The sequence below is a fragment of the Pleurodeles waltl genome, chromosome 4_2, assembly GCF_031143425.1.
Source record: "Pleurodeles waltl isolate 20211129_DDA chromosome 4_2, aPleWal1.hap1.20221129, whole genome shotgun sequence".
In the NCBI taxonomy this organism is placed as follows: Eukaryota; Metazoa; Chordata; class Amphibia; order Caudata; family Salamandridae; genus Pleurodeles; species Pleurodeles waltl.
The window spans coordinates 247769784-247841872 of record NC_090443.1 but is presented as its reverse complement, the minus strand read 5'-3'; positions in this window follow the sequence as shown (position 1 = coordinate 247841872).

The following is a 72089-nucleotide window of genomic DNA, read 5'->3' as shown; positions in this document are numbered from 1 at the left end:
AATTCTAAAGTTTTTTGTCAAACAACAGTTAATGCTTTTTGTATGGCAAGGTGTCGTGCTGAACCTATAATGGACCGTAGGTATGGCAATGTAGGCCATTTATATATAGGACAAACTGATATGGATTTAGGTAACTTTATACTGCAGACCTATACACTGCACCTACAGATTTCACATTAATGTACGTGAATCTGCCTTGTGGGTGATTTGGTGCTTATATGCCTTGATTAAGACATCATTGATGTGGGAAGAGAGAGCTCAGGATCCTGAGTACACTGTGATAGCTTACCCTGTTTGGATTGAATTCTAAGTTATTTCTTGTGGTATGACATGCTTAACAGTATACTAATTGGCTGTTCTAGTTTTGCATTGATGGACTGAGATGCAGGAAATGCAGGCAACTTGAGGCATCAAACTAGTCATCTATCACATTGATGATGTATGTCTGTGTGGACTGAAAACTATGTGCATGTTTGGACCTAGACTGTTAGAATGGCTGAGATGTGTACTTTGCATTTTTAGAATCACGTGTTGTAGGAGGTTGGCCCTCTATGTATTGTACAAAATTGAGTACGCAATGCAGAGGGACCGGGCAACCACATGATGGTTTCCAGAGGTAAAAATTAGACCACGTAATGCTGCAATTTTTAAGGCAGCTGGTCGAGCATTTAGATTAATCCAGGAGATGAGCTAAGTATTTGCTGTACTCACAAATCCAATCATGCACCACACACACTCAATGAATAACTCAAAACCAGAATTTATAAAAATACTTCCACCTTTTATATAAATTTTAAGACCAAGATCTTTAGAATACATTAAGTACTGTTCAAGTTATGACTTTTTAAAGTTTTAACAAAGTTAGTCTTTCTGTGCATGATAACGCACCACTGAGATCAATGTCACCTTTAAAAATGCAGTAAAAATCACACAGTTGATTTACCAGCCTCTTCTCTTCCAGGGTGATCGCAGCAGTTGGCGGGCACACTGTTCCAGCTGGAGAGTCTCGGGCGGCTCCTGGTTCTGGCGGAAGCAACGTTGGAGAGGTTCTTGGTAACGGGCACAGGGCCTCATGGAGGGGCCACTTGAAAAAAGAGCTGGTTTTCAGGTTTAAAGATCATGCCTTGTGGTCCCCTGGGCTATTGAGGGTGCAAGGGGTTGGGGACCCAGGGCAGACAGCATAATCTGTGACCAAAGGCCCAGGGAAGCCAGGAGCAGGGTGTTTTTGAGGTCTTCGATGCTGTGTGCAACTGAGTCCACTGGAGCTGGAGGAGAGTCTCTTTGAGTGTGGCTCACAGGAACACGGGGGTACTCTGGTCGGAGGTCCAGGGTGTCCCTGAAGTCTCTTGACTGGGGCTTCCTCTTGATCCTTTTTCAGCTCTGGGGGAGCTTGTTTTGTGGTTGTCTGATGTCAGCGGACCAGTACCCAGAGCATTAACCTAACTCGGCCACTAAAAGGTGCAGAGCCACCAAACTTGCCACACTTGTAGGTCACCTCCAGGTGGTCATCAGAGTGTCGTCAGGTCTGGCTGTGAATACTGGTAACGAAGATATCGGCCATTCAGTAAAGTGACCCTCACCAGTGTGGTTGGTTCTTGCTTGGTTTTTGAGCAGTGCCTCCACTCAGAAGGGAGATCTGGGGTTATTCTTGAAGCCTGGAGGTCCACTGGGTTTCTTGGGATCAGTCCAGTGTCCAGCTCCTCCACAGCAGTGATTTTCGGGTCCTGAGTGCAGCAAGCAGGTTTTGTCACCTTTTCTTGTGCAGCAGGTCCTCGATTCTCTTGCTGTGGTCTACTTTTGGTGCTTTTCTTCTTTGTCTTTTTCAGTCTAATTTCTTGGTCTGGGGGACCCACTAAATACTGAATTTAGTGGGCAGTTTAGGGGGAAGCTGGTAGAGTCAAATGGGACACTTACCCCTGTGTGGCTACACCCACTACAGTGGGAAGGGTCACATCCCCAAGCCTAATTGGTTATTTTCCTGCCATCTAATATGTAGAAAAATGAAATGAAGGGTCCACTTCACCTGCAATCGCCTAGAGGTGGTGCATGCTCAGGGAGGTCACTCCTCCTACCCTTTGTGTGGTTTCCTGCATTTGCTCCCTCCAGAAGTGGGAGTTTGCAAAGGGGGAGGCTATCTGCTGCTAGCAGCAGGTCTGGGGGTCGAGTTTCAAGGGTGGTAGCTCTTTGAGGCTCACTACCAGGGCAGTGCATATTCCTGGGGGAGGGTGGGTTAGTTCCTCCACCTAGGAAGGTCATTGTTTTACAAACCAGAGAGACAGGCTCTCCCCCAGGGTTTGTGTATTGGCTGTCTGGATGTGGCAGGCTTGCTAGACCCAGTCAGCAACCATGCCAGGATAGTTAGTTTTTGCAGGGGGCACCTCCAAGGTGACACCTGGGTACATTTTATATTAAATCCAGTACTGGTACCAGTTTGGATTTATCATTCTGAGTTGTTTGATACCAAACAACCCAGGGTTCAGAGTAGTATTATGTAGCTGGGAAACTCAAGTTGACCAGTGTCCAGCACATACATTAACATGGGTGCTCTGTTCACTCACTATCTACCAGATTTGGATAGGACACAGTGGGGGCATATTGCCCATGCAGTTATGTCCTCACATATAATATGGTACACCCTGCCTTAGGGCTGGAAGTACTGCTAGAGGGGTGACTTACCCATAACATATGCAGTGTAGGGTAGAGAGGGCACACAGGCAGAGTGCCATGTTATGTTTGTATTTTTGGTTTGCACCAGGAAACTCAGCCTGCTATGGCAGTGCTGGGTGCGTCTGGATGCATAGCCCTTGAGGGTGGCACAATCCATGCTGCTGCCCTCAGGGGTTTACCCATAGTACCCCATGCCCTGGGTACCTAAGTACCTTTTACTAGGGACTTATAGTGGTAGCTAAAGGTGTATGCAATTGTTTTTACCATGTTTTAGGGAAAGAACTCTGGCACTGGGAACCTGGTTAGCAGGATCCCGGTGCACTCCAGTCTAGGTTGCATTTAGAACCCAGGAACAAAGTGGGGGGGGGAACTTAAATAAGGAGCCCGTCTCTCGCACATATGTTCCTAGATTTGCCATTTACACATGAACTGTATCTGCACTTACAGTGCATGATATAAATTGAATTTACAACCACTTCTTCCATTAGTGCTTTTGATACTTTGGTCAAAATACTAATTTATTGGCATGTGTGACACATGTACTTAGTAACACATGATTTGTTCAACACACATTATTTTAGTGGAAATGTAATAAATGACAGAGACAAGATACACCACTGTACATACATATATCTCACACTTAGCTAATAGTTACCCTTTCTACTCATATTGACTTTACTTTTGAACCACATGATTATTGAGTTGATTTGGTAACCAGTGCAGAAAATGTATTTCTGTTCAGTCACACAGTGTGAGATGACACAATACTTCTCACAGTTGATTATTCCCTACTTCCATTGCAGGATTTGGAGTCTGTCATTCCCACTATGTGCATAGGACACAAGATTCATTCACAATCACAGAGATGGCTATTGTGTCATACATTACAACTTCTTAATTGCATTAAGTATATTTGGGGTTTCCTTACCAATAATTAGGCCATTCCCATATGTCCTACTCTGAAAACGCTCATTGTTGAAACTGTGGTGGAAGATGAAGGCATCATGTGCGTTCCCAAGATATTTAGCCAGCATATTTATGAACATTCCCTGATGATCCACCAAGGCCTAGACATTGATGCAGTATCTGTGCTTCTGGTTTCTTTATTGGTGGGATGTTGCAGCAGAGGGCACCAAGTGCACATGTGGAAATCCAGCTGTGGCATAGAACCATTGCTTTGTAGCCAGTTGTTTTTGTGGTGTTTTGGGCAAGTGAAGGTGCTGGAGTGTTAGTTTACTTATGGCATCCAATACTGAGAGAGGAAGACATACAATGTTCCTTGTGAGTTTCCTGCCAATCTTGCTTTGGTGACGTGGAAAGAACCTGATGTCAACATGTGGAGCACAGCCACATGTTTTTCATGTGGTAGGATATTAGTGGGCCTTGCATTTGGTGGCTGAAGACTTGGCCCAATCCTCTCCAGCAATTTCATGATGGATTCCTTCTTGAGTACATAAAACTGAATGACCTCCTCTTCCCTGAAGTCAATGACGGTATGCGTTGCCGTAAGACACGCTCTCTTCTCCTCTGAGGCCTATGTAGTGGTGGTGGTGGTGATCCACTAGCTACTCCAAGTTGCAGTACGCCAACTTGCCTGGCATAGTTGAGCTTGGCAAATTGTTTTATGAGGTTGATCTTTTTATATCCCAGGCAATGTGTCACTCCCTATGCCTGGTTTCCTGATGCGCAGCAATCCTGGCACTTTTCAGGCTTTCTGTTACACTTCAGAAAGATGTGTGATGCATTGATAAACCCATAAATTCCGCAGTGGTACATTTGTGACTTATTTTGTGGAGAACACCTAACTTGCATATATTAAATTGTGCGTGGCGCAGCTGGTTCTAAAGCAGCTTTTACACTACACAACCCTTATAAAACAACACATTTTTTGTAAGTGCATCATTTTATAAATCTGACTTACTGCTTGTGCAGCCAATGCATCATAATACATGGCTCAACACTGGCACATGCCTTTCATAAATATGCCCCAGAGTATCATCCTCTGTGTGGCTATTATAGCTGATAACTACCTGTGTTACTAATCAAGCAACAACCCAAAGCCATCACCCCTGGTTATCTCTTTTGATACTCATAACTTCCCAATTGAGGGTTTTTAAGACAAAATTAGATACTCTCCAGTTGATTAAAAAATAGCATGGGAAAAGCAAGAAGGGATAGCTAGTTTAGGGATATGAGACTTCAGATGAGTTTCCTGCCGAAACATTATGCTGGGATAAATCATCTTAACCAGCTAACAACTGCCAGATACTTTCATTGATTCCCCAAATCAATATATTGCAAGTAATTACCTTCACTGACCCTCCATCACACAGATAGTTAAAACAGCTTCCCACTTATCATGTATAGATTCAATACTTCACATTGTATACCTTTTAAAACAGAATATTTTAACTCACTATAACCTAAATATATATAAACCCTCAACATCATTCCGCCCCCAACCAACCCATTGTCCAAAACCAACTACTCCCCTCTACTATCGAACCCCAAAGTTACCCTCCAGAAGGAAATCTACCATTGACATTCTCCTGCTCTCTTCACCCCCATTCAGTGGTTGCCCAGCTATGGCTACATTAAGCTCGGCACAAACCCACCCTCACCCTATTAGTCACATTTTGTGTAACCTACAATTAACATCCCTTCAAGCCAAGTTCATTTAGACGTATTTTAGTAAATTGATAACTGAAGAGCGCACCCATAATGAAACCCTAATAGGGAACTTTTAGTTTGGATTGCTGAAAAATGCCCGCTTGCACTTTGGCTGCTTTAAATACCCCAACCATGTTCTTAAATTCCCTTCTTCGATGAGCTGCCGCAGTGGACATATAAAATAAACATTTTAATGTTTGCAGCATCTTCCAATGCCTTCTGCTGGATGGCCCAACACAAAACCTGCTCTTTTACTCCATAATGTTTTACTATACTCTATAATCCAAAGTATTGTGTGCAGCTGTTTTGGAGTTGGCTGAAATGGCACCTGATGGGACCATGTTATTGATACATTGGCTGGGGGGTTTGCTAGGAACATATTTATTAACCAAAGTCTACATTAAAGTATTAACACACCCTTCTTGAGCCTCCTTGCCCTCCGGAATGCCCACAAATCTTAGATTTGAGAGTTACCAATGATTTTCTAACTCATCCTGTTTTATTTGCAGTGTGGAGAGTGTTTTACCAGCAGCATCCACAGACATTTGGGGTTTAATCACGCTAGCCTTGAGGCCTGAGACCCACTAGTCAATCTGGGTGAAACATTCAGTGAAAAGTGCACATTTGTCATTGATTCTGGTAAAGTGCCCATGCAGAGATGAAATAGCTTATAATGGGACTTTTTAATATCTGTAATATCTGCTTTGGACTCCGTATTCAGCATAGATGTTGTCAACTGCAAAAGGGAAGATAGTGAATCATCTAGAGATTCCAAAACAGTCACCTCCTTGTTGGACTGAGCCCCATTGTCCTGGCTTAACCTTGACTTGCTCACCACACAGGGTAGCAGCATGTCAATATCCAGAGTGCTCCTAATCCACTTTATACTCTCACCCACCATCTTGGGGGCAGGTATTGTATCATGTCAGTGTTATGAAATCTTAAATGGTGAATAATTTTGCACTGGAGATCTTAGACTCACTTCCAGAGACTGATTCAGAGTCTGGGGTATAGGATAACCAGGACCAAAGTCTGTGCTTGTGGAATCTTGCAGAGCCAGTTATATTGAAGGGAGAGGATCCTCTAGCTCCTTTAAAACAGCACAATGTAGGGCAGATGTTGCCCTATATGTACAAGACAAAAGGATTACATCTTGAGGGCCGAAAGAGGGAGTCCCACCAGACTATCCCATCAACAATACCATCAGACTGGAGCAGTGAAGCTGCATTTTCTTGAGAAGGCCATTTTCCTGATTGACCCTCTCTAATGTCCCTGGACATTTTTTATGGTTAGTTTCAGTAAGGTTTTTGGCCTTCTGGGAGATCTTCTTTGAGCATTGGGGTTCATAAGTCCACAAATGAGAAAGAACAATGATCTCAAAATCTGTTTACTAAATCAAGCGCGCTTACTTTTATCAAATGCAAGTTGGGCTCGGGGTGTAGTCATCTTGACAAACAGGTTCAAACTCCAAAGTGTCCCACAGCATTAAAAGGTATTGAATAAGGCTGCTTGGAGGGGGCGTACTGCAGAAATAAAAAGGGTATCCTCAGCACAATACATCTGGATCACATAGGTGCAGTCATAGCATCTCACATTTCACCCGGCTCAGACCTTGCCCCCAAGTTACCTCCTGTATGGCTGCTGAGGGCTACTGCAGTGCTGTAATTAATAATGGTGTGGTCCTGCAGTCAACAGCATCGGCTCCAACAGCCCTACAAATCATAATAGGCTGCGCGGTAACACCAGAGCGTGGCTTTCAACGTGGCTGCCGATTGACACTTAACAAGATGGGTTGATCAAAGAATGCAGTGCCTCAGCGATGCATGATAGGAATGCACTGCCCATACCATTCAACCAAACTTATGCAAATTGGCCTGCAGCAAGGGCAACAATGAGATTGCACTGCTTATAATACAATCGTCCTTCCAACTTTCAATGCCATTTCTCAAAGGACACTGTCATTTGGATCTGGCACTCTATTAACTCCCATTTGTCAAATTACATTGTCATGATCTTGGAATTTGCATCCACTCTTCTTTGTAGCACATAATCATTTATGGACATGTACTGTTCAAGTAGGCTTTCTGCATGTAGAAGGTCTTGGCACAATGGAGTGATAACTCCAGCATAAGTGCTTTTACATGGAATCCATTAGCATTCTGACTGATCCTCAACATCTTCTAGGCTTTGACAGAATGACTGGTAAATCATGCAATAAGTGAATGGTATACTGTGAACCACTACTTGTTAGAGGAGGCACTGCATAAACAGGGTGATGTTATGAGCAAAACATACCACTCTAAAGTATCTTTTATTTGCCATAGATAAGACAATGTCAATATCATTTTTAGTGGCAACAAATCCAGTGCTAAGACATCCAGGTTAAATCCAGTTGTGCACTGTGGTATTGGATTCTTCCTTGATGGTGACAACTGAGTATGCTTCATCTGTGGATACCATCGCAATGATTACATGCTGATTAATACCTTGAAATGTAATGGTGTTGTCAGTGGCTAGACTTTGTTTAACCTCCTTGTTGGAGACCCGCTGCCCAGTGATGTGCAAGTAGTCTGTAGTTTGGCAACTGATCTATATGTCTGTAATGGACTGCATAGCACTCTCATTTGTTGCAATAAAGACCTATTCTAGCACTTGATTGTGTAGTTGTAGCATAATGACAGTTGATTAAGAGGTTCAGCTTTGAATCTTCCATTTCAATCACAAGGCCTTCACAAATTCCAGAAACTCTTCTCCTTCCAAAGAAAAATTAAGGATGTTCCGCACTAACATTTTGGCTGGATACTCATGTGTAAATGGGGCAGATTTTGTACTAGGGAAAACAGGCTGTTCTTGTTGAAAATAGCAAATTTTATAACAATTCCACCCAAAGTGACATCTACATAGCTAGACTGCTTGGATGCATTGGGATCACTGTGGCATCCCTCTCTTCTCTGTGGCTAGCTGTGGGCACTGCAGGTAAGTATACACTATGAGCAGCATGGTTGCTTTTTATGGCAGTGACATCTTCATCATGGGCAACTCCTATCTGTTCAAGTTCTTCTCCATCAGCAACATCCATCTTTTTAGGTGATGTTCCCAAAGGATTGTGTTTCTTTTAAGCAGGCCAATTTATCAATGGTACCACAATCTCTACATGGCTTCCCATGATGCACTGGCCTGTTTCAACCTTTGAAGTCTGCAATGTGGTCCTCATTCAAGCTAAATATAAACAAATCACATAATGGAGAATAGAAGTTTCTTACTGAGTCAAAACTGTGGTGGAGCTAGCCTGTGTTTGCTTTTCCCTAGGGTGTGCTACAACTGTGGTAGGGTGCGTTTGTGGTGTTTTTTCTGTTTCTAGGGAGATGTGAGAAGACAGAAATAGATGGAGGCTGTACATTTGCAGGTTAAATAGATATGATCTGCACGTCCTCAGTGCCTATCAACAAGAACTGCCACTGGTTCATCGTATTCAGTGCCAACTAGGCTTTCTGAAACCTTCCTTTTTCGATGTCTCACATGACCAGGGAGTTCACTTTGTTTCACCGTTCTCTTAGGTGGGACTTGGAGAAGGGGGAGGAGTGGTATTTTCCTCAAGAGGACCACAATGTGTCCAATGAAAGAGTAGCCAGAAAATCTTGCTTTGCAGCAAACTCAACTTCCTCTTCAGCTCCATCTTCATGAAGATCAGGTGTAGCACACTGTTGAGTTTCCTGAGAAGTTTAGGTTTGCAGGGACAGCTCCATTTCAGACTCACTGGTCATAGTAATGACTGCAGTACTGAAAGACAACTGCTTTGATAGGAGTAGTGAGGTTGTCAAGAGACTTATCAATGGCTGCTGTTATGGCAGAAGCCTGTTTCTTAGTTGTCATCTTCTTAATGATTTGTAGAGCAGCAGCTCAAGTAGTGGAAATTAGTGGAGAAGAGGTGTAAACATGATTGACAACTAATTAACAGACTTTTCTCCATCATGTCTACCATTTGGCATGACCAAATAAGATGGAAAACAGTCAGCGTTGGTCATTCAAGTCAATGTAACACAAGTCATCCTCAATTCAATAATATACCCATGTGTAAACTATTTGATTTTTTACACCAGGAACCACTTACACTTAAAGTAGTGAAAAACAACATAACAGATACCTGGTATCCCTCCAAAACTCAATTGAATGATTTTAACAATAATATAACAACCATGGACTATACACTACTACAACTAGCCCACTAGCACAATATACTCCCCATAAATATATGGTACAAAGGAAAAATGAGCAAAGCTACCAGTGTTCTCCATTCCCAAAGGACCATAATACAATGATCCCAGCAGAAGGCTTTTACCAAAATAATTTAATGGTCAGAAAAACACTGGTAATGAGCATGTGGTTGCAAGGCAGTGGGCATGGAGATCAAAGGCAGAAGGGCTGATTATGGTATACACATTGTTTTCTCAAAATAGTCGAAAAGCACATGGCAAGTAAGAAAGATACATGAGTACAAAGAGAATATGGCCTGTACTAAAGTTCCTTCCTCTTCCAACTACCAACAATATGCAGCATTGCAGAGAAAGGATTACACAACCTAATGCTAAAAATGTGCTTAAATACCACCCATAAAGGAGCAATAATGATGTAAAAAATTAAACCTCGATGAACAAAAACAACAGAAGCAGCATGTAAAACAAAAAATCTGATTTATAATACACTTTAATATGTCTAAAACACAAAACAACACTAGGCAACAATTACTATAGCTAAACACTTTCAAAGTTGGCAGGAGTGAACATTAATCAACCTTTTTTACATGCACGCACACACACAAATTCCTGGACAAGCTGTTGAGGAAGAAGGCAACTGTGAACAATAAAAATGTCTGGCAACATAGGCTTGGACTCCTTGAGTCACCACCACTCCAGCCACCAACAGGTACATGGAGACAAAAGTAAATTAATTTTGACATAGGTTGAAGACCGTTCACACACCCCTAATGTATACCCATAGCAGCAACACTGAAAATGTGAATGATACACGTTGGCCTGCAACAGACTAGGTTCCAAACAGTAAACACCACAGCATAATCACAATCCTGGACAAACAAAGAGGAAACAGAGGAAATGCATAAAACCCCAGGCTTCCACCATTGCAAAATTTCTGTTGCTGTTACAAACTTAACCCAGATGGCCTTCCCTTTAAACCCTTGTCTAGACTACAGGTCATCCATCAACAAACACAATTAAAATATCCAGAAGCACTCCCTCCAATATCAAACATTTTGCCAAGTACTGTCTTGAACTTACTTGAGTTTATGAAATAATACAAAAATTCCAAGGGTGCCAGTAAGTGTTACCAATGGGTGGGTTAAGCTTTCACCAGAAACTAAATCCAAAATAACAAAGGACTCAACAAAGAACAGAGGATCCTTCTTCAAAGGGAGAAAGCGTTGATATGGTAAGTGCAGTATCCTTAACCTCTATGGCACTTCCTTCGTACAAATAAATCAATAAAATGATAACTCAGTAGTATTTATGGATTTAGCAAGGCATCACGCATGTTTTGGAAGCGCAGCACAAAGCATGAAAAGTGCCAGATTTACTGCACAGTGGCAAACCAGCCACAGAAAATGAATAAGTGGCTGTGATATAAAAAGATCAACTTCACAAAGTAATTCGGCAACTTCGACTACAACATAGAGGTCGTCATACTGCAACTTGGAGTAGCTAGGAGATCACCACCAGCACCACATAGGTAGTGAAGGAGTAGAGAGCTTGTTTCCTGGCACTGTATATCCCTCATATACCTCAGGGAGGAGGAGGTCATACAGTTTTGCAGACTCAAGAGGGGCTCAAGAGGTAGTCCATCTTTAAATTGCTGGAGAATATCAGAAAAAGGGCCTGATTTATACTTTTTTAGCACCGCATGTGCGTTATTTTTTTACGCAAAGTGGCGCAAACTTGCAAAATTCTATTATATTTTTGAGTTTGTGCTGCTTTTGCGTCAAAAAATGACGCACATGAGGCACTAAAAAAAACTACAAATCAGGCCCAAAGTCTCCAGCCACCAATTGCAAGGCCCATTAACATCTCACCAGATGAAAAACTTGACTGTGCTCCACATGCTGGCATCAGATTCCTTCTAAGTCGCAACAGCCAGATTGGCAGGAATCTCAAAGGGAGCATTTTCTGCATTCCTCTCTCTGTTTTGGGTGCCATAATTAAACTAACACTCCAGTACCTTCTCTTGCCTAAAACACCACAAAAACAACTGGCAACAAAGCAAGGATTCAATGCCATAGCTGGATTTCCACATGTTCTTGGTGCAATTGATTGTGCACATGTGCAGTTGATGCCCCCTGCTGCAACATTCCACCAGTACAGAAACCAGAAGCACACATACTCTGTCAATGTCCATGCCATGGTGGATCATCAGGGAATGTTCATAAATGTGCTGGCTAAATATCCTAGGAGCGCAAATGATGCCTTCATCTTCCGGCCTATTAATTGGTAAGGAAACCACAAATATGCTTAATACAATAAAGAAATTGGAATGTATGACATAATAGCTATCTCTGAGTTTGTGAATGAATCTTGTGTCCTATGTACATAGTGGGAATAGCAGACTCCATATCCTGCAATGGAAGTAGAGAAAAATCAACTGTGAGAAGCATTGTGGCATCTCACACTGTGTTAATGACAGAAACACATTTTCTGCACTGGTTGCCAAATCAACACAATAATCATGTGGTTCACAAGTGAAGTCAATGTGAGTAGAAAGGGTACCTATTAGCTAAGTGTGAGATATGTGTATGTTCAGTGGTGTATCTAGTCTCAATGATTTATGAAAGTTCCACTAAAATAATAGGTGTTGAACAAATCATGAGTTCCTAAATAAATGTGTCACACATGCCAGTAAATTTGTATATTGACCAAAGTATCAGGAGCACCAATGGAAGACGTAGTTGTAAATTACAATTATAGCATGCACTGTAATTGCAGCAACAATTCTCAGCCAATCTTGCAGTATAGGTCTAAACATCCACATAGGTGATCATTATGAGTTTGGTGATGTTGGACCTCCCCGCCGGTGATGGAAGTGCGACCGCCGACAGAGTGGCAGTCCACACTGCCGTATTATGATTCAGGTGGGAAAATGTGAGCAGACCAGCCACTTGACCTCTGCTACCGCCAGAGCAGGAGAGCCGCTACCAATGACAGTGGCTGTCTTCAGGCCAGAGGACAGGCTCTTCCTGGCCACCATATTATGACACATCACACTGCCACAATTTCCGGGGCAGAACCACCACCACACAAAGCCAGGTGGAAGGAAGCCGCACATAAGGAAACACTCACCGTAGGGACACAGAAGCCGCCGATGTCGACATGGAGCGTGAACTGTAAATGTTCCCAGTGCTGATCCTTGGTATATTCCTCCAGGACCGTGACCGCTGATGAAGATGACAACGGTGAGTACAGCCACCTAGCGCACAAGGGATGGGAAGGGGACAATTACACACCCCCATGCCACACGCATCCCCAAAACACACCATCACACATGCACACCAACACCCTTACACACACACACCCTTACCACTAACACCCCAACGCACCACCCCAAACTATATACACAATCTGTACAGGTAGACACTTACCTGACACATGCACAGAATAAAAATACGAAGCACATACCTGTGTAACATGACCCTCTCATATTAAAATGCAGGACTACGGAAGAACATTGCACTAACATGCCTGTTGGCCAGATATATTAAACCAGAAGCTAGAGGGAGAAAAATAAGTACAGACAAGGCCATGGGCCAGCCTTTCAAACTGTCCCATTGGGAACACAAGGCCCCCACTTGAGTACTACCATGACCATGGCCTCCACAGGGAAGGAGCATCAATGGGGCAGGCAGGCACCTCAGGGAGCAATGGTAGGGGGTGGTGAGGATGGGGATTCAGGATTGGGAGGGGGGTTCCATGGCTTAGGTTTCAGAGTGGGTGGGGTTTTGGACTTCCCTGGGAAGTAGTGGGAGTGGGCTTGTACAGGGGAAGAGAGTAGGATCAGTCCTCCTACATGTTCTTTTCCTCCCTGTTGAAGGGGCACGGCACTGTGAAGGGAGGACTGGGAAGGATTCTACTGAGGAAGGAGTGCATTTGGTGAGGCCAAGGGAGCATTTAGGGACAAGACAGGGTGGGTTCAAAAAAGTCAACACAGGAAAGGAAAAGCTTTTAGGTGCAGATGGAGGGGTTTTGTAGACAGGTTTGGAAGTGGGTAGAAGTATGTAGTGTAGGTGTTCTGTCAGTGGATGTAGGTGCATGTTTCGTCTGCTGATGTTTGGTGGATGGCTGTTACGTGGATGAGTGGGTGTATTTGTGTGCACTTGGAGGCGGGGCGGAAACAGTGGGAGAAGACAGGCAGCTAGTGTAGATGGATGTTGTGCGTGTGTCTGCATGTCTGGTGTTGGAAAATGGGTTATTGGTAAAGGCAGGTAAGTACCTACACTTAGCAATAGGCCACTAACCTCCACTTAGGTCCAGTTAGGTCTCAGTAAATTAAACCTAGCTCAACCCTTTGTAGCTTGGCAACAAGTGACAAGGCTCAACTTAGGAGACAAAGCGTAAAGCATTCAAATATCACAAAGCAGTAATTAAATCAAATACAGGAAACAGTTTAAAAATCCAAAATCAATTTATAAAAATAGGAAATATTTCTAGCTTTAAAATTACACCAAATCGAATAAAATTGGATAAGGGGAACCAGTGATATGAATTTTTAAAGCATTAATGCTTTCTAGCGGATAGAAACAAAAAGCGGCAATCTGGTCATCTGGTCGTACCTTGACCAGGGCAAAGTCAAAGTTTAAGGCCGACCGCGATGGAACCCGGCTCGGCTACAGCCCGCGGGAGGCCTCGGTCAAAAGTTTACCTTAGGACTTGGTCATTTTTCTGGAGATTTTCTTCAGCACGACAAACCTACCAGTCCAATCCGACCTCCTGGATCTCTTCCTCGGATACGCGTTGCTGGAGCCCTCGGTGGAGATTTTTACCTTCTGACGTAGTCATTTTTTTTAGGTGAAAATCCTTCGACCGGGGTAAACCTGAATCTTGATCAGACGTCCTTGGAACCCTCTTCGGATACGGTGTCTAGGAGGTCCTGTTCAACTTCCTATGTTCGGACTTAGTCTCTTTTTTGGAGATTTTCTTGACCGGGATGAACCTGCAAGTCAGTCCGGGTTGCAGTTGAGGCAAGCCGGCTAGAGTTGCCGTGGTGGGTTGGTTCCTCTATGGAGCTTTTTTCCAAAAGTTCTCCAAAGTTCTCCAAACTTCTGGATCTTCCTCCAGATGTTCTTTTAAGGTTCTTTTGAGGTCCACAGTTCACCCCAAGGTTCTAGAAGCTCTGAGATGCTCCTTGGGGGTGCGGACTACAACTCCCAGAATGCACCTGGCACAAACTCCTTTTTGGCCACTGGGCAGTGGTCAGCTGGTTGGGTTTTTCAGGAGCTGGTGCAGGGGACTCTGGTCAGCAAGCTTTTACCCGTAGCAAACAGGGAGTCCCTCCTTGAACCCGTTGAAGCCAGGCAAATTCCTTCTTGTGGTGAAGCCCATGTGTGCAGCTGGTGTAGTCCTCCAGAGTGCAGTGTCCAGGTGCAGGCCAGGGGTCCAGCAGGGCAGTCCTTCTTCTCCTGTAGTTCTTCCTTGTTGGAATCCGATGGGGATCTGAGCTGTGGGTGCAGGTCTGCCAGTTTTATCCTTGCTCCTGAGTGAAAAACAGGGGGGTCCTGGTTCTCCAAACAGGGGCAGGCCCTGTCCCCTGAGATGACCACTTCCTGGGAAGTGCAGCAAAAATCAATCTCAGGGAGCAACATTCCTCAAAAATCCATCATGGCTTAAAGTGATTTTTGGAGGTTACATCTGTCTGAGCCCACCCACTGGTGTGGCTAAAAATCCTAAACACACCCCTTTCCTGCCCTCTCCTAATCTAATTAAGGGGGCACCTAATTGTCTGGGTTTGCAGGAAGTGAAGGTGTTGCTGGGTTGCTCCAAATGTCCTTTTCTATCTTTGAAGACCAGTTTGGCAGCCCTCCCCCTTCCTGCTTCCCCATCTACTGAGGGGAGATCTCCTCCCACAGGCACATATCTTTGTGCTGAGCCAGGCCACTTCTCACCTCATCCAAACAGCCTGGCCAGGCTGCCAGAGGCTTGCCAATCAGAGCAAAGCAGAAAAAACACTGCAGGGCTGAAGTTGGCAACTTTTCAGGTAACGTTTAAAACTCTTTACCTGAACAAGTTATATTAAATCCCACAACTGGAAGTTGTGGGATTTATTAGAACAATTACTTTGATACCAAACTTGTGGTATCTGTTACTTAAGGGGATTTTTAAAATTAAAATATAGTCTCTCCTTTCTAGCCTATGGAGGCCATTCACTACAATGAGGGAATAACAAATTTGGCTGTTTCAACTCACCAGGGCTTATAAAACTATTTTTTAAGGTCCCTGCTTATATCATAAGGCACCCAGCCCACTGGGGCACGTAGGGCACACCTTAGGGGTGACTTATATGTAAAAATAAGGTTGTTTAAGACTTTGGAACTACTTTTAATTGCAAAGTCGAATTTGCATGTAACTTTAATTTAAAAGCAGCCAGCAAGGCAGGCCTGCTGTTAAAATGACACTGGGTACCTCAGAAGTGGACCTATGGGGGCACTACCTATGCTGGGGTCCCTAAACCTCCATGCCCTACCATATACTAGGGTCTTATAGGTAGGTTAATCTTGCTAATTATATTTAGCCTAATTTGCATATCCACTTTACACAGAGCACTGGCCCTGGGACTGGTAAGCAGTACCCAGGGCACAGCCAAAAGTCATTAACCACCAGTACCTGTCCAAAACATTTGGGGATGACCAGTGCAAAAAGGAGGACTTTCCTACATCTGGTGAGTGTGTGGCAAGTGTCTGTGAAAGTTGTCGTGGGGACTGCGGGTGTGGTGTCTGGGGTTCATAAGTGGATGTCAGCAGTTGTGGTGACTCTAAGAATGGTGGCTGAACCAGTGACTGAGGGTGCATAGAATGTGGGTGTGCATTGTGAAGTGACACACAGGGAGGGGGGGGTGGTTGACACAATGAGGGAAGTGGCTGTGTGTGTGCAATTGGATGTTGGGTATATGCCTGCTTGTGGTGGGACATGTGGTGCCTGTGGTGCTCTTTGACTTTCTTGTGTATTGTCTTGGGTGTATGCTTGTCTGTACGTGTGCTTTTGATGGGTGAAGGGAGTGGGGTTCTGGAAGTGGCAGAGGAGGCGGGAGGAGGGACAGAAGAAGTAGGGACACTGGCTGTCATTAAAGAGGAGGCCAGAGCCTGAAAAGATCTCTGTAGGCCAGACATGGCACTGTTAATGCCTTCCAGGTAGGTACTTGCACTGCTGCTTCTGGGATGCCAGCCCCTGGATGGCATTCACAATGGTTGTCTGCCTTATAGAGATAGTTCTCAGGAGGTCAATAGCCTCCTCATTGAGGGCAGCAGGGCTGACTGGGGCAGCGGCAGAGGTGCCTGCGGCGAAAGAGATGCCCACCCCCCTAGGTGAGCGGGCATGGGCAACTCGGGGGGTAGCTACAGGGAGTGTGGTGCTGGTACGGGGGTGGTGGAATATGTTGTAAATCTGGTGGTCCCAGAAGGGTCTGCCACCACTAGGAAGCTGCAATCGGAGGAGCTGTCAGAGTCACTACCTGCAGTGGTAGTTGCCTCCCCTGTGGTGCTCCCCTCGCCCTCCATCCCACTGGTCCCCTCGGCGTCGGTGGTCTCAGCCTCCTGGGTCCCGTGGGCAGCAGCATGTCACCAGTGCCTCTGCTCCTTCACCAGATTATGCTAATACACACAAGGACACAAGAACACAGAGAGTGGGGGTTGGGAGAAAAAGGAAGGAGGCTGTCAATACCCGATTGACTGGCATGTTGGCACAAATGCACTTCCACTGATCCCAGACACTATCCCTCAACATCATCCACTACATCAAGGTAGGTACCTCGGATTGGTCATCTACCTCCCACACTACACTGACCTACCTACAGTTTACTGGCCAACTACATCACCATCCATTCCCTACATTTCCAAATAACGTGAGTTGGCCCAATGGAGAGGGATGCTGTCCCACCACAATGTGACCAGTCTCAGAGGACATACATCAGACGCACTAGCCCACCCATAGGACCTGTTACATGGCAAATTACACACCCCTTTAAAGCAGAAACCGCTATCCCACTGACGGAGAGGGGGACACCTGCATGGACAGACCTGTGTACGACCCAGTTACTACTTGCCCACAGCCCTTTTGCACCCAGCTATACTTCACAAAAAGCAATCTGAACAGTGGTGGTACTCACCTCCTTGTGGCTGCTGTGCTGCCCTCAAGCTCCCATCCAACTCAGGATTGGACATCACCAGAATGGGGGCCATTAGAGGGGTCATAGTCCAATTGGCACCCCTTCCTCGTTCAGAGGCCGTCCCCAGCTGGGCCCCTGTGGTCTTCCATGCCAAGCATCACAGGTCCTACCCCTGCTTCATGCAGTGGGTGATCTGCCGGCTATGGACCCCCGGGGTCCGCACTTCTTTGGCGATGTTTCGCCAGTATCCCTTCTTCAGATGGGCGCTAACCTGCATGTAACACACAGAGGAAAATGTAGCTGTGAGTGGAGGCACACCATTAACACATGGGATACAATATCACCTGCAAATTTACCATGCATAATTACTGTCATACGTGAGTCACCACACATACGCCAAGGCACACTGCACCTATCCATGCCCACATTCTTAAGTCACGCGCACAACCCTCTGATGCATTTGCACACATTCCAAGGACACATGAATACCACTCACCTGGTCCTCTGATCGCCCCTACAAGTTTGCGTACATGGGTAGGACCCCGTCCATCAGCTTTTCCAACTCCCCTGATGTGAAGGCCGGGGCCTGTTGCCCTGTAGCCCATGCCATTCCCAGGACCAGAGTCAGGACACAGCAGCACACACAGTTTGGCAGTGGCTTTCTTGAGGTGCAGGAGTCAAGTGGCATAGGCAACCCAAAATGGCGGTGTTGAGTGCAGCAGTGTGCACCGTCACCGCTGACGGTGATCTTGATTGGCCCCTGTATCCCAGAGACAACAATGATAACCAATGAGCAGTTGCACTGCGGTGAACACGGCCTGCCGCCATGACGATATAAGCCAGTGGTATGATGCCACTTCCTACTCTCCACAACCTGTATTACTGGAGGCTGCCATTTTATGAACAAAATGTGTACCCAAACAGGACAGGGGCAGTGTATATGGTGCATTTTCATTTACCGTCAGGGAGCTAGAGGTGACATGACAAATGCCTATACCCATATCATGGTTGCAAGTATGCAAACACTGTTAAATGTCCCTTCCACAGCAGTCACGGCCCATTGCCCATTGTGGGTTTGATCCTGCTTCGGATCTGATACTGTGTAGTGTGTGTAGAATTCATATGCAATGGAGGTGAGAGGTGAATGGAGAGTAATTAGACCTGCACAACACGTATCTACCTGTTTTCCCCCAAATCTTCCAAACCATGTGGAGAGGGTGGGCTCCATCTGTCTATAGACCCCTGGTTGATCTGGCTACCATGAAGGAGCGCCACATCATCATCAATTATCACATGAACTGTCACACAATCCGTGAGCTGTGTGCCCAACTGGAGCCTAAACTCATGCCTGCAATAAGAAACCTATATGGTATCCCTCCAACATTGCAGGTACTATCAGTCCTAAAATTTTTTGCAACTGGCTCATTTCAGGTGACAGTGAGCATGGCATCTGGTGTGTGAAAGCCACTGTTCAGCAACAACCTAACTAATTTATTGTGTGGCTTGTTACGACACATGCAGAGTTACGTCATGTTTCCCCAAAGCCCTGATCTCACTACTGTCAAGTCAAATTATTATGCCATTGCCAACATACCACATGTGATTGGTGCCATAGATGGCACCCACATACCCCTAATTCCCCCAGAGCCTATAAACAGGTGTACAGGAATCACAAAAACTACTACTCATTGAATGTGCAGTTGGTATGTCTTGCAGATCAGTATATCTCACAGGTCGCTGCACTATTCCCTGGATCTGTCCATGATGCCTATATACTGAGAAAGAGCAGTGTGCCACACATAATGACAAAACTACAGGGGGAGAGACCCTGGCTAATAGGTGGGTATGTATGACACAGATTTCCAATCATATATGACTGTCAGCTTGTTTGCATTGCAGTAAAGTGTGTTTTGAACTAACTATTAGCCCTCTTCCCAGGCGATTTAAGATGTCCAAACATGCAGTGGCTCCTGACACCCATGAGAAGTCACTGGACAGATGCAGAAACTGGTATAATAATGCCCATGGTCACACAAGAAGGGTGATTGAGCAGACCACTGGGGTCCTGAATGCCAGATTCCCCTGCTTGCACATGTCCGGTGGATCACTGTGCTATGCCCCTGACAAGGTCTGTCAGATTGTAGTGGCCTGCTGCATGCTCCATAATTTGGCTCTGAGGAAACATGTTCCACTACTGGAAAAGGAGAATGCTGTACTGCCACCGGTGGGATTTCAGGGGATGGAAAGTGAAGATGAGGGGGATGAAGTTGGCTCCAAGACCCAGCTAATACAGCTCTACTTCCAATTACTCTCAGGTACATTTGCACTGTGATATTAGCTAGACTGGGCTGGATGCTTGTGGCAGATGGTGACTGCACCTCCACAGTGCTGTGTGGACAGGATTATGTGTATGTGTGGATGTTTGGGGATCTACTTATTGGCCATCTGCTGAGTGTTGAACAGAGTGGTCACAGTAGTTTTACACATCATCATTACCTGCATGACACTGTGATGTTTTTTTTCTCAACATACTTCTGACAGAGCTGTTGTCTGGAGCTCATTGGGATATTTTTTCAAGGATGTGACACTTGTGGTGGGGCAAGGGCTGACAGTTGTCCTGGCAGGTTGGCATTCTTAGACACTATTGTGGGTGATGTAATGTTCAGTTTTCATTAGCAACTCTGCATTCATATCTATGAAAATGTGCATTAATACACATCTGAGTAGTCCATAGCCCACATTAGTAATAGGTGCTAACTTTAACCTAGTTTACTATGCTGAAATGGGGGATGTGTGTATGTTTCGCAGCAAATGTGGTTTGAGTTGTATTAGTAGAGTGCAGTTAAAATTGTGTTACATTTCTCTTGCTGGCAGATGCTGTTATGGTGTCCTACCCCTGACATATGGACACATCATGGATGTTGAAGGGATGTACTTAATACTCCTGGAGTGTGCAGTGTCATGTACTTGCCATCCACCTCTCTGTACAACGAGTTCCTGCAAGATGTGTGTACTTAGGTTCATGTTTGATGATTTTGTGCATGACAAAAGGGATGCGAATATAGAAGGGATTGGGCACATGGTGAATGGAATACCCTGTTTCATTTACACATCTGTTGGTAGTCCAGGGACAGAATCCATGGGTACAATGTGATGTGGGCAAATCGCAATAGATAGTCAAAAAGAGGGCTCAGTGGCACACAAGGGAGACAGTTTAGGGCAGACCCACTTCTTGGCGGTGGGCTTTGGATTGGCTACAGAGTCACTGGGTTGTCTGGCTCTCTGGCCATGTTTGCGAGGGACTTCCTGGGTTACAGGTGAAGTGGTGCTGGTGCCCTGTGATTCCTCTGGCAGGGCCATCATTCCACTAGCTGCTGATTATGTTGATTGCTGGGCTGTGTTCTGGCTAGCAGAAGAGTCCCTCTGGTGGGTGGTGGAGTCTGGCAAGATGTCAGGCAACCTCTGCAGCACCCCTACAATGGAGGCTATGGCAGCATTTAGTTGCTTCGAATTGCTCCATGGCCTCCTGGTTGTGTGATACATGCAGCCTCTGGTTGTCCTGCAACGTGGCCAGGATTTGGCCCATCCTGTCCTGGGAATGATGGTATGTCCTGAGGACCTCTGATATGGCCGCATGAGCAGCTGCATCCCTCCTTGCGCCAGCCCCCTGGGCCACTAACACACTCCTACTGGGCCTAGCCCCCTGTGCCTGTGTCCCCGCCACAGGTGGCCAAGTCCCACTTGCACTGGGGTCTTCATCGTCCTGCCTGGTGGTGGGTGGTGTTGTGGGCATGCAGGGATTCTGGGTACTATTATATTTGGGATGTTGGATCTGTATGGGATAGGGTGTTTAGTGGTAGTGAGAAGGGTAGGGTTGTAGTGTAGCCATTTTTAATGTAGCTTTTTGCGCGTTTGCTTAAAGTATTAGGCCTCTGTGCACTTTGCCCTAGATGCATTTTATTTAGCCTCGCACTGTTATTTTATAATAACCTGTCTCACGGTCTTGTGTTATTTTCTTCTATCACACTGTTTAGCCTACTTCAGCACTGTAGTTCTCAAACAATCACTCTGTGCTTCAGTCAAGGATACAGTCTGGTACATTGCCGATAGACGTGGTAGCAGTTTAGTCTTTATGGTTCGTAGACAGTACACATTCTTATGCAGGAACATCGGGGTGTTAGTTCACATCAATAGTATAAAAACACTTTCTAGCCCCAGTACACGTAAGAGGGAGATTCCGACCAGGAACCCACAACTAGATGCTGACTGCCCTGTTGCAGATGCTGATCCAGATCACAGGCTTTTGCTCAGGTATGAGGGTTGATGTCCTCCCGGGGGAACCTGAAAGGCAGGCTTAGAGCTTAACATGCTGTGCTCATAATATAACTTAAAGAGAGAACGTAGTCTAGTTGCACTATGATAGCATTATTCTTATGTTTCACTCTCCTCGTTACTATTTCAATCTTACTGTGTTGTATGGTTCTGGTTATTGCGGCTCACGCCTTATTATCTAAAATGAAGTTGTTTTATTAAACCAATCTTTAAAACTCAAACTGCCTTTGTCATTTATATATGAGATCACACTTTGTACAAGAGAACTGGTTGTGCCCTGAGTGACCACGACTTCCCTGGGAAGCACTAAGATGTCATGTGCTCGGCTGCCCAATTGTCTCTTTCCTCTGGGAGAGATAAGGCACTGCTAGTTAGCCGGAGCACAACCCAGATTCAGGGTGACAAGGGTCCTTCGCCGTGGGTCAGACTTAGTCCCCCACACTGTGAATGATCTTGCCGCCCAATAATCCAGTAGTCTCATTAGGATAATGAGAGCCTACGCTACAGGGTCAGACATGCATTACAGGTGGGACACATGGTAGGGGAGAATATGTGACTTACCCGAGTCCAGTCCTCCAGTGAGTCCAGTGAGGCCCTCCGGGTGCAGGATAGCCAAGACCTTCTCCTCCCAGTCGGCGTCTTCGGGAGAAGGGGGGCACCGCCAGTCTTCTGTACTGCAATTTCATGTCATGATGCCAGGGAACGTACCTTCCCCCGCAGGTCATTCCAACTCTTCCTGATGTTGTCCCTTGTGTGTGGATGGTTTCCCATTGCATTTACCTTGTTGACAATCCTCTGCCATGCCTCCATCTTCCTAATGATGAACATCTGCTGTACCCTTGCCCCAAACAGCTGCGTAATTCTGAGTAATTTGTCCACCATTCTTCTTAGATCCCTGTCAGTGAAGTGGGGGTGCCTAGGGGGTACCATGGTGTGTGATGTGTGTGGGGTTGTGAGGGTGAGTTGGTGGGGGTGGTGTGGTGTGTGCGTGTACGTGTGGGTACTGGTTGTGGGTGTGTGGTGGTGTTGTTTTGTGTATGTGTGTGACATGTGTAATAGGTTTGTAGATTGTGTGTGTGGTGTTCATGGCAACAGCTATGGTGCAATTGGCGTTCAAAGGATTGGAGAATGTGTGTGTGTGTGTTTTATAGTGGTGCGTGTAGTGTGTGTATATGTGTCTCAGGTGTGAGGCTTTTGAATAACCCAATACATGAGGTTGTTGTTGGTGGGTGCCTTTACTATCTGTGGCGGTCCGTACCACCAATGGTGTACCACCGTTGAATGACTGTGGGGCTGATTTGTGGATCATAATTTGGTGGGCCGATCTTGATAGCTTGGTGGTGACGGGTTGCTGAGTCCGGCATTTCCACCGTCGTTGGCCCTGGCAGTGTGTGAGGTTTGGCAAAATTTTGCCCATTTGGCTTTTTGTACTCATAATACGGCGGAATGCATTCCGCTGACACTTCCGGTCTTTTGGAGGCTGCCAGCATGGCGGCTGGCGGTGTGTCCCGCCAAACTCATAATGAGGGCCATAGTTTTCAATCCACACAGACATACTTCATCAATGTGATTGATGACTAGTTTGATGCCTTAAGTTGCCTGCATTTCCTGCATCTCAGTACATCAATGCCAAACTAGCACAGTCAATTATTATGCTGTCAAACATGTCATACCCCAATAAATAACCTGGAATTAAATCCAACCATAAGATATCACAGTGTACTCGGTATCCTAATCTTAACACTCTCTTTCCACATCAATGATGTCATAATCAAGGCATAAATGTACTGAATCACCTACAAGGCAAATTCACATACATACATGTGAATTTCCATGTGACATAGAGATATGTATAAGTCTGCAGTATAAAGCTACCTTTATCCACATCAGTTTGTCCCATAGAAAAATGGCCTACATTGCCATACCATGTTTCAGTATAAGCTCAGCACTACACTTTGCCATACAAAAAGCATTAGCTGTTGTTTGACAAAAAACAGTATTACTCTCCAAGTTACATGTTGGAAATGTACTACTTGTACTGAGCAAATAGCCATTCTAAATTCAGTGAACAAATGAAAGGCTATGCGAATGTCATGTATCCAAGCACTGACATCAGAGCTGACAAAAGGACCAACATATCCAAGAGTGTCAAGCATGTTGACACGGTCACAAACTCCATAGGGCTGAATATGTGCCAGAAATTCTGATCATGTTTGTAACTTTGCACATATAGAGCTTTTGTGAACATTCCAAATTAGTTATCATAGAATTCTACTAACTAAATGTGACTGTCAGCATGTAGAAGTGCTCCATGTTTCAGGACATGGATAGTATGAGTAATGAAACTTCAAACTTGAAGATACACGTGTAAAGTAATGGTCAACAGCGTCTAATGGATACCTGTTAAAATTAAAAGAAAGGTGTATGAGTTTGCCTAGATGCACAACACACATGGTCAGTTATGTCTAAGTAACAATGTGCAAAATAATTCACTGTTGTCTGTTTGTTCTTTTCAGGTAACCAAGGAAATGAGTGCAGCCATGGGTGATGACCCCATTCAACAATCCTCAAATGGAGGTTGAAAAAACATTTATCATTGCACCCACCAAGACAAGGAAAATTGTTGAGAGGATCTTTGGAGTCCTTAAGTCCAAGTTCAGATGACTGGATATGTCAGGCAGAAGTCTATTGTATTCACCCCCTATGATGAGTAAAATAATCCTTCTATGAGCAACATTGCACAATACTGCTTTCAAAACAAATGTCCCGTAGGACTATGAGACATAAAATCTAGAGGAACTGAAAGAGTATGAGCACAATGATGGAGATATCCAGCGCAAAATGGCAGGTTGGCGGGGACATGACCAGATCATGACCAATTTTTTAACTAAATAAATACCACCTCCTGGCAATAGTGCCAGAAATTATGTCAACTTATCAAACAATAATAAATAGTCATTTGAACATATTCATTGTGTTGAGTATAAGTGAATGTCAATGTCAAAATCTAGTCACTCGCATCTTCTCAAACAGATATAGGTCTCAACTAGTAAGAATCATGTTGTCTAAGCTGTTGATAAACAGGGAACACATTCCTCCAAATAATAAGAAATCAACACAGCAAGTCAATGCGATACAGTGTAGTGTATCAAAGGGATAGGACAGGATTGCCACGTATCTAGAGAGTACTAGGCTATTACTGTCCTAAAGCACTTAAGCAGTGAAGTGCAGCTAAGCTATCTGTCCAGGTGTGTTCTACAGCAGCAAAGTGTGTTTCATATGGTACTCAGGGTCTTATTTATACTTTTTTAGTGCCACATTTGCATCATTTTTTGACGCAAAAGCGAAGCAAACTTAAAAAATGCAATTATATTTTGCAAGTTTTTGCGGCTTTTGCCTCAAAAAATGATGCAAATACGGTGCAAAAAAGTATGAATCAGGCCCTCAGTGTTGAGGGGTCACAAATCTCCCAAAAAGGCAGTCTCTGATGCTAACTCCACATTGTAGTGTGTCTCATATATGGACTAGCATTCAGAATGCCAGCACTTTGCAGGAGCAAATGTCTCAGCAGGTCCCTTCTCTGTCATGGACAAAGGCCTAGTCTCAGGTATAGATGTTAAAATGACACTTGCAAAGAATGCATTCATGCATGTGTGGGAATCACCAAAACATCACACATGGGACACATTTCCTTGACAGATTAATGTAAATACCACATCTGGCCGCACTTGACAAAATGCCATTTACCATACTTTGCACAGCAATGTAAGGAGGCTCGAAAGTATGAAACAAAACACAATAAACTGATGTAGTCGCAATGTGTGGCATTAATCAGACAAGTAAGAGAAGGGAGATGCTTGCCAACCATTACATGACATCAGGAATACGGAGATGGTTAAGGAGTGAAGTGTCCACGTCAAAAGTCAAGCATAAATGTACACATTCTCATTGTACATGGTGCAATAGTGGTGTGGGGTATGAAGATTGAGCATGATAAGAGTAGTATGTCTCTGCCCCGAGGGCCCAACTGCATAGTTGTGTGGCTCAATAAATCTGGCATATACCCAAAGGGGAACATTGAATTTGCTTGTGTGCCATGACATAGGCCTATGTCATTTTTACGAAGTTTCTAGACATGGTTATGGTATTCAACTCAAAGATTTTGATAGCAAAAAGACGTAAATGTCCCATTACTAGGAATGTTTAACAGTTAAAACATTAATAAATAAACAGATACACTGCCATGAGATACCAGGATTTGGACCTTTAACATACTGAATGACAGTCTAAGAGCTTTACCACTAGGCCAGAAGTGAGTCTGGTCTGCTGTGCATCAATACTTAGCTATAACATTCAAACTAAACATCTTGCGTGTGTGCCACTCTGAAGTCATTCTGTGGAAAGGCTATTGTTATTGATTGAAACGCTCTCTCCATTGAATGACATCAAAACTGCTGACAAGCAAGATGCCTGGTACCATGAAAGGACTTTGAGGGTAAAGTCTGAAGGCCTCCGCTGTCCTAGCAGGCTCCCCGGTTCTGCAGGAGCATGCACTGCCAGTAGGGAGCTGCTTTAAGTAGCAGCTCCCTGCTTGCGGGAGCAATGTTTACATCTGTTCCTTCCAATGTTTTAACCTGTATACATATATATTACCTACTGGCGGTCACCAGTAGTTAGTTATAGTAAGGGCCATGCTTCATTAGAAAAAGCATTTATGATTTGCCTATATCTTTGGTGCCGTTTGACAAATCTTTGCCAAATTTTCCCTATGAATTGTTCCAGGGAATCTTTTTGTACATGTGAAGTTTCGGAGTGATGCATCAGGCAGGGGCCAAGGCAAAAGGGGGTGATCAAAAAAAGTGTATTTCCCATTATAAATCCCAAAGGGATTTTAAACACAACTACAGCCTGAACTGCTGGACGGAATTACATCAAATTTGGCAGATAAGTAGCTTTTGGTCCAGAAAGAAGCCTTTTTGTCGTATGGTGAAAATCCCTTCAGAAGCTGATTTTAAACAAAGTAAGAAAAGGGGCAGGGTAAGGACACCCTGACCCCTTAGCTCTGGCCCTAAAGGGCAGAATTTAAAAGAAAACAATTTTCTGAAAATCGCAGCAGAGATGCAAATTCTGCAAAAAATGTTTTACAAAAACAATCCCAGTCTCCTGCACTTATTTTGAATAGAGCCACCGACTAGGCAAGGTCCGAGAGCATTTTTTTTTACAAACTAGGGGATGCACCGGGCCCCCCTCCTAAACCTCATTGAGCCCTGGGAACAACCACCGCCCAGGGGCGATTATGTGTAAATATGCAGGGAGGGCACATGTTCCTCCGCAAACCAGGGACCACCACTTCCCTGGAACAAAACAATAATTTATAATGGGGAGGCCTGAATGGCCTCCCCCACAGCTCTGTTGCCCCCACCCCTGTGGCTAAAAATATAACATGTTTGAGGGGTCAGCACAGCCACCCTACAGCCCCAGTGACTGCCACATCTGAGTGGCAAAATTGTAACATGAAATATGGATGCTTCTAAGGCTTCCCCCACAGCCACTGGGACTGCCACCTCCTTGGGTCTAAATCTGAAATGTACGCAAGGGGGCATGTGTGGCCTGCCCACAACCCCAGGGATCGCCACCTCCCCTGGGCTGATATACCATAATGAAGGGTGTCCATTGCAGACCCATGGCCCCAGGGACCACCACTTTCCTTGGGTTAAATTTAAGGTTGGGGGGGTCAATCAGCCCCCCTCATGGAGCCAATAATGGCCCTGGGACTGCCACCCCCCAGGAATATCTCCTGGCTACCCCTGAAATACAGCTGTTTGCTCTGACTTGGCGGGAGTTTTGACAGCTTCTGCCAAGTCAGAGCAAACACTCTGCTTCCAGTGGGCGGGAGTTGTCAAAGTGCTCTCGCCCATTGGAAGCAGAGGTTTAATTTCTTCTCCAGTCTGCTGAGATGTGAGGAGGGAAAGAGATGAAACAACTGTTTTTTCAGACAGGGAGCTGCATGTTTAGCAGCTCCCTGTGTGCAAAAGCAGTGCCAGCTTCTGCAGGAGGTGGGGAGCCAGCTGGGACTGCGGGGCCTTGAACCTCCCCATTCAGTTCCAGGACACACTGGGTGCCCTGGAGGAAACCCAGGAAAGATAGCTGGTCCCCAGGGGATGGGGTCATCGGAGCCGAGATTGGCCGTGGAGGGTGCCTACTCAACCCTCCTCCTCCATTTACTTATGGCTAGGCCGCGGGGGATGGAGTCCCTAGGGCCAAAATCGGCCTGGGGCTATGTGGCTCCCCTCCCTTTATTTATGGTAAGGCCCTGTGAATTGGATCCCTGTGGCAGCATCAGCCCGTGGGAGGGGGGTCGTTTGCCCCCCCTCCTCTAGAGTCATTGGTTTCCCTTTAAATTGCTACAGGATGCAAATGTGTAAATCACCTGAAAGCTCCACCTGCTTCGCCCTGCACTATCCACCTTAATAGTATGTAAAGGTCTTCCTGCTGTCTACCAGGATGGTGGACAGCTTACCAAGGGGCTTCTTAGTGCATTTAATGCTAATTTTGGTGGTGTGTTCTTGATGCCGATGAATATGAGGACTCCTCCAAAAACAAAGTAGTACTTACGTCAAATAGATAAGAGGAAAGACCCTGGTTTGGTACAGATTCATGTCTTCGTACTCCCATTGGCCTCTTCATAGCAGGATTCATATCATCACAGGATTCTGGAGAAAGACGCAAGAAGAACAATCACATTGCTAAATGCACACAAGTTCGTCTGGAGTCATTTCCTCACTGTCCATTGTTCTGCTGTAGCGTAGAATACACACTGGACTTTTATGAGGTAGCACTTACTAACTAACGAGTAGAAAGTACTTCAGTTGGGTAGACATTTTGTGCAAAACTGTGGACTGTTGTTGGCTAAATGGGCAGGTGCATTTCCACTGTGGCCGAGTCACTCACATAGCTACTGACACACCCACACAGACACTCAGAGACCCACTCAGGCTAACACACCCACTCATAGACCTAGTCAGAGACTTGGGCACTCATTCACAGACACACTCAGTAACTCATGCACTTACATTTGAACTCCGAGACTCATGCACTCACTTACAGAGCCACTCAGAAACGCATGCACTCACCCACAGATGCCCTCAGAGACTCACACACTCACTCACAGATGAACTCTGATACTCACCCACCATTTCACAGACCCACTCAGACACTCATGCACCCACTCACAGACCCACTCAGTGACCCGAGCACTCACTCACAGACCCACTTAGACACTCCTGCACAGACCAACTCAGACTCTTCCATACCCATTCACAGATCCACACAGACACTCACGCTTCCAGACAGTCATTCTCATACCCACTCTCACACCCACATAGACCCTCTCACATCCATTCTCACACCCAAGCCGGTGCTGTCATACCCACTCTTACATGCAGAGACACCCTCTCACACCTATTCTCACATCAGGAGAAACGGACCTTGTGGCCAACCCCCAACGTGCCCTGCCTTTAGCCTTGCACAGTGTAGGGTTAGATGGTTACAAGTGGTTGGTCTCAGGGCCTGGCCGCAGACCATGCACAGTGGTGGTTGGGTTAAGGTATAGTAATTAAAATGACTTTACGTTAAAAAAAACTGGAAATTCACCATGCAGTGCTAACTACCCGGGATAATACATCACTCATGACAACTTTTATAATGTCAATAAAAAATATCAACAAAACTTTAGCAGTCAACTTATTGACGAAAAAACTGTGCATGGTGGGGGCACGAGTTATAGTTACCTTAGGGCGTGAGTTATAGTTACTTGAAATAACTCTAACTATAATTGCTGAATTTCTAAGGATTTGTGCAAATATATTCAGAACCTAACTATAACTTTTCCTATATCATTTGGGGCATACTTACAAGACCCTTTTGTCTCCTTGTGCCACACTAGCACCATTTTATTTATGCTAGTGTGATGTTAAGTAGGCCGTTCCCCCACGGCATATTTACAAAGTGGCGCAATACATGCATGATGTATGCAAGGGGGGCATTCCCACACAGGGAGGCCTGCAAAAAAGGGGCAGTGAAATTTACAAGCTTTATCTGAGCCATTTTTAGCACCTGTCTGAGGCTTGCATTAAAGTGATGGGTCATTGTTTTCAGTAAGCCTCCCTTGACATTGTAGGATTACCATCAAAAAATTTTGTGGTAACCCTCAAAGCGCCACAATAATGCCCACATTTTTTATGCTGTTGTCCTAACATGCGCCATGAAGCACCAGATATTAAATACTGCACACAAATCATGTTGTTATGGGGCACAGGGCAAAGCAAGAAAAGTTCTTGTAAACATGCTCCCCTATGTACCTGGGTGACTCCCAAGTAAATGAGCCCATCAGATAATATGAGTTTTAGTACAACAAAATTGATTCTGATTGAGCATTGACATCAGTGACAATAGGTAATACAAAATGAAAGAATGAAAATGCTCCATTTCCTAAGACATAGCTTACACACTTTGAGGCTATGCACAAGAAGGACGACCAAGATAATAGTTATTGGTAAAGTATCCTGAAACTGTATGAAAAGCCCATCTAACAAGACAGGAATTGTCAATAATATTTGCATTTAATTCACTTTTCCCCTACAAAACATTTCACATAAGCCAACAGCTTAATTGTTGAATAAACTTTAAGCCTGTAACTTTCATGTTATAATGGATGACCTCTAATTCATTTAATACCTATTTCTGCCAAAACAGAGCTCCTAATACCCATCTATGCCACTGACAAATGGTGCAACCGTGGGTGTTACACCAATATGATATTTCTGACTTTAAGAGCAGCTGGCACTGGTGAAAAGCTTACCCTACATTGCCTCACTACATCACATATCTGTAGTATTGACTTAAGTACATTCCTGTCTTTACAATAGTCAGTCTATCTTTTTGGGTCCTAGAGACAAGGGGCCACATGTACAAAGATCTGGTTTTGCAAATGACCTACCTCATGAATATTCATGAGGTAAGTTGCAATTTGCGACCCCATTAGGAATGGCTGCCCTCACAGGGATGGTGGCCTGCTGGAGACAGCAGACCACCATTTCTGTGACTGCTTGTAAATAATGCATTTTTTTTAATGCAGCCTGTTTTCCTTGAAGGAAAAAGAGATGCATTACAAAAATGGATAGTTTCCCTTTATTTTTTTTCAGTGCAGGCAGTGGTCCGTGGGCCCACTGTCTATTCTGAAAAAATATTTTTGTTGTCATTCACAAAGGGGAAGGGGTCCCATGGGGACCACTTCCCGTTTGTGACTGGGTTAGCACCAGTCGGAAACTGGTGCTAACTGCAATTGTTTTGCGACCGCATTCGAGGTTACAAAACAATCATACATACCATTTGGATTTGGTATTAGGAAGGGACGCCCTTGACACTCCCCTTCCTAATACCGAATCGCAAAACCCAAATTGCGATTCAGTAATAAGTTACAGAATAGCCATTTGGGCTTTGTACATCCCAAAAAGCATTTTTCAAGTCTGTGAATCGGCCCCTTTGCGACTTGAAAAATCCTTCATACATCTGGTCCAAGATTGTATAACCTGCTACAACTGCTGCGTAACGTTGCAGCTCATCTTATCACTGGTACTAGGCGCTAGGCACTAGACGCTGTTCTCACCTATAAATTCCTCAATAACGTTTACAATCATCCGGTCAATTTCTAATTAATGTTCCTAACATCAGAACCACCTATTTTACTGTCAAAGCTTTTTCCTTTGATACAGTAAAAAGTGGAACAATCCTCAATTACAAGTTCACTCACTCTTCTTTTCTAGCTATTTGCGGAAACAGGATTGGAGTCTTACCTTTTTAATCAGCAGCTTCAAATAAGGATGTTTTAGGGGTTGCCAAGAATATTAAGGTGTTGTATTTTTTTTATAGTGCTAAAAAGAGTGCACTCTTGCTTTTTTAGTCATATCATAAAAAGTGCAGGACTCTTCCTCTAAACATATTTATCTCTATGAATGCACCAAAATGGTTGTGGGAGGCAAAACTTTACACAAGGCCTTTGCCCTTCACTAACTTCTTAGGGCCTTAGTAAGATCTAGCAGCTTCAATGAGTACCAAGGTCTGATGGACAAGGCAGGAGCTTTTACATTTTGCCATTGGTTTGACTGGCAGTTAGAGCTGACCTATAAGTGCTGAAAATATGTGAATGGTTCTGCTTAGGCAGATTTTATTAATAGAAGAGAAGACCAGGGCCTTTGGTGGTTATTCAGCAAGGTGGTGGGAAGCCTCCCGTACACTTCCCTGAGTATTCGATGAGTGTGGCTGCAAGAAGGAGGGAAATTCAATGATGGGTTAATGATAGTAGAGGATTTCTTAAAGTAAACAAAGTTGGTAAATCACATTCTTCATCACAGTATTTATCTGAAAGCGTGATACTTTCGAGTTGATGATGACCCCCAGGAATCACACTCATTGAAAGTGACAGGGGTCTGTTTAGGATTGGGAGATGAGCATAACATGTGAACTAAGTAGGGACCCAGGGGCATGATAAATAACATTTTATATAGTGCTCATTTTCACTGCTGATCTTTTTAAGCACATGTTTACCTAATGACACCTTTTTAAGGAGGGAAAGAGCCCCAATTTGCTTGTTTATAAACGAATCCCCAAATCGAATCCAGAGTACCAAGAACGAGGCTTCACCATGGGAAAAACACTGGGTCCCACCACTTTATATTAGTCTATACATAATAGAATTCAAGTATGAAATTTCACAATGATAAGTCAAGGAAGTTTGGTCATATGATGTCAATGAAGTGGTAGTGCGTTTCCTAATCATCTCTATATATTCACATGCATGTTCTTGTAGAGTGTGCTCCGATTAACAGACTTTAGAGAGCCAGCCTACACATTTCACCCCAAGTAGCCTCACATACCTGGGGATTTTTTTGGATTGATTTGTTTATGACAGTAATTATGAAGATTGGAAGTACATATATGAATAAATAAATGGACAGATAGTGAGCTGCGGGAAAAGATAGTGAGCTGCGCGAAGGGATAGATAGTGAGCTGCGGGAAGGAAGAAGAGCAGACAAAAGGTAGTGAGTCAAAGAGCGGACGGAGACTGAGATGGAGTGCGGACATGCTGACGTGCTGAGGCTGAGGGAGAGCAGGGCCTGCTGACGCGCACTGTGAGCGCTGTGAGCATAGTCGGAGACGTGATGAGACACCGCGGTTAGACACTTTGGCGAGGGCTGTGGGCCGTGAGCTGAGACGAGAGTGCATGGTAACGACAAAACAGTCCAAACCCCCAAGGCCCTGAGGCCCCCCCAAGGGCCCAAGTTTCCTCTGAGCCCTCCGTGCAGCAGGAGCTGCCCTAAAACGACCCTGTGAGGTCCGGGAAGGACTGGAAATCCTGGAAAGTCTTGGAAGTGTGCACCACCGGCACCCATAGTTTCTACAGGACCTGCACCATTTTCCGCCCCGCCAACAGCTGTCATTGAGGAAAGAAGGTCAGGAGAAGGAAGGGAAAAGAAGGGGGCGAAGGAGGGCGAGGACAACTGTCCTGCACTACTGCGGGCTGTTAGTGCCTGAACTGCCTGTACCTGCATAGTATTTACTCCAGCCCCTGCTTCAGCTCTTAGTTCTCAGCCCATGCGCCCTGCTTGACTGCACTCTCGCACTTCAATAAAGGGGCATATAAAGATATAAGAATATAATGATATAAAGATATACACAGCTGTAAAAAGGCTGCCCAACTACTTTGTCACCAGCAAGGGGTCGACCTGTCAACTGGTTGGCCTAACAGTGATTGTGTCACAAGGATATACAGAGAAACTAAGATATTGGGAAACTGAGACGTTGAGACAGAAGACGGTTGGCGCAGCAGGACAGGACAGGACGGATGTGGTGTGGTGTCCGTGGCCGCGGCGCTAGAGCTAGGGCCCTAGGGAAGAACCGAGTGGTACACACTGGTGAGTCACTGCCACTATAGTGTATCATCGCACGCAGTGGTTGACAAATCAATTGGCCACTGCTGGACACCACTGGTTACCAGAAAATATAAGGAAATGATGCAGAAAAATAGACGAAATACCAGTGCAAGGCAGATGGATAGTGATCCTAGGGGCCCCAGAGACGGGAGGGCCATGAGGTCTCGCAAGTGCCCCTGTTCCATAGTCACCCCAGTGGTGAACAAACAACATCAAGCAACGAACTGGGTGATCTGGGCGATGGCACCCTAAGGGTAAAAAGTGATTATCTCAATGAAAATTCCCTGATGTTCCTGGATTATACACTCCCTGATGTACCTTGTAGCCCAGTAGCCACCTGGAATAAGGCTGGATCCTGTGAGCCACCTAAGGTATTGCTGGCATCTGGAAATAGCCCTGCGGCCTCGGCGAAGGCTGTGTTTGGTTTTTAATTTGAGAACAATAGCTCCTCCCCCAGTGGGGGGTTCTGCTAGATGGATTCCATATACTAGCACATCCCTGCTTGCCAGTTTTCAAGTACTAATCCTGTACTAGCTGAGTTCCCACAAGGCTTTGTAATCCCCAAGGCTGTGAATGCATTAAATAATGTTTCAGTTTCGATCCTTACATTATTGGAGACATTTCTCGGGGGCACTGAGCACATAGAGTCACTACTAACCATGATATTGCAGGCCCCAGTCCAGTGTGAAAGAACAGATGGGACTAACCAGGATCCACTCCCCCAGTCTTCCTGGTGTGTTAGCCACAGCCGGACTAATCCCTCATATCCTACAAGGAGTACAACACAGATGCAAACCATAGATTCCACCCCTGTTCAAACTGGGAGTCAACCACAGACCAATGCAATCATGGCTAACCCCTGTGGCGACGGCGCCTATGGCCATGGTGAGTGTGCTGGGCTTATTACAGCAGGGAGGGGCAGCCTATCTGCAGACAAATATGAGGCTAGCCCCAGAGAATAAGCCGCAGCTATTGAATCTAAGGAGCGACCAACTGGTACAGTGGAGTATAAAAGGAAAACTCTGTGGCCACAGGGAGAAGACTCAGATGAAATAGGGGTGATCTTGAGCAGGGGTACTAAGAAGAAGGTTAATGGAAAAAAAGGGGAAGTGGGCTACACCATTTCCAGTCTACTCCCTCAAATGGTTGTTCTCTAACCCTAAGAATCATATAAACAAGGGGGTAACCCCAGTCACCAGCTCCAAGGATGTGCCAAGTGGGGAGAACACAGATATTAGAAACCCAGATACCTCCCTGCTTGATACTGCCTCCCAGCAGGTTGCTAGGTGCAGGGGAGTAGCAGAACCCTCACGATCCAGCCAACTTCAACACTGCGAGGATATCCAAAGTACAGGGGGTATAACGGAAGGAGCATTCTGACAAAAATATGCATCAAGGGCAAGGATGCCCAGGAACAAGAAGAAAGGCTCCATAAAGAGAAAAAGAATGGCGGTGAGGAAGGGCCTAAGGAGAGTAGCTAAGACTGGTAGCCCTTTGCCTCACTCCCAGGAGACGGTGACAGTCCAAATCGAACAGGAGGATTCATGTGCACCCAGAGAACCGAGGGTGCTTCCCAGCTTGAACTGGGACGCCTTGCCATTTACGGTGCCTTCAGGACCTAGACTCAGAGACAGTCTGGATATCTGTGATCTTCACTACGATAGTACTGTTGCTCTCCCCTGATGTTGTGTCAGGGAGAAGATATGATGGGGATTGCCTGGAATTTGTCGATCTCTTCCCTGATGTTAGTTTAAATCAACCCCTAAAGAGGACATGATTATTAAGTCTCTTCTACGCTGTACCTGAGAGTTCTTTCCTCTAGCAAAGTGAAACTAGTAAAGCTAGGAAGTAAGCAACAGCGGTTGACCATGGCAGGAGGTGCACCCATCTTACCACCTCTCAAGGTGACCCTTTCATCTCGTGCCACTCAGCTCTGGTTGAATTTTATCTACCAGGCATAGCCAGACTAATCCTCAGCCACGTGGATTGTTTCCACAAAATGGCGGTCAATGTGCTGCCATGCCCCATTTTTAACCAGGAGGAAGCCCGCTGGGTTGAGAGGTACGGGAGTAGCTCAGATATGTCGAGGTCTGGTAGCCCTTATAGGCATGGACTGGCATCATGGCAAAAAAAGAAGAGAACTACAACCAAGCAGAGTGTGAGAAATACTGACCATCACTAATCACAAGAACAGTAGACAAATCAGGATCCCCAGCCACGACGTGAGTAAAAAAGGGAACTACTTTGAGGACTGGTCATGAGTACCGGCTGTAGTTGCTGGAGATTCAGGAGCTTCCCCTAGAGCAAGAATTGACTGAACAGTGAAGAAACTCCCTCCCTTTCCTACCATTCCCCCTAAATGCACCCTCTTTATCTCCCCCTGCAATAATTCGAAAGGGAGCTGTCTGCGATTTCTGTCCTTGAAAATAGCATGTTTAGCTAGCAAAATGGAAGATAATGATTAGTTACAATATGTCAGTTTGCATGATATTTGCTGTTTCCAAGAGACATGGGCTATTGAAGGAACATTCATCAGTGGGTTCTTGGGGTTTGACATGCTGGTCCAGGAAGGGACACCCATCGGTGGTATTTCGATAAGTGTCTTGTGTAGGTTAAAGTAGAGCAGGTAGATGTGCCACACTTGACAGCTTCCGCCAACATTCAGCATGTGAGATTTAGGCCAGGAAAAGATAAAGGGGTGGTCGTTGATATCTTGAATGTATATATTCCACCAGGGTGCTCCCCAGGGGCCCAGGGACTTTGGAAAGAGTGTTCCACATATATTGGAAAAATCAGAAGAGGCATGGTAGATGATACAACTACTGGGGAGTCTGAAAGAGGTGGTGATTTTAACACATCAGCCTGCAACACCATCAACAGTAGCGGAATCTTAATGGAAAATTGCAGTATGAGGATCCCCAAGACAGCTATAAGTCATTTTAAGTCTACAAAAAAAGCTGAGGCCTTTACTGATCTTTTACTGAACAATGGTCTCTGCTTCACCAATGGGCGTTCTAAGTTGGTTGGTGCTGTAAGGCAACCTTCACTAATGGTAGATCCTCCTCAGTCATTGATTATGTTAATGTCAATGTGGAAGCATGGACATCCCTCCTTGATATGACTGTGGCCAGTAGAGTGGAAAGTGATCATAACCCACTTGTCCCCAATATGAGGACAAACTCTCTGGGGCTAGAAAACACAACAAGGTGGGCCGCGAGGTTATATGAGAGGGAGATCGTCCAGTCCTATTGCAGAAGGAAAATACGGTGGGATGGTGAGAAGTACCGGCAAGGTCTTCCTCAACTTACATCCATAATAACTAACCATGGAAAACCTATCATAGACGCTTTGGCCAACGATAGCCCCTTGATATTAGGTGCTTGTGATTTGATGATAGGGGCGTTGAGAGCCTTGTGCTCCGAACCTGCAACCTCTAAACTTGCTGGTAACAGCAGAAAAGGGAAGTCAGGATGTAAAGGCTAATTTGACAGGGAGTGTGCAAGGGCAAAAAGAGATGTTTCACTTGCCCTAATATGGCGCCATGACAGGTCTACCAGTGAAGAGAAATTTAGAGAATACAGAAGAGATTAAAAGTGCCTACTGGCAACAAAGAAATATCTGTACCAAAACACACTGTGGGCCGAACTCAGAGCAACCGCAGCTGACCCTAACTCTAAAAAATCCTGGGAACTGGTAGATAGAGTGAGGAAGGGGGCAGCAAATGTTGTAGAAACCTGTATAGGCTCAATTGCCTGGGTCCATTATTTTAGTACACTGTATAGTACCTCTGCGGACGATTCCCTGGCTTCTAGGCAGATGCGAGATGCCCTTTCCGCCATCCGTAGCAAAATCGGAATTTTAATCCTGGAAGTACTCAGAGAGCTGGCAGCAATGAAGAGAAACGAGGCCCTGGGCCCTGACTTGGTCCCAGTGGACCTTTGCTGCGAGGCACCTCATTATTGGACTGAAATTCTTACTAAGGTGTTTAACTCAGCCCTTGAGGGGATGCAGTTCCACAGTCCTGGCGAACTGCCATTATCGTCTTGATCTATAAGAAGGACTATCGAGGCTATCCTGCTCATTACCAGCCAATCTTCCTTCTGGATGGAGCTGGTAAGGTTCTAGGGAAAGTCCTCCTTAATAGCCCAGTTTTTGATAACAGAAGTACAAGCTAGCTTTCAATCTCGGGTGGGAACTATCAATCAGATCATTTGCCTCTACCTGATTTCACAGTAATCAGGAGGTCCTCATTTTATTTGGTTTTCATAGATTTGAAAGCTGCCTTTGATTCAGTGGACAGTGGCAAATTATGGAGGTCACTGACTTAGGGGTTGATGCCTCCCTAGTGAATGCTGTAGCTGCACTGCACTCGGACAATATATTCAGAGTGATATACAGGACAGGTGGGGAGTGCACAGACCTTTTCTAGGTACAAAAGAGTGTCCGGCAAGGCTGCGTTCTGGCACCCTTACTCTTCAGCCTTTTTCTGAACAATGTGGTCCACTACCTTCTAGTGAATCAGCTAGATATCCCTGTTGTAGCTGGTAGCAGGGTTCCAATATTACTCTTTGCGGACGATGCAGGACTTATGGCACACTCTGAAAATGCCGCCCACAGGCTACTCGCCCACTTTGTTAAATACTGCAACGAAAAATCACTAACCATCAACTGAATGAAGACCATGGGATGACTCTGCGGCCCTCCCCCAGCCTTTGACAGAAACTAGCGATTAACCACATACCAATTGAGGTTACCAAGCACTTTGATTATTTAGCTGTGTGGTTTTCAAGGAATTGGAAGGCAGACATAGGCCCTTATTATGAACATGGCGGCAAACACCGTCACCCACCGTGGCGACAGTGAACAGAAGACCACCATTGGTTGTGAACAGAAACCCGCCATATAATGATTCCAAAAACAGAAACCCCCATAAATTCTGCTACCTCCAGCCTCCGCCAGGGCCCTTGATGGCGGAAAGTCTTCACACCCCACCCCGCCACTGCCAAGCAGACAAATTCCCGCCCTCCAAATAATGATGCACAAATCACCGTGGCAGATAGTGGATGGCGAACGACCATTGACGGTAAGGACCGGCACGGCCAGCAAGTGGACCCAACAGCAAGAAATGCAAACATTTCCTGTCCTGTGTTGCCCTTTTCACCCCATCTCATCCCTAAACGTGCCCACCTCCTTGCCCTGTTCACTCCTTCCTATTCTAAGCCCACCCCAGTCCTCCCTTCCCATTCCTGTGCCCCTTCCCCAGACAGCAAGAAGCTCCGTGCTTCCCCAGGTCCATCTGCCACCTGCCGGTCTAAGCCCACTCCCCCAGCTTCCAAGTGCAAGCCAAAGCCCCCTCCACCTCCCAAACATAAACCCAAGCACCCCTCCCTGACGTTAGTCCTGACCCCCGCAACCCCCTGCCCCAGTGGTGCCTGGCTGCCCCATTGATGTCCCTTTATGGTGGAGTACCATGTGCACATAAGGGAGTCAAGTTCAGGACATTTGGGCCCTTCAGCCTGTTACAGTTGGACTGGCCAATGACCTTATTTGGACATTGAATTTTTCATGTATTTATTAAAGTTTGTGTGCCCAGTGTTGCTGTTGGCACACTCTGGAGACGTGGTTCATTGTTTCACTGTGGGGGTGTGGTGTGCACATGTGTGCTTTGGGAAGGTTGTAGTGGCTTTGCGTCAGTTAAGTACCTGTTGTTCTGGTATGTATGGCGTGTCATGGTGTGCGGGGTTGAGGGTGCGTTGCAGTGGGTGTGTAACTGTGTCCTTTCTTCCCTTGTTTAGTAGGTTGTGGTACATACCGTTATCGTCTTCGTCGGTGTTCACGGTTGTGGAGGTATATGGAAAGGAGCAGCACTGGCATGATTTTCAATTATCTTTCCATGTCTGCTTCAGCGTGTTGTGTGTGCTGTTACTGAAAATATAGAAAAAGGAGAAGGACCACTTTTGCTAATGCATGAATTAGGAGGATAATATGAAGAATCATACATGATCATAGAAGAATACAGGCCCAGAATGCTCATGGTGTCCAAATAGAGAGCTAAGGACAGAAAGCATTGAGGCAAGACAAGGACAAACAGAAACATTTTTTTCAGAATGCAGCTGCAAGCAGAAGGCCATAGAAAGCTTGAGTCATAACTTGATAACATACATACAAGGAGGGCGCACATTCCAATCCACGTTCCCAAGGGAAGGACACACCATGGTGGTATTAGAAATAGAACACAATAAGCTTTGATGCTTGAAGGCCAGTAGTTGTGCAAGGGAGGCCAGACAGAAATGCTATCAAGTCTGGAGTTAGTCAAAGGAGAAAGCACCGATAGGCTTCAGAACGTGAGATAAAAGACATTGCGGTTTATTAACAAATGTGCTCATGACAGATGTGTAACCTTTGCTACTCTGTAAATGCGTAATTAGATGCTTTCTCAAGGAGAAATGTGACTTTATGCTAGTGTAAGTAGAGATACATTACATTACATTACATTACAACATTGGCGGTATAAGGCACTTACCCCCGTGCAGAAGACCGCCAATACACCGCCGCGGTAGACCGCCACAGCTATTACGACACACATCACGGAATTTGCCGAAATTCAGACACCCAAACAATACCGCCACACCAAAGGTTAGCGATAAACATGCGGAAACAAATCCTCCACCTCCACGCCAACAGAAACACGCCCATGCTATTACGACCCAGGAATCCACGCGACGGTCTTACAACCGAGGTATACCATTGGCGGTACACACCGCCGCGCTCAAAATACACACACATCTACAAAACACAGCCACATTGGACAATTCCAAATACATACACCTGATACACATACACACACCACATACCCAACACAATATAAAACACACACCCACATCACCCACAAACCCCTACAACCAAAAATTCTGAGAGAAGGCCAGAGAAAGAGCACAGAATAGACAAACCCATCACACAGAGGCACACAACACCATCACCCACACAACATCCAAGCACAAAACACCACATATCACTACACTCACCACACTCATCAACACATACACCACCCCACACATCACCTACACCACCCCATGGCACGGCAAAGACACCCCCGCTTCTCCGAGGAGGAGCTCAGGGTCATGGTGGAGGAAATCATCCGGGTAGAGCCACAGCTATTTGGCTCACAGGTACAGCACACATCCATAGCCAGGAAGATGGAGCTATGGCAAAGAATAGTGGACAGGGTCAACGCAGTGGGACAGCACCCAAGAAATAGGGAGGACATCAGGAAGAGGTGGAACGACCTACGGGAGAAGGTGCGTTCAACGGTATCCAGGCACCACATTGCGGTACAGCGGACTGGCGGCGGACCCCCACCTCCTCCCACTCAACTAACAACATGGGAGGAGCAAGTCCTGACCATCTTGCATCCTGAGGGCCTCGGAGGAGTCGTTGAAGGAACGGACACTGGTAAGTCAAATCTTAACTATCATATCCTCCACCCTACCTGCATGCTATCACAACCCCCCACCATCACACCCTCCCCTATCACCCCAAATCCTCACCAATCTACCCATGACACCAACCACCCATCCCAACCCCAAGACCTGCATGACACAACTAAGCATGGACACCCATCACTAAAGCATGCCCACTGCAAAGACCCAGAACACCCCCCAACCATCAGCACACAAGCCCCCACACAGGAATGCCTGCGCTGGGGTTCACGCACACCCACTCATTGCACACCATGAAACACACACATGCAATAATCATGTACTTATACCCCCGCAGGCACCCGAAGGAACGTCACCACACCAGAGGGTCCAGACAACACCACTCCACCCCCAGAAGAGGCCCACAGTGACGAGAGCAGCTCTGCCCTACTGGATCTTGATGACCAGCCCGGACCATCGTGGGCCTCAGGACAGTCGGTTCCCCTTGCCCAGCAACAGCCCAACACCGAGCTGCCACCCTCTGGTAACACCAGCACAGCACCCACCCAGCGGGCCCAAACCTCCCTACCCAGGACAGGTCAATCAGCAGTGTGTCCACCACTACAGGGCACCCAGGGTAACCCACCACCCCAACAACAACAGGGACCTGGGGGCAGTGGTAGTGGGCACACGGTCCAGGGGACGGAGGCACAGGAACACAGGGGAACTGGGAGGGCTGCTGTGCGACAGAGGAAGGACAGGCCAAGGGAACCAACTCTCCACGAGTCCCTCTCCTCCATCATGGGAGCATACCACCACTCCCAGGAGACGATGGCGACGGTCCTGGACAAGTTGCAAGAGACCCTGCGTCTGCAGGAGGAACAATATTTGGGGTTCAGGGAGGAGCTCAGGACCATTGGCTCCGCCCTGGGCACTATCGTAGGGGTGCTGACGGACATTCAAAAGACCTTGATGGACACCGTGGCACTCCAAGGGGCCCCTGACACTAGCCACGGCGATGAACTGCCCACCACCTCCGCCGGCGCTAGTGGACAGGACGCCCTGCCACAGGACCAACACACCAGCACCCTAATCCCCTGCAGACGGACAACCACCACGCAAGCGGGCCCTGAGATCCAGGAACAGGACAGAGCAAGATGGCAAGACCCCCGCCAGGAAATAAGACCACCCTGATTGTCTCCCCACTGTGCCACTTTGTTACCCTGTCCAAATCGGAACTGCCCCAGCTCCACTTCCAATGGCCAGATGTGCAATGTACCTGTGAGACTAATAGACTGGACTTTGCCATGGACATTCCTCCACCATCACCCATCACCATTTTACAACCCCCGTTCTTTTTTTTGCACTTAAATAAACACCCTTGAAACACTAAAAAAAACTGGAGTCAGTCTATGATTTGTAATTCTGTATTATCAATTACAGTTTCATAATGGGTTACCCATTGGAAGGCAAACATACCTATGTCACACATCACAAGCCCTTCAAGGATGCAAACAGTTGACACGTAGGTTACCACATTTGTGAAACTGAAATGGAAGGGGACAACTCAGTTAACAAATAGTGAGTGAAATGTCGGTACAGGATAGAGGTAGATGTGTGAAAGTTAATGAAATGGTAAAAATGAAAATGTTCTCACCTGTGTCGCACTGGAAATATTGCTGTATGACTGACTCCCTGTTGTCGTTTTCTTCTTCCTCAGCTTCCTCCTCATCACTGTCCACAGGCTCCACAGGCTCCACAGCTGCCACAACACCGTCATCTGGATCATCCTCCTGCAGAAAAGGCACCTGGCGTCGCAATACCAAATTATGGAGCATGGAGCAGGCGATGATGATGTCGCACACCTTCTTCGGTGAGTAGAATAGGTACCCACCTGTCATATGTAGGCACCTGAACCTGGCCTTAAGGAGGACGAAGGTGCGCTCGATAACCCTCCTAGTCCGCCCATGGGCCTCATTGTACCGTTCCTCTGCCCTGGTCCTGGGATTCCTCACTGGGGTCAATAGCCAGGAAAGGTTGGGGTAACCAGAGTCCCCCAATAGCCATACACGGTGCCTCTGGAGTTTACCCATCATATCAGGGATGCTGCTATTCCCCCTGGATGTAGGCGTCATGCACTGAGCCAGGGAACATAGCATTTACCTGAGAGATGTACTGGTGTGCCAAACAGACCATCTGGACATTCATGGAATGATAACTCTTCCTGTTCCTGTACACCTGTTCACTCCTGCGGGGGTGACCAGAGCTACATGGGTCCCATCAATGGCACCTATGACGTTGGGGATATGTCCAAGGGCATAGAAGACACCTTTCACTGTAGGCAAATCCTCCACCTGAGGGAAAATTATGCATCTCCTTACGTGTTTCAGCAGGGCAGACAACACTCTGGACAACACGTTGGAAAACATAGGCTGGGACATCCCTGATGACATGGCCACTGTTGTCTGAAAAGACCCTCTTGCAAGGAAATGGAGCACTGACAGCACCTGCACGTCAGGGGGGATACCAGTCGGATGGCGGATTGGTGACATCAGGTCTGGCTCCAACTGGGTACATAGTTCCTGGATTGTGGCACGGTCAAACCGGTAGGTGACGATTAAATGTCTCTCTTCCATTGTCAACAGGTCCACCAGCGGTCAGTACACCGGAGGATTCCGCCATCTTCTCATATGTCCCAGCTGACGGTGCCTAAGAAGGACAACAGCGAAGAAACAGTCACTATTCCTCCATGTATGTACCCACAGTAACACACAAGACTACACCAGACAATAAACCCTTCCTGTATGTGTGTTGAGTGTAGGCCTCAGTATGTGTGACGCAGTTGAAAATGAATCCATGTGGGCCCCTGAAATGGCGGCTGCCTGACCTCTAAACTGGGACAATGGGATTGTGGGGTAACAGCGCTGGCGTTGCACAGCGTCGCGGTAGGCGGTCGTAGAGCGCGGCGCAATGCTGCATTGGTTAACATTGGACCCTATGAGTCCCAGGAGCCAATGAACAGGTGCGCCGGCGGTGATGATCCACCCCGCCGCTGACGTCACCGCCGCGGACGTCACCGCCATTTTCTATCTGTTGAATCACTAGATTCCTGACCTTCAACAGGAGAGGACCTACACTGCTAGTGCTGCTGTGACCTCGGTCTGGAAGCGACGATGGCTGCTGCGTCTGGGGAAAGGGCCCCTGCCTTCACTGCAAAGGAGTTGGAGAAACTTGTGGATGGGGTCCTCCCCCAGTACATGCTACTCTACGGTCCTCCAGACCAACAGGTTAGTACACAGGGAGCACGTTGTAGGGGCTAGGCCTGGGTGGACAGGGCTGGGTAGAAGAGGGAAGGGGGCAGAAGTCATACTACAGTAAAGCATGGGAATAAATGGGCCACATGGTCAGAGTATGGAGGGGGCCACACACATTGATGGCGCAGTTGGTGATGACTGTTCCTCTTCCCTTGTGCATGTCATGTAGGTCAGCGCCCACCAGAAGAGGGACATTTGGCGTGCCATCGCCAAGGAGGTCCGGACCCTGGGGGCCCACCAGAGACGGGGCACCCATTGCTGGAAGAGATGGGAGGACATTCGCCGCTGCAGCAAGAAGACGGCGGAGGCTCAGCTGGGGATGGCCTCCCAACGTGGGAGGAGTGCCTGTCGCACCATGACCCCCCTGATGTTCCGGATCCTGGCGGTGGCCTACCCGGAGTTGGATGGGCGCTTAAGGACATCACAGCAGACACAAGGGGGTGAGTAAAACTTCATTCTGCTGACTTTGCGTGCAGTGGAGGGGTCTGGGTGGGGGAGGTGGGCTGTGGGTGTCACTAGGCCAGGGCGAGTTAGGTAGGCAAGGCCCCTCCGTAATGTAGGCCATGTGGCACTCTACCCCACCTCAGAAGAGTGGCAAGTTGAGGTATAGTTGCCCATGTGGCATCCACGTGCGCAGATTTCCACTATTGCCATGTAGGCCATATCCCAGAATTTGCATGTGCAGAGGGCAGGAGCACGGCGTTATGCATGGGGCTGCTGCGTCTGTCTTGTCCGCCAACGGTAGCGGTATGCCATGCACTAAAACTCTTTTTCTTCTGTCTCCCCCCCCCTTTTCCTGCTCTCCCTGTCCTTTTGTACATCAGCATCATCAGGCGGAGGTACAGTGTCACCGGAGCACGAGGGAGCTGCATCCCACATGGCCATGGAGGGCCACACAACAGACTCTGAATGCACCAGTGGGACGGAGGGCGAGGGGAGCTTCATGTCGGCCACCGGATCACCAACCAGCGACACGGACTCGTCCGCCGATGGGAGCTCCCCTCTGGTGGTGGCACCATCTGTGCGCCCCACTTCTACAGGTACAGCCACCACCCCCCCCTACCAGCACCGCCCTCCCAGCAGCCCCTCAGCGTTCGCCCCGTGCCCGCTCACCCAGGAGGGTGGGCATCACCTTCGCCCCAGGCACCTCAGGCCCTGCCCCAGTCACCCCTGCTGCCCTCAGTGAGGAGGCCATTGACCTCCTCAGGTCACTCACTGTTGGGCAGTCTACCATTGTGAATGCCTTTCAGGGTGTAGAACGAGAGTTGCAACACGGTAATGCATTCCTGGAGGGCATTCATTCTGGTCAGGCTGCCCTTCAGCGAACCCTGCAATCTCTGGCCTCAGCACTGATGGCAGCCATTATCCCTGTGTCCAGCCTCCCCCCTCCAACTTCCTCCACCCAGACCCAATCCCCTGTACCTCAGCCCATCCCTAGCACACCTACAGACCAGCATGCACACAAGTCAACACACCCAAGTAGCTCAAGCAAACATAGGCACCACACACACCACAGGCACTCACACAAGCATCACACCCATACAGATACAGCAACATCCACTGCCTCCACTGTGTCCCCCTCCTCCTCTTCTCCCTCCCCCTCCCAGTCTCGTCTACACACACACCTGCATGCACCACATCTACAGGCACTAGGACTCGCACCAGGACACCCAGCACCGCAAGGCGCTCACCTGCACTCACCACCTCCAATGCCATTTACACGTCCCCTGTGTCCTCTCCTAGTGTGTCAGTGACGCCCCCTCCCAAAGTACCCAAACGCCGGCAATCACTCACCCAACATCCATCCACCTCACGACATCCTCCAGTACCTGCACCTGCACCCAAAACAGCTAAAGTGACACCTCCTACAACCACCTCCTGTTCCTCCACTCCCAGACACCCTCCAGCTACCCATCCCAGTGTCCGTCAGAAACTGTCCCTATGTCAAATTGACCTTTTTGCCACCACCCCCCCCTCCGATTCATCAGTCCTGTCGTAGCGCCTCAGCCAAATAGCCTCCAGTACCAGTGGTGCGTGTTTCCAGGTTTTTGGAGTGCACCGTCCACCAGGGCAGGCAGTAGGACCCGGAGCCAAGGCACTGGCAGCCCACCCCCTGTAAAGGCTCCAAAATTGGAGAGTGGATGACGGAACTGTGTCAAGACTACTGGTGGGTCAACAAGTGAAATAGGATCGAAGGCGATTGGTAACTCCAACAAAGGTGGGGAAGGTCCAGAAGAAGTCTCCCCAGCCTGTTGTGAGTGTCACGGTGGAGAAGTGCGCCATCATTTCCGGCGGTCCAGACACAACCGCCAGCACCGTCGTCACTGGTCCAGAGACCACCGCCAGAGTCACAGCCCAGGAGGGCCCAATTATCGTCACTGGTCCAGAGACCACTGCCAGAGTCACAGCCCAGGAGGGCCCAAGTATCGTTACTGGTCAGGAGACCACCGCCAGAGTCACAGCCCAGGAGGGCCCAAGTATCGTTACTGGTCAGGAGACCACCGCCAGAGTCACAGCCCAGGAGGGCCCAAGTATCGTTACTGGTCCAGAGAACACCACCGGAGTCACAGCCCAGGAGGGGCCAGGATGCCACAGCCCCGCTGGCCAATGATGGAACGTCATGCCACACACCAATGTCCAGTATGGAGATCGTCATGCCACACACCAATGTCCAGTGTGGAAATCGTCATGCCACACACCAATGTCCAGTATGGAGATCGTCATGCCACACACCAATGTCCAGTGTGGAAATCGTCATGCCACACACCAATGTTCAGTGTGGAAATCGTCATGCCACACACCAATGTCCAGTATGGAGATCGTCATGCCACACACCAATGTCCAGTGTGGAAATCATCATGCCACACACCAATGTCCAGTGTGGAAATCGTCATGCCACACACCAATGTCCAGTATGGAGATCGTTATGCCACACACCAATGTCAGTATCAGAACCGCCATGTCAAAGCACCGCTGAACAGGGCAAAGACCGCCAGGTCAAAGCACCGCTGAACAGGGCAAAAAGCACCGCTGAACAGGGCAAAGACCGCCATGGCAAAGCACCGCTGAACAGTCCTGAACCACCATGGCAAAGCACCGCTGAACAGGGCAAAGACCGCCATGGCAAAGCACCGCTGAACAGTCCTGGACCACCATGTCAAAGCACCACTGAACAGGGCAAAGACCGCCATGTCAAAGCACCGCTGAACAGGGGAAAGACCGCCATGGCAAAGCACTGCGTAACAGTCCTGAACCACCATGCAAAGCACCGCTGAACAGGGCAAATACCGCCATGTCAAAGCACCGCTGAACAGTCCTCAACCACCATGTCAAAGCACCGCTGAACAGGGCAAATACCGCCATGTCAAAGCACCGCTGAACAGGGCAAAGACCGCCATGGCAAAGCACCGCTGAACAGTCCTGAACCACCATGGCAAAGCACCGCTGAACAGGGCAAAGACCGCCATGTCAAAGCACCGCTGAACAGGGCAAAGACCGCCTTGTCAAAGCACCGCTGAACAGGGCAAAGACTGCCATGTCAAAACACCGCTGAACAGGGCATGCACCGTGTAGGAATGAATGTACTGCCACTTCAGGCATCCTTATCCCATGTGCAGCTGGGACAGTGACAGGACAGGAACTTTCACGGGGAGACTCATCCAGTCTGGGCACCAGTCCCCCTCCAGAACCAGTGTAGACCTGCATCAACTTGAGAGACTGTGGCTTTGCACTCCCCAGGATTGTTCAGTGGGCAAGCCACCCACTGTAGAGACTTGAGAGACTGTGGCTTTGCACTCCCCAGGATGGCACAGTGGCCAACCCACCCACTGTATAGACTTGAGAGACTGTGGCTTTGCACTCCCCAGGATGGCACAGTGGGCAAGCCACCCACTGTAGTGACTTGAGAGACTGTGGCTTTGCAATCCCCAGGATGGCACAGTGGGCAAGCCACCCGCTGTAGAGACTTGAGAGACTGTGGCTTTGCACTCCCCAGGACAGCACAGTGGCCAACCCACCCACTGTATAGACTTGAGAGACTGTGGCTTTGCACTCCCCAGGATGGCACAGAGGGCAAGCCACCCACTGTAGAGACTTGAGAGACTGTGGCTTTGCACTCCCGAGGATACATCAATGGGCATGGAGGCCCGTTGTGGATCTGGCTTCGCATTCATGTGGCTGAGGTGCCCCCCCTTACCTTCCCCCTGAGGTGCCTGTAGTGTTTCTATCTGATGCCCCGGCAGTGTTCTCTCCGATTTTGGTCAGGTATCTTTTGTGGGCCTCGCCCATGCATTTTTGGACTGTTTGTGCACGGACATTGTTGTGTACATATCTGCACTACTTCTTGTATTGTATATATAATTATGAGTGAATTTGAGATATATATCTGTATATTTTTGTATGACATGTATATTGGCACATTACAATGTTTGACAGAAATTCGCATTGTCTTTGCATTCTTCCGGGGGGATTGTGGGTTGTTAATGTGATATTTTTGACAGCATTGGTGTGTATGTTGTACTATGCGAGGGTGAGGGTGGGGGTGTTTGGTGGGTGTCCCCCTAACTTTTGCCTCCCCCCTCCCCGTGTCGTAGATGCAGTACTCACCGGTATCTTCTGCACCTACATCGCTGTTGGTCATGAAGGAGCAGAAAGACAAGGGCAGGTAGTATTTGGAGTTCCGGGTCCATGGAGTCGTCGTTCCTCGTGGGATGTGTAGAAGGTGAGCGTTTTCCCATTGCTAAAGCGGTTTCTGCCATGTTTTTATCCACGGTGAATCCGCCCCGGAAAAGGTGGCGGATTGGCGGGTTGTAATGGGGTGGGTGGTACATTGTCTTCCGCCAGTCTGTTGGCGGTAACCGCCGCGCTGCTTGTCTGTACCGCCGTGGCGGGCGGTGTGTTAAAGTGGCTGTCTTTGTTGGCGGTTTCCGCCAGGGTCATAATTCCCTTTTTTTGTCCGTCGGCCTGTTTGCGGTATTACCGCACCTTTTACACCGTCCGCCAGGGTTGTAATGACCACCACAATGTACCAATCAGGCTCTTAAATCAAAATGCATGACAAGTGATGAGACACATTCAAGGTGACGTGAACATATAAAAAGGGCTGTTTGAACTGAGAAAGTTGAGTGCGGTATCAGTCACAGAGGTGTGCTGCCCTCCCGGACGTTATTCATAAATGCTCATATTTTTTTACCAAACAGAGTCATGTCATTCTTTTATTCCTGACCCTACTACAGTGCCTACGGCGGGTGTTTCCTTTTATTTGTTTCGTTTCCACCACGCAAAGCCACGGAACTGACGGCGGACTAGTGCTTCATTATTCGCTGGGCGGGTGAAGTCTTTCCGTTGGCCTGTGGGCTGCCTCTTCCATCGATGTCGGCACTCCAATGCTGGCAGTGTGTGGTTTTCACGCTGGCTGTTTCTCATGTCCTTCATTATTTGGCGGTCTGGACCTCTAGCCTGTTGGCGGTAGTTACCACCACCGCTGGTGGTGTGGTATTTACCACCATATTCATAATGACCACCATAGTCCTTAAGCAAGCAGCAGGGTCAATATTGTAGATCAAGTATAAGCCGGAGCAAGAAATATCAATATAATTTTGTAAATATATACCCGAAAAGCACTGGCTTCAGCAATCCATGGGGCAGAGCTCTGGGGATAATCAAATACTAGTGTGCTGCAGATAGCTGAGAACAACTTTCTGAGAACTCTACTGGGGCTAGGGCTGGGGACCCCCTTGAAGGCTCTCTTTGTAGAGCTAAGTCTGGTGCCGATATTAGAACTAGCAGTCTTAAGGCCAATATAATACTGGGTGAGGCTAGTTCACAATCCCAGGGAGTTAGTGTATCTAGAAATCCTTGGAGAGATCACTGCGAGTGGTGGGCCGGGGGGGCATCTGCGGGGACCCATGATAAAAAGACCCTGGGGAACCTACAGTTAGAGGCTCTCTGGGTGGATCTGGGCAGAGTTAACCAGGACACTGTGGGCCAGGTAAAAGATTAGTATCAGGACTTTAACAAGATGTGGATGTTCCTGGAACTCAGTCCCGACTCAATCACAAGCCACTATTTTATTCATGTCCATGACCCAGCCACTCCGGATTACCTGGACCTGCTGTATGCAGAATTGAAGCAGTCTCTATACAGAAAATACAGGTTGGATGTGCTGCCCCTAAGAGGCTATTTGGCCCATACCTGTAGGTTGGCGGCAGGACTGGAGTACTGTGATTGCTCTCCTGGGGAGGTAGACAATGTGGTTCACTTTTCTCTGTTTTGCAAGAAATTTGATGTGGTGAGGTGCAGGTGGCTCCAGCCTCTTTTTAAGTCTATTGGAGCAAATGCACTGAAACTGCACTAGCACTTTGTACAAGGCTGGGTAATATTAGCAAACACAACTCAATAGCCTCATATATATGGGCTGCATGGCCCCAGCTGAGGGAGCTACTAACTAAATTAGGGCTGACTGATCCGCAAGACCTACAAGGCCCTAGCTGCCGTTTGTGAGATAGAACTATGACTCTCTCCTGAATAAATGAGGCTCTTTTTTACCTCCTTTAAAGCCACGTGGCAACAAAATTACTGCTGCTAACACTAATCTCTATGAGCACATGTACTTTCTCCCTAGCGCCCCTTGTGTAGGTTTGGTACTGAAGGGAAATGCTCATTTTCTTAGATATGTAAGGGGGTGTACTTAGTAATTTATCTGCTTAACTGTATAGGTGTATGTGTTTTTTTAATGAGTAATGGACCTGTCTGTACAGAGCTGATTGCTGCTTTTATGTTTTTAAATTTTGACTAATGATTTTATGTAACTAAGTTTTATTGTTTGTGTGAACTGCTTTTTATATTCTTGTAAGCCTTGCAGCTGAAACAATTAAATAAAATTAATAAGTATGGGAATACATTGAGATTTGAAGTGAATACCTAAATTGTAAACTGTGTTTGAAAACATGAATAATACTGGTGAGGAAGGACACGCATGATCAAAACAAATTAAGAGAAAAGAAGTTAGGTGAATGAAGTGATATGTGATTAAAAAGAAATCTGAGATAAAAGATATAGGAAAGTTTAAAGGGGAGTGTTTTAGATATAGAAATCATGAACATAGGGCAAATATTGTGAATGGCCTGCACTGCAAGTGGGTGTGATAAAAAGCCAGTGTCTTCCAGTTTTTTAGAAATAAAAAAGGGGGATTAAATATGGTTAGTAAAGGAAGTGGCTTATAAAATAAATTCTCTGGGCAACAGCACAGTCATGGAACATCCTTGTGGAATGGTTATAGTTGAAGGTGAGTAAATTGAAATGAAATTTGATTCAAGTTCACATTTCATAATTGTTTCTAAAATAAGTTTGAGACACATTTTGAGAACAAAGTGAAATTGAGGAAGATGGCTATAAAGCCAAGGAGTATGGGGTATTCTATATAAATGTTGAGTTATTTTCATATGTGCTTAAAAATGAAACAAAGGTACATTTTGGTTGAGGTGTATGATTTGGTCAAGGGTGATGGTTTTATTGGATTGCCACGTCACAAATTGTTTGGCGTTACTCTTAACCCAAGTGCGACTCCAAAAGTACAAAAAAAAAGTAGATTAGGAGATATCTGACAAAGAAGTTCCACATATTTAGTTAAGAGTTGGGTTGTTTGACTAGATACAAATGTAAAATTAAGTTACAGAAAGATGCAAGATGTGTGGGCTAAGGTGAGGAGAATACCAGAGTATGCAAGAAAAAGTATCTAAGGACTTAGAGAAGGTGTCTCCAACCAGTCGATCAAGAACTAACAGTAGCCCCCGACCCTTTTGGAGTAGCTCACGGCCTGGAGTTCATTCTTAAATAAGCAGATTCATATTTTTTCTTTTAAAGTTAAGGGAAACCTGTGTTTATTTTACATTATTATCATCAGGCTGCAGATAGCAGGGCCTGATAAGGAGCAGTGCTGGAGTCAGATTATTGACACGGGCACTTGGTGAAGAACTTAAGTACTCAGGTATTTAACTCCTGCATGAAAGTTCTTGTCAACTAAATATTGGAGATGAGAACGGTTTCTCAATGCTTTTACATTGGAGAAAATTAAAATGAAAAGGTACTTTATGATTAAGTGAACTTTCGTTTTAATTTTTTTAATTTATTTTTTCAATGTTTTTATTTCACAAACAGCAGGCCCCTTGCTCTCAGCGGCCAGTAGAAAACTGTGCCATATTTATACCTGAAAAATAGTTATATTTTAAATGGAAGAAATTTAAAGCGCAGAAAAATGTTCCACATTATGAACATTTTGCACTTTACATTTCTCCCATTTAAACAAATGGATGTATTTTGGTGTTATACATGTAATGGTGCCACATATGGCAAATGAGATGTCCTGTGCCACATGTACATATGACACAGGCTCTCAGTTACCCATACAAATATATCCCACTCATATGCACACATGTTCATCCATCGTCGAAGACCATGCTCCTACTGTCACACATGGCAGACCTGTCATAGTGCCCCTAGTAAAAATATTTTGTTCAAACCATAGTATCTGGTTCTATGGACATTAGGCTTAAAGTCAAGGAACCCTGCTTTGGGGGTGTCTGGTAATAATGCGTGAGATGTTTAGCCTTTGGTAGCTCACAATAATTTCACTGATCAGAAATAGCTCTCACTACAGAACAGGCTGGAGACTCCTGGGCTAGACCATTAAGAAAAGATCTTTCAACTCCTTATTTGATTGTACTGTTAGACTCGAGATGGGTTGAGGTATCCTTTGTGAGTGACATTTCATCTGGTAGTGTGGCCACATTGTTGGAGGAAGTCTTCAAGAGAGAAAGGTACCTGGTTAGCATTTTGTTGGATAATGATCCTCAATTTTCTTCATATGATATAGAGGAATATTTTAGGGAATGTGGTATTGAAGGTAAGGAAATTTCAGTTTCACCTAGAAACAAATGTAGAAGTAGAGTGATTGAACACAATGTTGAAAGAATGCATACATTTGACTACAGCGAACAATCTGGATTAGAGGAAGAGGTTACAGGAATGTGTTACTGCATATTGTTTCATGCCACCTGCAAACCTCGATTTGTTCGGTTTAGAGGAAGGTCACTAGCCACTCAGTTGTGTCTGGGTTGTAAATTGAGGAACAAAGGTGTGGAATAGGGGGATGCAAAAGAATGAATGAGGAATGAGCAATTGAGATAGTGTAAAAGTAAAAAATAAAATTGATAATAGAAACAGGGTAAAAGGTGTGCAGGTGCAAGCTGGTGGTTGAGATAAGGTGAAGGATCCTATAGGGTGTCAATATCGGTTTACGTTCACCATGTACATGAAAGCTATAAATATATTCAAGAAAGTGGTGAAAACAAGTGATGGAAGAATATCGAATAAGGGGCATATGGTTAGAGTTCCTTTTTCCGTGTTTAATGGTAGAAATACAATGAAATAGAAAGAAGGGACAAGATATGGAGCAAGCAGAAGAAATGTTGGATATGAGAGTGGGGGTGATTAGAGTCCACTTTTTGAAAATAGCATAATGATTTACTATTTCCCAGCATTCAGCACAAATGTTTGCATAAATAACAAATGTAACAAATACCCAATTCAACCATATTCACTTTATTTATTTCTGAACAAGAAAAGGTTGAGCCAGACATGCAATGATTTGTAGCTATTCTGTAAGATACGACGGAAACCTACCTTGATTTTTAATCAAATAGCACATTTGATCAGATCTTTGAATGACTCAGTTACTCTAAGTTTCAATATTGATGTTTCTTTAAAAAAATGTTCACAAGGTGCCCTCTTCAGACTAAAAAAACTGTAAGGGGACATGGATAAATAACTGATCCTTGGGGCCTTTTTGATTTTTTTTAAACTTTATGAAATGCCTTTAAAGGTATCTGCATGCATTCTCAGTGAGTTCTGAATCTTCAAATCAAGTTCTGTGATGCACTTAAAATAAATGTTTGAATATAATTTAGACAATTAAACAACCTCATTTGAATGTACTACATCCACACTGAAATTATACTTCAAACATAAAATAACATTTGATTGATACTTTGATCTATGCTGGCATAAGACAGTGAATATTAATTTAAATGGCTGGTAGTCCTCTTCAAGTAATAATGACACTATTCTTGACTAGGTACAATTAGGTCTCACTAAAGTAAACCTGAGCTCAGCCCTTGGTAGCTGTAACATAGAGAACTGACAGTTTTAACTTAGGAGAAATAAGTAAAACATTTATCAGTACCAAGAAGGTTAAAACATAAAGCACAACGCAATACAAATCACATTCCATTTCATAAAATTAGAGAAAAGTGAAATAAGCAAATAAACAACAAAACAACAAAAATTGGAAGGAGGGAACTAGAGATATATATATAATTTTTTAAGTATTGGATGGTTCCAGCACCAAAAAATGCACAGTGCCAACCAAAACACCAGCTGGGGGTATTAGGGGTGGGCAAAACTAGCGAAGTTCAACTCCACAGAATTCCCCAAAATTACATAAAAACACAGTGAGATCCTGCAGAATTCTGCCACCCCTAATTATCCAGCCATAAGTGCAAAGTGTTTACCGCCAAAGAATTGCAGCAGACTGTACAGGAGATGACGAACTACAGCGCTGGAAGTATAAAACAGTTTGCCTGGTAGGCCAGATGCAGGCAAGCCCATGTTGTCTCTGACATTTAAATCATTTTTTGTTACCCAAATGACAGCCCTAGCTGCTCCCTCCCCACCCTCTCACAGTGGTATGCAATAAATATATGCAAAGCGCCTAAAGTTCTCTTGTGACCAATGTCATAAAGGACATAATGTGAGTCCTTGGTGCTTCATTTACAAGCTTGCTTTTGTACAAGGTGCACAACTAAAATTAACCTGGACTACAGTTCCTAGAATACATTAGCTTGTCAAACTTAAAGCAATGGAGTGCTGCATGGCCTTGTTAGTGAGGATGTCATGCTGCATCCAATAAATAAATTATTGGAATAAGATGCTAGGAAGCATGACCTATAGAGTAAGCACATGACTGACCTGCCTTCTTCATATGGAGTCATCTCCGGTGAGGCAGAAAGGTACTCCTACCCTGCTGAGGAAGGGTGATGTAAGCGGTGTGCCGTGCACCAATCTCAGACACTGCTCCTTTCTCCTTGAATTTGGTGGCTTCTGCTCCATAGTTCCAAGCACAGATAGATTCCTGGGCCGGGCACAGCTCACACACAGCTCTTTTCTCTTGCATGTCAGCTACAAAGGTTCTTCCTGCACAGTGTGGCTAGAGAATTATACTAGACACAATTCTTCCTCCTACCCCTGCCATGGAGTGACACTAGGATGGAAAATCATACAATATGTTACGATAACATGTTTTATTGCAATAACTAAGAGACATGTGCTAGCCTAGATGGGATGTATGGAGTATGTCTTAGTAAGTAACACAAAACTAGCGGTGAGTGCCAGTAAACTCCGCCATGCAGCAGTTGATGGAGTTTTTGTTGAACTCCGCCCCTCCATAAACTCCGCTGGTTTAATGGAGTTGTTTACCCACCTCAGGGGGCATCTTGCTGCGCTAGACCAAGTCAAAGACAAAGTTAAGGTCAATTGCGATGGAGCATGGGTCACATACTCCCTGTTCAATAGGGAAAACGTTCCTAAGGGCAAACCTACCCACTTGGAAATGTCACGGGGTTTGGTCCTAACCAATTGCACAGTGCCTTCTCTGCCAAAATCCAGCATGGCAGAATCTTTCTTCTGGTGGTCAGAGCTCTAGGCATGGCCCTGTGTTTTGGCTAGGATAATGTAGAATTCTCACAGAAAACCAATTTTGGAACAGGCTTCCCCCAACTGGGAGTCGTGCAACTCTGGCTACTTGGACAAAGGCAGGGGCAGGCTTAGGTGTGACTTACATCTATCTGTGACAGGGAATGTCCCTTTCAAGCTCGCACAGTTGGTGACTGAATCCTCCGGGTCATACTGTGAGGAGGAAGCCATCCTCCCACCCAGGACCTTTTTTTTACTTTCCTGGAAGCCATTCACTCCTCCCAGCAGAATGCCCGGCGACAGTTTGGGATTAACTCTGAAATGGTTACTAAGGCTTTGGGCAGGAAATGGTTAACTTACTAAAAGCAGCATTTTCAAAATAGTAATTTAAAATCCAACTAGACCTCCAAATTCCAATTTATTTCAGTCTTTGTAACATGGTTGTAGTTATTCTGAAGTTAGACCAAAACTCAGTGCAATTCTATGGGAGAGCTAGCCATGCCAAAGTGCAAAATGATTTTGGAGATTTTTTAACTGCAAGGTCATGTATGGACCCTCCGCACTTGGCCCTTAGGGCCTTTCTTATGTGTGATGCACCTGTATTGCAAAAGAAGATTTTTCCCTGGCAAAATATTTATTTTGCCATGTCTTATTTGGATGTATAAAGCAACACACTCCAGCTGCAGGGGCAGGCCTGAAGACATTCTTTACTTCATCACTTTAATGGTGGCTCAAGAGGTGCTGCACTCCACTAGTCACATTTAACTTACAAGCCCTGGGTACAGAGTACCATATACTAGAGATTTACTGGTAACTTGAAGATGGCAATCAGGAAGTAGTCAAATGTTCATATTTTAAAGGTTGGATCACATCCACTGAACAGCAGCGCCCCAGGGTTCAGAATCCATACACCAGGAAAAAGATCCAACCAAAAGTTGTAGGGTGACCACTGAAAAAGGGAATATGCATGTCCAGTAATATGCACTTTTTAATTTGGCCAGAATGTGCTTCCTTACAATTTTTATGAATGAGGCTGCTGAGGTAATGATTTCCATGCAAGTGTTGTCTCACGTTATGCCTGAGTAAAATTCACTTAATTTCCTTTGAAGAAATTGCATGAAATGCCCAAATAAAGTATGCAAGATTGTGATTTTAACATTTTGTACATTTTTTTCATAACACAGTGGAAAGTGATGTGTGACATAGTCATACATCCACTGACAATTATCCCATTCCCGGTCTCTGTGTGCTAGCTCAAAAGGATTCTTACTCCAAAAAGCCTCAATTCCATGACAAGGCATGATGGCATAATGTCAGTTACTTCATATAAAAATCATAACTATGGAAATTGTGCAAGATTTCAACAGCATAAATGAAAACATGCCCAGGCCTTCATCCATACAGTATTTATTGGGTACAAATTTGAGTTTATCAAAAGCTTCACAAATGTAATAAATCTTTGTTGGTATGTCTGAGAAATTGGGTTATTGGTTGAGGGTGAAACCCTACTCTGGAAACAGTAACATTCCTTGTCAGCATGATTCAGAAAAGTCACTGAATTAACCTGTGCTAAACTCTCTTGTTAGAATCAGTGATATGCAATTTTAGAGATTTAAGTTAAATTTAGTCCCAAGAAGCACAAAGCTTAACTCAAAGTTATCTGGTCGTAAAGATTGGGTGAAGTCACAAGTTGAGGCAGACTGTGATGGAGCACAGGCCAGATACAGGGACCAGGTTAGTCCCACTGAAAGAGTTGCCTTCTAAAATCCAGCATGAAGAGTTCCTTTCTCAGTAGAGGAGGCTGTGAGTAACAAGGAGAGTCTGGTGGATTATTGTCGCTGTAGCATGAAGGGCAGATTGGGAGAGTAGAAGGTCATCACTGTAGCACTGGCGGTCACCACAGGCTGTGGCCGGAAGTGCAGTTCTCGCATTGCTGGTCTTCTCTGGCGGTCAGTGTAAAGTGAAGAGTAGGGTTCACCAGAGCTTCATGCCAGTGGGTGGCGTGGTCAGCACAGTGGCCAAGATCTTGGCACAAAGAGGCCCATTTGTAGATGCAAAGAGCCCAAAGCTTCTGGATTTTTCCTTTCCTTCAAGGAGTAGCTCAACTGGTGCCACACCAAGGGTCCAGGACCAGGGAGGCACTTCTTGGGGATCAGGAAAACACTCCAGAAGAGGCTAGTAGAGTTCTGGCAGTTCAAGTTGCAGGTCCATGCAGCAGGTCAACTAGGCAGATGCAGGGAGGCATCTGGAGCTTCTTATGGCCCTGTAGCTCTTGCAGGAGAACAATGAGATGACCCTTGGAGTCACTTCAACCTGAGATGAAGGGCACAGTTCTAATCTTCCTTCTCAGCAAGCAGTGCAGACCCTTAAAGAGCAGCAGGGTGTCCCTCTTCTGTAGTATTCACAGGTTCAGGTGTGTGCGGAAGAGTGGGTCTAAGGGTCCAATAGGTATACCTAGTGCCAAATTTGGTGTAGGCTGTGTCTGGAATTTCCTGTCTCCCTGCCTTCGTCCCAGTCCTTCTGGGGATACAACATGCTAGTGTGATGTCCTTTGTGTAAGCTGAGCTAGTGCCTTTGAAGTGCAAGTAAGGTAGGTGATAACTCTGCCCCCTATCAAGTCAGACATGGCCCATCCTGCTGACACCCAGACCCTCCACTGTGATGCTGTCTGAGACAAAACACACAAAGGACAATTGCCAACTACACCTTGTCATACAACCCAGAAACAGGCTACAGGCACCGAAATGTTAGTACAAGAAAATGCCAACTTTCTAAAAGAGACATTTTCTGAATTGTGACTATCAGAACTTTACCATTAAAAAGAGTTATACATTAAAATTCCTCTGACACCAAACATGGCTTCCCTACCTGCTACCAATCAAACGTTATCACTTATTAAAAGTAATACAAGACAAAGAAAACAAAAGTGGGTTCAGAAAACAAGAGGGGTGAAGGCAAACATTTTGAGGGAGACCCTGCAGAGAGGGCCAAGTCCAACAGTATGTATTTCAGCATGTTGAGCTTTGACATTTTTAAAGCATTGATGTGGCAGAAATTGGAATTAAAATTAGCTCTATCAAAAATATTCAAGCCAGTCCACACTGCAAGAGTCATTCATAGCAGCCTTTCGAGGACTGAAAACAGCCCTATAGCTTGCAGCCTATAGGGGAAATGCCAATGTGGCAGCATGGTCAGGCAGGGCCTGGTGTCTGTGTAACCCGGTGATGCTATGCCTACCATCACCTGAATGGCTGTGAAAGGCTAAACATTGATCCCTGAAAACACAGATGCAAGCCTCACGCTCTCAGCGAGGCAATCCAGAGTTTGAGACTTTTTAAAAGGATGTGGATTACAAGGATCATTCAACCACACAAGCCCAGAAAAAAGAAAATTCCATAACTCATGTGACACACTTTATAGCAGGGGTACACATTGAGAGAGTAAGACATTAGTCATTAGGGAGCCAGCAATGCAATGTTAGTAGAGGATAGAGCAGATCTAAGATTTCCTTGGCCTGCTGAATGCCAAGTCATTGTGAGAAGGGCATCTACATTTCAATTTCTGTGGTTCCTATACTGCTCCTGGTCTTGGTAAACATCTCAGTGTTCCTTAATTGCTATCTGTCTTCCGTAACTCTGAGGAAAACACATACTTGATGCTTCGCCAGGCCCTGACCAAAAGGAGCATTTAATATGGTCCTACAGGACAGGGACAAATGTGTGTAAAGCAGTGCTGGTTTCTGTGAAAACAGAGTAGCAGTGGGTCATTATGTAATAGGCCATCAGTAATGGCATTTTAATCTCATATACTGGCTGAAAGTAGGTGACAAATTTGTAGAGTGTAGAAGACTACAAATAACTGTGAACGTACCATACTATGGATACTTTTCCACATTTATGGTCCGGACTGCCACTAACATTAACCCCTTCGCTGCCAGGCCTTTTCCCCTCCTATGCCGAGCCTTTTTTTGGAAATTTGGGGCAGTTCTCGCTTAGACCCTCATAACTTTTTGTTCACATAAGCTACAAATGCCAAATTTGCGTCCTTTTTTCCAACATCCTAGGGATTCTAGGGGTACCCACACTTTGTGGGTTCCCCTGAATGAGACCAAGGAATTTGCCAAAATACAGCGAAAATTTCATTTTTTTTAAAAAAATGGGAAAAAGGGCTGCAGAAGGCGGCTCGTGGTTTTTCCCCTGAAAATGACATCAACAAAAGGTTTGTGGTGGTAAGATCACCATTTTCCCAGCTTTCAGGAACAGGCAGACTTGATATAGAAAACCCAATTTTTCCACACAATTTTGACATTTTACTGGGACATATCCCATTTTTACTATTTTTTGTGCTTTCAGCCTCCTCCAGTTAGTGGCCGAAATGGATGAGAAACCAATGCTGGATCCCAGACAGTTAAACATTTCTCTAACATAGATAAAGTTCTGAATTTAGCAAGGGGTCATTTGTGTAGATCCTACAAGTTTTTCCTACAGAAAATAACAGCTGAAATAAAAAACTATTGAAATTGAGGTAAAAAAAAACAGCCATTCAGCCACGTTTTACTCTGTAACCTTTACCTGCGATGTCAGATTTTTTAAAAGCAATATCCTGTTACGTCTGCTGAACTTTTCTAGTTGCGGGGATATATAGGGCTTGTAGGTCCAATAAATGAGCTGCACCTTGCAATGCGTTTTCATTCTATACCGGGTATACAGCAATTCATTTGCTGAAATATAAAAAGTGAAAAATAGGTATCAAGAAAACCTTTGTATTTCCAGAATAGCCACAAGATAAGGTGTTGAGAAGCAGTGGTTATTTCCACATCTCTGAATTTCAGGGTGCCCATACTAGCATGCGAATTACAGGGCATTTCTCAAATAGACGTCTTTTTTACACACTGTCTTACATTTGGAAGGAAAAAATGTGGAGAAAGACAAGGGGCAATAACACTTGTTTTGCTATTCTGTGTTCCCCTATGTCTCCTGATAAAAATGGTACCTCACTTGCATGGGTAGGCCTAGCGCCCGCGAAAGGAAATTCCCCGAAAAACAAAATGGACAAATCACATTCTCACAAAGAAAACAGAGCTGTTTTTTATAAAGTGCCTAGCTGTGGATTTTGGCCTGTAGGTCAGCCGGCACCTAGGGAAACCTAGCAAACCTGCGCAGTTTTGAAAAATAGACACGTAGGGGAATCCAAGATGGGGTGACTTGTGGGGCTCTTACCAGGTTCTGTTACCCAGAATCCTTTCCAAACCTCAAAATTTGGCCAAAAAAAACACTTTTTTCCCCTCATTTCAGTGACAGAAAGTTCTGGAATCTGAGAGGAGCCACAAATTTCCTTCCATCCAGCGTTTACAAAAGTCTCCTGATAAAAATGTTACCTCACTTGTGTTGGGTAGGCCTAGCGCCCGCAAAAGGAAATGGCCCAAAACACAACGTGGACACGTCACATTTTTCCACAGAAAACAGAGGTGTTTTTTACAAAGTGCCTACCTGTGGATTTTGGCCTGTAGCTCAGCCGGCAACTAGGGAAACCTAGCAAACTAGCACAATTTTTGAAAACTAGACTCCTAGGGGAATCCAAGATGGGGTGACTTGTGCGGCTCTGACCATGTTCTGTTACCCAGAATCCTGTGCAAAGCTCAAAATTTGGCCAAAAAAACACTTTTTCCTCCCATTTCGGTGACAGAAAGTTCTGGAATCTGAGAGGAGCCATAAATTTACTTCCACCAAGCCTTCCCTCAAGTCTCCCGATACAAATGGTACCTCACTTGTGTGGGTAGGCCTAGCACGCGCGAAAGGAGATGCCAAAAAACACAACGTGGACACATCATATTTTCACCAAAAAAAACAGAGCTGTTTTTTTACAAAGTGCCTTGCTGTGGATTTTGGCCTGTAGCTCAGAAGGCACCTAGGGAAACCTGGCAAACTTGCGCAGTTTTGAAATATAGACACCTAGGAGAATCCAAGATGGGGTGACTTGTGGGACTCTGACCAGGTTCTGCTACCCAGAATCCTTTGCAAACCTCAAAATTTGGCTAAAAAACACTTTTTCCTCTAATTTCGGTGACAGAAAGTTCTGAAATCTGAGAAGAGCCACAAGTTTCCTTCCACCCACACTTCCCCCAAATCTCCAGATAAAAATGGTACCTCACTTGTGTGGGTAGGCCTAGCGCCCGCGAAAGGAAATGTCCCAAAACACAACATGGGCACAACACATTTTTCCACAGAAAACAGAGGTGTTTTTTACAAAGTGCCTACCTGTGGATTTTGGCCTCTAGCTCAGCCGGAACCTGGGGATACCTAGAAAACCAGCACATTTTTAAAGACTAGACACCTAGGGGAATCCACGATGGGGTGACTTGTGGGGCTCTGAAAAGGTTCTGTTACCCAGAATCGTTTGCAAACCTCATAATTTGGCCAGAAAAAAACACTTTTTCCTCTCATTTCGGTAACAGAAAGTTCTGGAATCTGAGAGGAGCCACAAATTTCCTTCCACCCAGCGTTCCCTCAACTCTCCCGATAAAAATGGTACCTCACTTGTGTGGGTAGACCTAGCGCCCGAGAAAGGAAATGCCCCAAAACACAACGCGGACACATCACGTTTTCACAAAGAAAACAGAGCTGTTTTTTACAAAGTGCCTAGCTGTGGATTTTGGCCTGTAGCTCAGCCGGCACTTAGGGAAACCTGCAAACGTGCGCAGTTTTTAAAACTAGAAACCTAGGGGAATCCTAGATGGGGTGACTTGTGGGGCTCTGACCGGGTTCTGTTACTCAGAATCCTTTACAAACCTCAAAATTTGGCCAAAAAAACACATTTTCTTCTCATTTCGGTGACAGAAAGTTCTGGAATCTGAGAGTAGCCACAAATTTCCTTCCACCCAGCGTTCCCCCGAGTCTCTCGATAAAAATGGTACCTCACTTCTGTGGGTAGGCCTAGCGCCCGCGAAATGAAATGGCCCAAAACACAACATGGACACATCATATTTTCTCAAATAAATCAGAGCTGTTTTTTACAAAGTGCCAAGCTGTGAATTTTGGCCTGCAGCTGAGCCGGCACCTAGGGAAACGTTGCAAACCTTCGCAGTTTTGAAATCTAGACACCAAGGGGAATCCAAGATGGGGTGACTTCTGGGGCTCTGACCAGGTTATGTTACCCAGAATCCTTTGCAAACCTCCAAATTAGGCCAAAAACTTCATTTTCTTCTCATTTCGGTGGCAGAAAGTTCTGGAATCTGAGAGGAGCCACAAATTTCCTTCCATCCAGCGTTCCCCCGAGTCTCTCGATAAAAATGGCACCTCACTTGTGTGGGTAGGCCTAGCGCCCGCGAAAAATAATGGCCCAAAAGACAACGTGGACACATCACATTTTTCCAAAGAAAACAGAGGTGTTTTTTACAAAGTGCCTACTTGTGGATTTTTGCCTCTTGCTCAGCCAGCACCTGGGGAAATCTCGCAAACCAGAGCATTTTTGTAATCTAGACACCTAGGTTATTCCAAGATGGGGTGACTTGTGGGGCTCTAACCAGGTTCTGTTACCCAGAATCTTTTGCAAACCTCAAAATTTGGCCAAAAAAACACGTTTTCCTCTCATTTTGGTGACAGAAAGTTCTGGAATCTAAGAGGAGCCACAAATTTCCTTCCACCCAGCGTTCCCCCAAGTCTCCCGATAAAAATGGTACTTCACTTGGGTGGGTCGGCCTAGCGCCCGTGAAAGAAAATGGCCCAAAACACAACGTGGACACATCACATTTTTCCACAGAAAAAAGAGGAGTTTTTTACAAAGTGCCTACCTGTGGATTTTGGCCTCTAGCTCAGCCGGCACCTGAGGAAACTAGCAAAACAGCGCATTTTTGAAAACTAGACACCTAGGGGAATCCAAGATGGGGTGACTTGTGGGGCTCTAACCAGGTTCTGTTACCCAGAATCTTTTGCAAACCTCAAAATTTGGCCAAAAAAACATGTTTTCCTCTCATTTTGGTGACAGAAAGTTCTGGAATCTAAGAGGAGCCACAAATTTCCTTCCACCCAGCGTTCCCCCAAGTCTCCCGATTAAAATGGTACTTCACTTGGGTGGGTAGGCCTAGAGCCCATGAAGGAAAATGGCCCAAAACACAACGTGGACACATCACATTTTTCCACAGAAAACAGAGGTGTTTTTTACAAAGTGCCTAGCTGTGGATTTTGGCCTGTAGCTCAGCCGGCATCTAGGGAAACCCAGCAAACCTGCGCAGTCATAAAAACTAGAAACCAAGGGGAATCCTAGATGGGGTGACTTGTGTGGCTCTGACCAGTTTCTGTTACTCAGAATCCTTTACAAACCTCAGAATGTGGCCAAAAAAACACTTTTACGTCTCATTTCGGTGACAGAAAGTTCTAGAATCTGAGAGGAGCCACAAATTTCCTTCGACCCAGCGTTCCCCCAAGTCTCCAGATAAAACAGGTACCTCACTTGTGTGGGTATGCCTAGCACCCGGGAAAGAAAATGGCCCAAAACACAACGTGGACACATCACATTTTTCCAGAGAAAACAGAGGTGTTTTTTACAAAGTGTCTTCCTGTGGATTTTGGCCCCTAGCTCAGCTTGCACTTAGGGAAACCTGGCAAACCAGCGCATTTTTGAAAACTAAACACCTTGGGGAACCCAAGATGAGGTGACTTGTGGGGTTCTGATTAGGTTCTGTTACCCAGAATCCTTTGCAAACCTCGAAATTTGGCAAAAAAATGATTTTTCCTCTCATTTCTGTGACAGAAAGTTCTGGAATCTGAGAGGAGCCACAAATGTCCTTCCACCCAGCGTTCCCTCAAGTCTCCCGATAAAAATGGTACCTCACTTGTGTGGGTAGGCCTAGCGCCTCTGAAACAAATGGCCCAAAACACAACGTGGATACATCAAATTTTTCCACAGAAATAGAGGTGTTTTTTACAAAGTGCCTACCTATGGATTTTGGCCTCTAGCTCTGCCGGCACCTGTTGAAACTAGCAAACCAGCGCATTTTTGAAAACTAGACACCTAGGGGAATCCAAGATGGGGTGACTTGTGGGGCTCTGACCAGGTTCTGTTACCCAGAATCCTTTGCAAACCTCAAACATTGGCCCAAAAAAACCTTTTTCCTCTCATTTTGGTGACAGAGAGTTCTGGAATCTGAGAGGAGCCAAAGATTTCCTTCCACCCAGCGTTCCCTCAAGTCTCCCGATAAAAATGGTACCTCGCTTGTGTGGGTAGGCCTAGCGCCTGCGAAAGGAAATGCCCTACAACACAACGTGGACACATCACATTTTCACAAAGAAAACAGAGCTGTTTTTTACAAAGTGCCTAGCTGTCGATTTTGGCCTTTAGCTCAGCCGGCACCTAGGGAAACCTAGCAAACCTGAGGAGTTATGAAAACTAGAAACTGAGGGGAATCCTAGATGGGGTGACTTGTGGGGCTCTGACCAGGTTCTGTTACCCAGAATCCTTTGCAAATCTAAAAATTTGCCAAAAAAACACTTTTTCCTCTCATTTTGGCAACAGAAAGTTCTGGAATCTGAGAGGAGCCACAAATTTCCTTCCACCCAGCCTTCCCCCGAGTCTCTCGATAAAAATGGTACCTCACTTGTGTGGGTAGGCATAGCGCCCGTGAAAAGAAATGGCCCAAAAGACAACGTGGACACATCACATTTTTCCAAAGAAAACAGGGGTGTATTTTACAAAGTACCTACCTGTGGATTTTGGCCTCTAGCTCAGCCAGCACCTGGGGAAATCTAGCAAACCAGAGCATTTTTGTAATCTAGACACCCAGGTTATTCCAAGATGGGGTGACTTGTGGGGCTCTGACCAGGTTCTCTTACCCAGAATCCTTTGAAAATCTAAAACTCTGCCAAAAAAACACTTTTTCCTCTCATTTTGGTAACAGAAAGTTTTGGAATCTGAGAGGAGCCACAAATTTCCTTCACCCAGCATTCCCTCAAGTCTCCCGATAAAAATGGTACCTCGCTAGTGTGGGTAGGCCTAGCGCCCGCGAAAGGAAATGGCCCAAAACACAACGTGGACACATCACATTTTCACAAAGAAAGCAGAGCTGTTTTTCACAAAGTGCCTAGCTGTGGATTTTGGCCTGTAGCTCAGCCGGCACCTAGGGAAACCTAGGAAACCTGTGCAGTTTTAAAATCTAGATACCTAGGGGAATCCAAGATGGGGTGACTAGTGGGGCTCTGACCAGGTTCAGTTAAACAGAATCCTTTGCAATCCTCAAAATTTAGCCAAAAACACTTTTTCCTCTCATTTCGGTGACAGAAAGTTCTGGAATCTGAGAGGAGCCACACATTTCCTTCCACCCAGCTCTCCCCGGAGTCTCCCGATAAAAATGGTATCTCACTTGTATGGGTAGGCCTAGCGCCTGCGAATGGAAATGGCCCAAAAGACAACGTGGACACATCACATTTTTCCACAGAAAACAGAGGTGTTTTTTACAAAGTGCCTACCTGTGGATTTTTGCCTCTAGCTCAGCCGGCACCTGGGGAAAACTAGTAAACCAGGGCATTTGTGAAAACTAGACACCTAGAGGAATCCAAGATGGGGTGACTTGTGGGGCTCTGACTAGGTTCGGTTACCCAGAATCCTTTGCAAACCTCAAAAGTTGGCCAAAAAAACACTTTTTCCTCTCATTTTGCTGACAGAAAGTTCGGGAATCTGAGAGGAGCCAAAAATGTCCTTCCACCCAGCGTTCCCCCAATTCTCCCAATAAAAATGGTACCTCACTTGTGTGGATAGGCCTAGCGCCCGCAAAAGGAAATGCCCCAAAGCACAACGTGGACACATCACATTTTTCCACAGAAAACAGAGGTGTTTTTTACAAAGTGCCTAGCTGTGGATTTTGGCCTGTAGTTCAGCCGGCACCTAGGGAAACCTAGGAAACCAGGGCATTTGTGAAAACTAGACACCTAGAGGAATCCAAGATGGGGTGACTAGTGGGGCTCTGACTAGGTTCTGTTACCCAGAATCCTTTGCAAACCTCAAAATTTGGCAAAAAAAATCACTTTTTCCTCTCATTTTGGTGACAGAAAGTTCTGGAATCTGAGAGGAGCCAAAAAGTTCCTTCCACCCATCGTTCCCTCAAGTCTCCCGATAAAAATGGTACCTCACTTATGTGGGTAGGCCTAGCGCCCGCGAAAGGAAATGCCCCAAAACACAACTTGGACACATCACATTTTCACAAAGAAAACAGAGCTGTTTTTCACAAAGTGCCTAGCTGTGGATTTTGGCCTGTAGCTCAGCCGGCACCTAGGGAAACCTAGGAAACCTGTGCAGTTTTAAAATCTAGATACCTAGGGGAATCCAAGATGGGGTGACTAGTGGGGTTCTGACCAGGTTCTGTTAAACAGAATCCTTTGCAATCCTCAAAATTTAGCCAAAAACACTTTTTTCTCTCATTTCGGTGACAGAAAGTTCCTTCCACCCAGCTCTCCCCGGAGTCTCCCGATAAAAATAGTACCTCACTTGTATGGGTAGGCCTAGCGCCTGCAAATGGAAATGGCCCAAAAGACAACGTGGACACATCACATTTTTCCACAGAAAACAGAGGTGTTTTTTAGAAAGTGCCTACCTGTGGATTTTGGCCTCTAGCTCAGCCGGCACCAGGGGAAACCCAGTAAACCAGGGCATTTGTGAAAACTAGACACCTAGAGGAATCCAAGACGGGGTGACTTTTGGGGCTCTGGCCAGATTCTGTTACCCGGAATCCTTTGCAAATCTCAAAATTTGGCCAAAAAAAACACTTTTTCCACTCATTTTGGTAACAGAAAGTTCTGGAATCTGAGAGGAGCCACAAATTTCCTTCCACCCAGCATTCCCTCAAGTCTGTCGATAAAAATGGTACCTTACTTGTGTGGGTAGACCTAGCGCCTGCGAAAGGAAATGGGCCAAAAGACAACGTGGACACATCACATTTTTCCACAGAAAACAGAGGTGTTTTTTACAAAGTGCCTAATTGTGGATTTTGGCCTGTAGCTCAGCCGGCACCTAGGGAAACCCAACCAACCTGCACAGTTTTGAAATCTAGACACCTAGAGGAATCCAAGATGGGGTGACTTGTGGGGTTCTGACCAGGTTCTATTACCCAGAATCCTTTGCAAATCAAAAAATTTGCCAAAAAACACTTTTTCCTCTCATTTTGGTGACAGAAAGTTCTGTAATCTGAGAGGAGCCACAAATTTCCTTCCACCCAGCGTTCCCCGAGTCTCTCGATAAAAATGGTACCTCACTTGTGTGGGTACGCCTAGCGCCTGTGAAAAGAAATGGCCCAAAAGACAACGTGGACACATCACATTTTTCCAAAGAAAACAGGGGTGTTTTTTACAAAGTGCCTACCTGTGGATTTTGGCCTCTAGCTCAGCCAGCACCTGGGGAAATCTAGCAAACCAGAGCATTTTTGTAATCTAGACACCCAGGTTATTCCAAGATGGGGTGACTTGTGGGGCTCTGACCAGGTTCTGTAACCCAGAACCCTTTGCAAATCAAAAAACTTGCCAAAAAAACACTTTTTCCTCTCATTTTGGTAACAGAAAGTTTTGTAATCTGAGAGGAGCCACAAATTTCCTTCCACCCAGCATTCCCTCAAGTCTCCCGATAAAAATGGTACCTCACTAGTGTGGGTAGGCCTAACGCCCGCGAAAGAAAATGCCCCAAAACACAACGCGGACACATCACATTTTCACAAAGAAAACAGAGCTGTTTTTTACAAAGTGCCGAGCTGTGGATTTTGGCCTGTAGGTCAACCAGCACCTAAGGAAACCTAGCAAAGCTGCGCAGTTTTGAAATCTAGACACCTAGGGGAATCGAAGATGGGGTGACTTGTGGGGCTCTGACCAGGTTCTGTTACCCAGAATCCTTTGCAAACCTCAAAATTTGGCCAAAAAAAAACTTTTTCCTCTCATTTTGGTGACAGAAAGTTCTGGAATCTGAGAGGAGCCACACATTTCCTTCCACCCAGCCTTCCCCCAATGCTCCCGATAAAAATGGTACGTCACTTGTGTGGGTAGGCCTAGCACCCGCGAAAGGAAATGGCCCAAAACACAACGTGGACAAATCATATTTTTCCACAGAAAACAGAGCTGTTTTTTACAAAATGCCTAGCCATGGAGTTTGGCCTGTAGCTCAGCCGGCATCTAGGGAAACCTAGAAAACCTGCACAGTTTTGAAATCTAGACACCTAGGGGAATCCAAGATGGGGTGACTTATTAAGCTCTGACTAGGTTCTGTTACCCAGAATCCTTTGCAAACCTCAAAATTTGGCAAAAAAACCCACTTTTTCCTCTCATTTTGGTGACAGAAAGTTCTGGAATCTGAGAGGAGCCAAAAATGTCCTTCCACCCATCATTCCCTCAAGTCTCCCGATAAAAATGGTACCTCACTTATGTGGGTAGGCCTAGCGCCCGCGAAAGGAAATGGCTCAAAACACAACGTGGACACATCACATTTTCACAAAGAAAGCAGAGCTGTTTTTCACAAAGTGCCTAGCTGTGGATTTTGGCCTGTAGCTCAGCCGGCACCTAGGGAAACCTAGGAAACCTGTGCAGTTTTAAAATCTAGATACCTAGGGGAATCCAAGATGGGGTGACTAGTGGGGCTCTGACCAGGTTCTGTTAAACAGAATCCTTTGCAATCCTCAAAATTTAGCCCAAAACACTTTTTCCTCTCATTTCGGTGACAGAAAGTTCTGGAATCTGACTGGAGCCACAAATTTCCTTCCACCCAGCTCTCCCCGGAGTCTCCCGATAAAAATGGTACCTCACTTGTATGGGTAGGCCTAGCGCCTGCGAATGGAAATGGCCCAAAAGACAACGTGGACACATCACATTTTTCCACAGAAAACAGAGGTGTTTTTTACAAAGTGCCTACCTGTGGATTTTGGCCTCTAGCTCAGCCGGCACCTGGGGAAACCTAGTAAACCAGGGCATTTGTGAAAACTAGACACCTAGGGGAATCCAAGATGGGGTGACTTGTGGGGTTCTGACCAGGTTCTATTACCCAGAATCCTTTATAAACCTAAAAATTTGCCAAACAAAACACTTTTTCCTCTCATTTTGGTAACAGAAAGTTTTGGAATCTGAGAGGAGCCACAAATTTCCTTCCACCTAGCTCTCCCCGGAGTCTCCCGATAAAAATTGTACCTCACTTGTATGGGTAGGCCTAGCGCCTGCTAATGGAAATGGCCCAAAAGACAACGTGGACACATCACATTTTTCCACAGAAAACAGAGGTGTTTTTTACAAAGTGCCTACCTGTGGATTTTGGCCTCTAGCTCAGCCGGCACTTGGGGAAATCGAGTAAACCAGGGCATTTGTGAAAACTAGACACCTTGGGGAATCCAAGATGGGGTGACTTTTGGGGCTCTGGCCAGGTTCTGTTACCCAGAATCCTTTGCAAATCTCAAAATTTGGCCAAAAAAAAACACTTTTTCCTCTCATTTTGGTAACAGAAAGTTCTGGAATCTGAGAGGAGCCACAAATTTCCTTCCACCCAGCATTCCCTCAAGTCTCTCGATAAAAATGGTACCTTACTTGTGTGGGTAGACCTAGCGCCTGCGAAAGGAAATGGGCCAAAAGACAACATGGACACATCACATTTTTCCACAGAAAACAGAGGTGTTTTTTACAAAGTGCCTACCTGTGGATTTTGGCCAATAGCTCAGCCGGCACCTATGGAAACCCAGCAAACCTGGACAGTTTTGAAATCTAGACACCTAGAGGAATCCAAGATGGGGTGACTTGTGGGGTTCTGACCAGGTTCTATTACCCAGAATCCTTTACAAACATAAAAATTTGCCAAAAAAACACTTTTTCCTCTCATTTTGGTAACAGAAAGTTTTGGAATCTGAGAGGAGCCACAAATTTCCTTCCACCCAGCATTCCCTCAAGTCTCCCGATAAAAATGGTACCTCACTAGTGTGGGTAGGCCTAGCGCCCGCAAAAGAAAATGCCCCAAAACACAACGCGGACACATCACATTTTCACAAAGAAAACAGAGCTGTTTTTTACAAAGTGCCGAGCTGTGGATTTTGGCCTGTAGGTCAACCAGCACCTAAGGAAACCTAGCAAAGCTGCGCAGTTTTGAAATCTAGACACCTAGGGGAATCGAAGATGGGGTGACTTGTGGGGCTCTGACCATGTTCTGTTACCCAGAATCCTTTGCAAACCTCAAAATTTGGCCAAAAAAACACTTTTTCCTCTCATTTTGGTGACAGAAAGTTCTGGAATCTGAGAGGAGCCACACATTTCCTTCCACCCAGCCTTCCCCCAATGCTCCCGATAAAAATGGTACGTCACTTGTGTGGGTAGGCCTAGCACCCGCGAAAGGAAATGGCCCAAAACACAACGTGGACAAATCATATTTTTCCACAGAAAACAGAGCTGTTTTTTACAAAATGCCTAGCCATGGAGTTTGGCCTGTAGCTCAGCCGGCATCTAGGGAAACCTAGAAAACCTGCACAGTTTTGAAATCTAGACACCTAGGGGAATCCAAGATGGGGTGACTTGTGAGGCTCTGACTAGGTTCTGTTACCCAGAATCCTTTGCAAACCTCAAAATTTGGCAAAAAAA